Raw genomic sequence first — 57,971 nt, 5'->3', positions numbered from 1 at the left:
AGGATGATAGATGTAATCTACACCTCCACTAGGATGATAGATGTAATCTACACCTCCACTAGGATGATAGATGTAATCTACACTCCATTAGGATGATAGATGTAATCTACACCTCCATTAGGATGATAGATGTAATCTACACCTCCATTAGGATGATAGATGTAATCTACACTCCATTAGGATGATAGATGATGATAGATGTAATCTACACCTCCATTAGGATGATAGATGTAATCTACACCTCCACTAGGATGATAGATGTAATCTACACCTCCATTAGGATGATAGATGTAATCTACACCTCCACTAGGATGATAGATGTAATGATAGATGATAGATGTAATCTACACCTCCATTAGGATGATAGATGTAATCTACACCTCCATTAGATGATAGATGTAATCTACACCTCCATTAGGATGATAGATGTAATCTACACCTCCATTAGGATGATAGATGTAATCTACACCTCCACTAGGATGATAGATGTAATCTACACCTCCACTAGGATGATAGATGTAATCTACACCTCCACTAGGATGATAGATGTAATCTACACCTCCACTAGGATGATAGATGTAATCCACTACACTACTCCACTAGGATGATAGATGTAATCTACACCTCCACTAGGATGATAGATGTAATCTACACCTCCACTAGGATGATAGATGTAATCTAGATGTACCTCCACTAGGATGATAGATGTAATCTACACCTCCACTAGGATGATAGATGTAATCTACTCCTCTACACCTCCACTAGGATGATAGATGTAATCTACACCTCCACTAGGATGATAGATGTAATCTACACCTCCACTAGGATGATAGATGTAATCTACACCTCCACTAGGATGATAGATGTAATCTACACCTCCATTAGGATGATAGATGTAATCTAGATGTAATCTACACCTCCATTAGGATGATAGATGTAATCTATACCTCCACTAGGATGATAGATGTAATCTACTCCTCCATTAGGATGATAGATGTAATCTACTCCTCCATTAGGATGATAGATGTAATCTACACCTCCATTAGGATGATAGATGTAATCTACACCTCCGTTAGGATGATAGATGTAATCTACACCTCCATTAGGATGATAGATGTAATCTACACCTCCATTAGGATGATAGATGTAATCTACACCTCCATTAGGATGATAGATGTAATCTACACCTCCATTAGGATGATAGATGTAATCTACACCTCCATTAGGATGATAGATGTAATCTACACACTCCATTAGGATGATAGATGTATGGATGATAGATGTAATCTACACCTCCACTAGGATGATAGATGTAATCTACACCTCCACTAGGATGATAGATGTAATCTACACCTCCACTAGGATGATAGATGTAATCTACACCTCCACTAGGATGATAGATGTAATCTACACCTCCACTAGGATGATAGATGTAATCTACACCTCCACTAGGATGATAGATGTAATCTATCCTCCACTTAGGATGATAGATGTAATCTACTCCTCCATTAGGATGATAGATGTAATCTACACCTCCATTAGGATGATAGATGTAATCTACACCTCCATTAGGATGATAGATGTAATCTACACCTCCATTAGGATGATAGATGTAATCTACACCTCCATTAGGATGATAGATGTAATCTATACCTCCATTAGGATGATAGATGTAATCTACTCCGCCTTTGGGATGATAGATGTAATCTACACCTCCACTAGGATGATATATGTAATCTACACCTCCATTAGGATGATAGATGTAATCTACACCTCCATTAGGATGATAGATGTAATCTACACCTCCATTAGGATGATAGATGTAATCTACACCTCCACTAGGATGATAGATGTAATCTACACCACTAGGATGATAGATGTAATCTACACCACTAGGATGATAGATGTAATCTACACCTCCACTAGGATGATAGATGTAATCTACACCTCCATTAGGATGATAGATGTAATCTACACCTCCATTAGGATGATAGATGTAATCTACACCTCCACTAGGATGATAGATGTAATCTACACCTCCACTAGGATGATAGATGTAATCTACACCTCCATTAGGATGATAGATGATATATGTAATCTACACCTCCACTAGGATGATAGATGTAATCTACACCTCCACTAGGATGATAGATGTAATCTACACCTCCACTAGGATGATAGATGTAATCTACACCTCCACTAGGATGATAGATGTAATCTACACCTCCATTAGGATGATAGATGTAATCTACACCTCCACTAGGATGATAGATGTAATCTACACCTCCACTAGGATGATAGATGTAATCTACACCTCCACTAGGATGATAGATGTAATCTACACCTCCACTAGGATGATAGATGTAATCTACACCTCCACTAGGATGATAGATGTAATCTACACCTCCATTAGGATGATAGATGTAATCTACACCTCCATTAGGATGATAGATGTAATCTACACCTCCACTAGGATGATAGATGTAATCTACACCACTAGGATGATAGATGTAATCTACACCTCCATTAGGATGATAGATGTAATCTACACCTCCATTAGGATGATAGATGTAATCTACACCTCCACTAGGATGATAGATGATAGATGTAATCTACACCTCCTTTAGGATGATAGATGTAATCTACTCCTCCATTAGGATGATAGATGTAATCTACACCTCCATTAGGATGATAGATGTAATCTACACCTCCGTTAGGATGATAGATGTAATCTACACCTCCATTAGGATGATAGATGTAATCTACTCCGCCTTTGGGATGATAGATGTAATCTACACCTCCATTAGGATGATAGATGTAATCTACACCTCCATTAGGATGATAGATGAATCTAGATGATAGATGATGGATGATAGATGTAATCTACACCTCCATTAGGATGATAGATGTAATCTACACCTCCACTAGGATGATAGATGTAATCTACACCTCCACTAGGATGATAGATGTAATCTACTCCTCCACTAGGATGATAGATGTAATCTACACCTCCACTAGGATGATAGATGTAATCTACACCTCCACTAGGATGATAGATGTAATCTACACCTCCACTAGGATGATAGATGTAATCTACACCTCCACTAGGATGATAGATGTAATCTACTCCTCCACTAGGATGATAGATGTAATCTACTCCTCCACTAGGATGATAGATGTAATCTACACCTCCACTAGGATGATAGATGTAATCTACACCTCCATTAGGATGATAGATGTAATCTATACCTCCATTAGGATGATAGATGTAATCTATACCTCCATTAGGATGATAGATGTAATCTATACCTCCACTAGGATGATAGATGTAATCTACTCCTCCATTAGGATGATAGATGTAATCTACTCCTCCATTAGGATGATAGATGTAATCTACACCTCCATTAGGATGATAGATGTAATCTACACCTCCGTTAGGATGATAGATGTAATCTACACCTCCATTAGGATGATAGATGTAATCTACTCCTAGGATAGATGATAGATGTAATCCTTTGGGATGATAGATGTAATCTACACCTCCATTAGGATGATAGATGTAATCTACACCTCCATTAGGATGATAGATGTAATCTACACCTCCGTTAGGATGATAGATGTAATCTACACCTCCACTAGGATGATAGATGTAATCTACACCTCCACTAGGATGATAGATGTAATCTACACCTCCACTAGGATGATAGATGTAATCTACACCTCCACTAGGATGATAGATGTAATCTACACCTCCACTAGGATGATAGATGTAATCTACACCTCCACTAGGATGATAGATGTAATCTACTCCTCCACTAGGATGATAGATGTAATCTACACCTCCACTAGGATGATAGATGTAATCTACACCTCCACTAGGATGATAGATGTAATCTACACCTCCATTAGGATGATAGATGTAATCTATACCTCCATTAGGATGATAGATGTAATCTATACCTCCATTAGGATGATAGATGTAATCTATACCTCCACTAGGATGATAGATGTAATCTACTCCGCCTTTGGGATGATAGATGTAATCTACACCTCCACTAGGATGATATATGTAATCTACACCTCCATTAGGATGATAGATGTAATCTACACCTCCATTAGGATGATAGATGTAATCTACACCTCCATTAGGATGATAGATGTAATCTACACCTCCATTAGGATGATAGATGTAATCTACACCTCCACTAGGATGATAGATGTAATCTACACCTCCACTAGGATGATAGATGTAATCTACACCTCCACTAGGATGATAGATGTAATCTACACCTCCATTAGGATGATAGATGTAATCTACACCTCCATTAGGATGATAGATGTAATCTACACCTCCACTAGGATGATAGATGTAATCTACACCTCCACTAGGATGATAGATGTAATCTACACCTCCATTAGGATGATAGATGATAGATGTAATCTACACCTCCACTAGGATGATAGATGTAATCTACACCTCCACTAGGATGATAGATGTAATCTACACCTCCACTAGGATGATAGATGATAGATGTAATCTACACCTCCACTAGGATGATAGATGTAATCTACACCTCCATTAGGATGATAGATGTAATCTAGGATGATAGATGTAATCTACACCTCCACTAGGATGATAGATGTAATCTACACCTCCACTAGGATGATAGATGTAATCTACACCTCCACTAGGATGATAGATGTAATCTACACCTCCACTAGGATGATAGATGTAATCTACACCTCCACTAGGATGATAGATGTAATCTACACCTCCACTAGGATGATAGATGTAATCTACACCTCCACTAGGATGATAGATGTAATCTACACCTCCACTAGGATGATAGATGTAATCTACACCTCCACTAGGATGATAGATGTAATCTACACCTCCACTAGGATGATAGATGTAATCTACACCTCCACTAGGATGATAGATGTAATCTACACCTCCACTAGGAGATGTAATCTACACCTCCAGATGATAGATGTAATCTACACCTCCACTAGGATGATAGATGTAATCTACACCTCCACTAGGATGATAGATGTAATCTACACCTCCACTAGGATGATAGATGTAATCTACACCTCCACTAGGATGATAGATGTAATCTACACCTCCACTAGGATGATAGATGTAATCTACACTCCACCACTAGGATGATAGATGTAATCTACACCACTAGGATGATAGATGTAATCTACACCTCCACTAGGATGATAGATGTAATCTACACCACTAGGATGATAGATGTAATCTACACCTCCACTAGGATGATAGATGTAATCTACACCACTAGGATGATAGATGTAATCTACACCTCCATTAGGATGATAGATGTAATCTACACTCTCCACTAGGATGATAGATGTAATCTACACCTCCACTAGATGATAGATGATAGATGTATGATAGATGTAATCTACACCTCCACTAGGATGATAGATGTAATCTACACCTCCACTTAGGATGATAGATGTAATCTACACCTCCATTAGGATGATAGATGTAATCTACACCTCCACTAGGATGATAGATGTAATCTACACCTCCGTTAGGATGATAGATGTAATCTACACCTCCATTAGGATGATAGATGTAATCTACTCCGCCTTTGGGATGATAGATGTAATCTACACCTCCATTAGGATGATAGATGTAATCTACACCTCCATTAGGATGATAGATGTAATCTACACCTCCGTTAGGATGATAGATGTAATCTACTCCACTTTGGGATGATAGATGTAATCTACAGCTCCATTAGGATGATAGATGTAATCTACACCTCCATTAGGATGATAGATGTAATCTACTCTGTATTCTGGGACAGTCTCTGCATGGATGATAGATCTCTCCGCTGTATTCTTGGACAGTCCTCTCTAGATGTATTCCCTGGACAGTCTCTCTACAGCTGTATTCTGGGATAGTCTCTCTCTGATGTATTATCTGGACAGTCTCCTCTGCTGTATTCTTGACAGTCTCTCTCTGCTGTATTCTTGGACAGTCTCTCTCTGCTGTATTCTTGGACAGTCTCTCTGCTGTATTCCCTGGACAGTCTCTCTCTGCTGTATTCTGGGACAGTCTCTCTCTGCTGTATTCCCTGGACAGTCTCTCTCTGCTGTATTCCCTGGACAGTCTCTCTCTGCTGTATTCTGGGACAGTCTCTCTCTGCTGTATTCTTGGACAGTCTCTCTCTGCTGTATTCCCTGGACAGTCTCTCTCTGCTGTATTCCCTGGACAGTCTCTCTCTGCTGTATTCCCTGGACAGTCTCTCTCTGCTGTATTCTTGGACAGGCTCTCTCTGCTGTATTCTTGGACAGTCTCTCTCTGCTGTATTCCCTGGACAGTCTCTCTCTGCTGTATTCTGGGACAGTCTCTCTCTGCTGTATTCCCTGGACAGTCTCTCTCTGCTGTATTCCCTGGACAGTCTCTCTCTGCTGTATTCTCGGACAGTCTCTCTGCTGTATTCCCTGGACAGTCTCTCTCTGCTGTATTCCCTGGACAGTCTCTCTCTGCTGTATTCTGGGACAGTCTCTCTCTGCTGTATTCCCTGGACAGTCTCTCTCTGCTGTATTCCCTGGACAGTCTCTCTCTGCTGTATTCTGGGACAGTCTCTCTCTGCTGTATTCCCTGGACAGTCTCTCTCTGCTGTATTCCCTGGACAGTCTCTCTCTGCTGTATTCCCTGGACAGTCTCTCTCTGCTGTATTCCCTGGACAGTCTCTCTCTGCTGTATTCTTGGACAGTCTCTCTCTCTGCTGTATTCTGGGACAGTCTCTCTCTGCTGTATTCTTGGACAGTCTCTCTCTCTGCTGTATTCTGGGACAGTCTCTCTCTGCTGTATTCTGGGACAGTCTCTCTCTGCTGTATTCTTGGACAGTCTCTCTCTGTATTCTGGGACAGTCTCTCTGCTGTATTCCCTGGACAGTCTCTCTCTGCTGTATTCCCTGGACAGTCTCTCTCTGCTGTATTCTTGGACAGTCTCTCTCTGCTGTATTCTTGGACAGTCTCTCTCTGCTGTATTCTGGGACAGTCTCTCTCTGCTGTATTCCTGGACAGTCTCTCTCTGCTGTATTCTTGGACAGTCTCTCTCTGCTGTATTCTGGGACAGTCTCTCTCTGCTGTATTCTTGGACAGTCTCTCTCTCTGCTGTATTCTGGGACAGTCTCTCTCTGCTGTATTCCCTGGACAGTCTCTCTCTGCTGTATTCTTGGACAGTCTCTCTCTCTGCTGTATTCCCTGGACAGTCTCTCTCTGCTGTATTCTTGGACAGTCTCTCTCTGCTGTATTCTGGACAGTCTCTCTCTGCTGTATTCTTGGACAGTCTCTCTCTGCTGTATTCTTGGACAGTCTCTCTCTGCTGTATTCCCTGGACAGTCTCTCTCTGCTGTATTCCCTGGACAGTCTCTCTCTGCTGTATTCCTGGACAGTCTCTCTCTGCTGTATTCTTGGACAGTCTCTCTGCTGTATTCTTGGACAGTCTCTCTCTGCTGTATTCTTGGACAGTCTCTCTCTGCTGTATTCTTGGACAGTCTCTCTGCTGTATTCCCTGGACAGTCTCTCTCTCTGCTGTATTCCCTGGACAGTCTCTCTCTGCTGTATTCCCTGGACAGTCTCTCTCGGCTGTATTCTTGGACAGTCTCTCTCTCTGCTGTATTCTGGGACAGTCTCTCTCTGCTGTATTCTTGGACAGTCTCTCTCTCTGCTGTATTCTGGGACAGTCTCTCTCTGCTGTATTCCCTGGACAGTCTCTCTCTGCTGTATTCTGGGACAGTCTCTCTCTGCTGTATTCCCTGGACAGTCTCTCTCTGCTGTATTCCCTGGACAGTCTCTCTCTGCTGTATTCTGGGACAGTCTCTCTCTGCTGTATTCCCTGGACAGTCTCTCTCTGCTGTATTCCCTGGACAGTCTCTCTCTGCTGTATTCCCTGGACAGTCTCTCTCTGCTGTATTCCCTGGACAGTCTCTCTCTGCTGTATTCTTGGACAGTCTCTCTCTCTGCTGTATTCTGGGACAGTCTCTCTCTGCTGTATTCTTGGACAGTCTCTCTCTCTGCTGTATTCTGGGACAGTCTCTCTCTGCTGTATTCTGGGACAGTCTCTCTCTGCTGTATTCTTGGACAGTCTCTCTCTGCTGTATTCTGGGACAGTCTCTCTGCTGTATTCCCTGGACAGTCTCTCTCTGCTGTATTCCCTGGACAGTCTCTCTCTGCTGTATTCTTGGACAGTCTCTCTCTGCTGTATTCTTGGACAGTCTCTCTCTGCTGTGTATTCTGGGACAGTCTCTCTGCTGTATTCCCTGGACAGTCTCTCTCTGCTGTATTCTTGGACAGTCTCTCTCTGCTGTATTCTGGGACAGTCTCTCTCTGCTGTATTCTTGGACAGTCTCTCTCTGCTGTATTCCTGGACAGTCTCTCTCTGCTGTATTCCCTGGACAGTCTCTCTCTGCTGTATTCTTGGACAGTCTCTCTCTGCTGTATTCCTGGACAGTCTCTGCTGTATTCTTGGACAGTCTCTCTCTGCTGTATTCCCTGGACAGTCTCTCTCTGCTGTATTCTTGGACAGTCTCTCTCTGCTGTATTCTTGGACAGTCTCTCTCTGCTGTATTCCCTGGACAGTCTCTCTCTGCTGTATTCCCTGGACAGTCTCTCTCTGCTGTATTCCCTGGACAGTCTCTCTCTGCTGTATTCTTGGACAGTCTCTCTCTGCTGTATTCTTGGACAGTCTCTCTCTGCTGTATTCTTGGACAGTCTCTCTCTGCTGTATTCTTGGACAGTCTCTCTGCTGTATTCCCTGGACAGTCTCTCTCTCTGCTGTATTCCCTGGACAGTCTCTCTCTGCTGTATTCCCTGGACAGTCTCTCTCTGCTGTATTCTTGGACAGTCTCTCTCTGCTGTATTCCCTGGACAGTCTCTCTCTGCTGTATTCCCTGGACAGTCTCTCTCTGCTGTATTCCCTGGACAGTCTCTCTCTGCTGTATTCTTGGACAGTCTCTCTCTGCTGTATTCCCTGGACAGTCTCTCTCTGCTGTATTCTTGGACAGTCTCTCTCTGCTGTATTCTTGGACAGTCTCTCTCTGCTGTATTCTTGGACAGTCTCTCTGCTGTATTCCCTGGACAGTCTCTCTCTGCTGTATTCCCTGGACAGTCTCTCTCTGCTGTATTCTTGGACAGTCTCTCTCTGCTGTATTCCTGGACAGTCTCTCTCTGCTGTATTCCCTGGACAGTCTCTCTCTGCTGTATTCCCTGGACAGTCTCTCTCTGCTGTATTCCCTGGACAGTCTCTCTCTGCTGTATTCCCTGGACAGTCTCTCTCTGCTGTATTCTTGGACAGTCTCTCTCTGCTGTATTCCCTGGACAGTCTCTCTCTGCTGTATTCTTGGACAGTCTCTCTCTGCTGTATTCTGGGACAGTCTCTCTCTGCTGTATTCCCTGGACAGTCTCTCTCTGCTGTATTCTGGGACAGTCTCTCTCTGCTGTATTCTTGGACAGTCTCTCTCTGCTGTATTCTTGGACAGTCTCTATCTGCTGTATTCCCTGGACAGTCTCTCTCTCTGCTGTATTCCCTGGACAGTCTCTCTGCTGTATTCTTGGACAGTCTCTATCTGCTGTATTCCCTGGACAGTCTCTCTCTCTGCTGTATTCTTGGACAGTCTCTCTGCTGTATTCTTGGACAGTCTCTCACTGCTGTATTCCCTGGACAGTCTCTCTCTCTGCTGTATTCTTGGACAGTCTCTCTGCTGTATTCTTGGACAGTCTCTCTCTGCTGTATTCTGGGACAGTCTCTCTCTGCTGTATTCCCTGGACAGTCTCTCTGCTGTATTCTTGGACAGTCTCTCTCTGCTGTATTCCCTGGACAGTCTCTCTGCTGTATTCTTGGACAGTCTCTCTCTGCTGTATTCTTGGACAGTCTCTCTGCTGTATTCTCTGGACAGTCTCTCTCTGCTGTATTCTTGGACAGTCTCTCTCTGCTGTATTCTTGGACAGTCTCTCTCTGCTGTATTCTTGGACAGTCTCTCTCTGCTGTATTCTTGGACAGTCTCTCTCTCTGCTGTATTCTTGGACAGTCTCTCTCTGCTGTATTCTTGGACAGTCTCTCTCTCTGCTGTATTCTTGGACAGTCTCTCTGCTGTATTCTTGGACAGGCTCTCTCTGCTGTATTCCCTGGACAGTCTCTCTCTGCTGTATTCTTGGACAGTCTCTCTGCTGTATTCTTGGACAGTCTCTCTCTGCTGTATTCTTGGACAGTCTCTCTCTGCTGTATTCTTGGACAGTCTCTCTCTGCTGTATTCTTGGACAGTCTCTCTGCTGTATTCTTGGACAGTCTCTCTCTGCTGTATTCTTGGACAGTCTCTCTGCTGTATTCTTGGACAGGCTCTCTCTGCTGTATTCCCTGGACAGTCTCTCTCTGCTGTATTCTTGGACAGTCTCTCACTGCTGTATTCTTGGACAGTCTCTCTCTGCTGTATTCTTGGACAGTCTCTCTCTGCTGTATTCTTGGACAGTCTCTCACTGCTGTATTCCCTGGACAGTCTCTCTCTGCTGTATTCTTGGACAGTCTCTCTCTGGTCATGTGGTTTTAAAAGTTACGACACCTCATGGCTAATACTAAACCTTGTTTTGGGGTCTTGGAAGCGTGCAGTGCAGTGCAGTGATTTGAGCTATTTGATTGGCCAGTACAGTTGGCTCTCTTAATATATTTCTCCTGGTCCGACGGACAGGCGGAATCTACAGGGCCTCTGAATCAAGTGCACCTACCTCCAACAGGGCCTCTGAATCAAGTGCACCTACCTCCAACAGGGCCTCTGAATCAAGTGCACCTACCTCCAACAGGGCCTCTGAATCAAATGCACCTACCTCCAACAGGGCCTCTGAATCAAATGCACCTACCTCCAACAGGGCCTCTGAATCAAGTGCACCTACCTCCAACAGGGCCTCTGAATCAAGTGCACCTACCTCCAACAGGGCCTCTGAATCAAGTGCACCTACCTCCAACAGGGCCTCTGAATCAAATGCACCTACCTCCAACAGGGCCTCTGAATCAAATGCACCTACCTCCAACAGGGCTTCTGAATCAAGTGCACCTACTTCCAACAGGGCTTCTGAATCAAGTGCACCTACCGCCAACAGGGCCTCTGAATCAAGTGCACCTACCGCCAACAGGGCCTCTGAATCTTGTGCATCTACCTCCAACAGGGCCTCTGAATCAAGTGCACCTACTTCCAACAGGGCCTCTGAATTAAGTGCACCTACTTCCAACAGGGCTTCTGAATCAAATGCACCTACTTCCAACAGGGCTTCTGAATCAAGTGCACCTACCTCCAACAGGGCCTCTGAATCAAGTGCATCTACCTCAAACAGGGCCTCTGAATCAAGTGCACCTACCTTCAACAGGGCCTCTGAATCAAGTGCACCTACCTCCAACAGGGCTTCTGAATCAAGTGCACCTACTTCCAACAGGGCTTCTGAATGAAGTGCACCTACTTCTAACAGTGCTTCTGAATCAAGTACACCTACTTCCAACAGGGCTTCTGAATCAAGTGCACCTTCCTCCAACAAGGCTTCTGAATCAAGTGCACCTACTTCCAACAGGGCTTCTGAATCAAGTGCACCTTCCTCCAACAGGGCTTCTGAATCAAGTGCACCTACTTCCAACAGGGCTTCTGAATCAAGTGCACCTACCTCCAACAGGGCTTCTGAATCAAGTGCACCTACTTCCAACAGGGCTTCTGAATGAAGTGCACCTACTTCCAACAGGGCCTTTGAATCAAGTGCACCTACCTTCAACAGGGCTTCTGAATCAAGTGCACCTACTTCCAACAGGGCTTCTAAATCAAGTGCACCTACTTCCAACAGGGCTTCTGAATGAAGTGCACCTACCTCCAACAGGGCCTCTGAATCAAGTGCACCTACCTCCAACAGGGCTTCTGAATCAAGTGCACCTACTTCCAACAGGGCTTCTGAATCAAGTGCACCTACTTCCAACAGGGCTTCTGAATCAAGTGTACCTACTTCCAACAGGGCTTCTGAATCAAGTGCAACTACTTCTAACAGTGCTTCTGAATCAAGTACACCTACTTCCAACAGGGCTTCTGAATCAAGTGTATCTACTTCCAACAGGGCTTCTGAATCAAGTGCACCTACCTCCAACAGGGCTTCTGAATCAGGTGTTGAAATAAGTTAACTAATAAATAGAACAACAAGACTTTATCTTTGTCTTTTCTACAGAAATGTTAGGAATGCGTTGAAGGTAGACCAGTCAATCACAATGAATCAATCAAATGTTTTCTATCAAATGTATTTACAAAGCCCTTTTTACATCAGCTAATGTCACAAAGTGATATACAGAAATCCAGCCTAAAACCCCAAACACCAAACAATGCAGATGTAGAAGCATGGTGGCTAGGAAAAACTCCCTGGAATGGCAAGAATCTAGGATGAAACCTAGAGAGGAACCAGGATCTGAGGAGTGGCCAGTCGTCTTCTGGCTGTGCCAGGTGGAGATTATAACAGTACATGGCCAAGATGTTCAAATGTTCATAGATGACCAGCAGGGTCAAATAATAATAATCACAGTGGTTGTAGAGGGTGCAGCAAGTCAGCACCTCAGGAGTAAATGTCAGTTGGCTTTTCATATTCGATCATTCAGAGTTAGAGACCGCAGGTGCGGTAGAGAGAGTCGAAAACAGTAGGTCCAGGACAAGGTAGCACGTCCGGTAAACAGGTCAGGGTTCCATAGCCGCAGGCAGAACAGTTGAAACTGGAGCAGCAACACAGTCCTTCACAGTTTTATTTGAGACGACTGTACAACCATCAAGATCAATTGTCAGATCCAACAGAAGATCTCTTGGGACCTAGAACTAGCATCTCTGTTTTGTCCAAGTTTAAAAGTAAAACATTTGCCTCCCTCTACTTCCTTATGTCTGAAACACAGGCTTCCATTGAGGGCAATTTTGGGGCTTCACCATGTTTCATCGAAGTGTCCAGCTGTGTGTCATCCGCATAGCAGTGAAAGTTAACATTATGTTTCCTAATGGCATCATCAAGAGGTAAAATATATGGTGAAAACAATAGTGGTCCTAAAACGGAACCTTGAGGAACACCGAAACGTACAATTGATTTGTCAGAGGACAAACCATCCACAGAGACAAACTGATATCTTTCCAACAAATAAGATCTAAACCAGGCCAGAACTATCTAAACCAGGCCAGAACTTGTCCTATTAGGGTTTCCAATCTCTCCAAAAGTATGTGGTGATCGATGGTGTCAAAAACAGCACTAAGGTCTAGGAGCAACGAGGACAGATGCAGAGCCTCGGTCTGTGCTATGATGGGGTCTAAAGCAGCACTAAGGTCTAGGAGCAACGAGGACAGATGCAGAGCCTCGGTCTGTGCTATGATGGGGTCTAAAGCAGCACTAAGGTCTAGGAGCAACGAGGACAGATGCAGAGCCTCGGTCTGTGCTATGATGGGGTCTAAAGCAGCACTAAGGTCTAGGAGCAACGAGGACAGATGCAGAGCCTCGGTCTGACGCCATTAAAGGGTCATTTACCACCGTCACGAGTGCAGTCTCAGTGCTATGATGGGGTCTAAAACCAGACTGAAACATTTTGTATACATTGTTTGTCTTCAGTAAAGGAAGTGAGTTGCTGCGCAACAGATTTATCAAAACAATTTGAGAGGAATGGGAGATTCGACATAGGCCGATAGTTTTTAAAATATTTTCTGGGTACTTTTTTTGGCTTTTTCAAGAGGCTTTATTACTGCCACTTTTAGTGAGTTTGGTACACATCCGGTGGATGGAGTTGTTGCACCATCCTCATCCACAACACCTTGGCAAAACCCAAACCTACTTAAAGGTATCGGCGCTCACTGTTGCCCCTAGAGGCCAGTTTCCACGTCATCTCCCGACATCCTCAGACATGGATGGACGTTGGATACGGACTTGTAATCACTGGTGACCTGGCTGTGAATATAGGCCTATATAGTAGGGCCGTTCTCCCACTCCTCCCTCCACTATCTCCAAATATCTCTCCTCTGGGAAATGAGGTTTTGTTAGCTTGTTAACTTGTTAGCGTGTGCTGGAAATGTACAATGGACCAATAACAACCAAAAATGTAACACGGTTCATATGAGAATTACCTCAAGTACATGTACCATAAAAGAACATATGTGTTTAGAAAGAAAGAAAGAAAGAAAGAAAGAAAGAAAGAAAGAAAGAAAGAAAGAAAGAAAGAATTTATTCATAGCATGAACAGCATAATCATGTCGGAGGGAATTATATTTGGAGTAAAAGTAGAATAACTAACTAATTTTAAAACGGTTCCTAAAGTGCAAAGTGAACGTTTCAAGTTCAATAATATAACCATGGTCATTTGAATAGAAAATCTAATTCAGATCTAGCATACTGAGTTTTGGTGATGAATAACCTCGAATCAATCTCGCATTCCTTTACCGCTTTGAATGACGCCACACAGTGATTAGCAATAAAGCGGTTGAGGAAAAGGACATCGGTGTAAGGTGCTGCAGCGGCATAGAGTTTAATCGTTTCATTTCCGTCTCGGGTTTCCCCAGGAGAAAGTGGCCTACAACTGTCACTATATAAACAGTGACAGGGGAAGGGCAACCATGGCACATTGAGGACAGACTCCTGCAGCCACCTGGTCTTTTCGTTTAAAAAACACCGTTGGAGGATGACACGGGTCAGTCTGCAGGATTAAAGCATTATGCTATTTTGAAATATATAATTAAATTAGTATTTTAAATTATATTTAATTACATTGTATATGAATGGAATATGTTTAGGGACAGGTTATTATAGGCTAATGGTTTCGATGTGCGTGTCAAAAAATCAATTAGTTGTTTAAATTAGTTGTTGTTGATCATCTGAGTTTTAAACTTCTGCTATTTACGATCTACTTGTTGTCGCATGAAAAACGCTTGCTTTCTTCGCCGTTTTCCAGATGTTAGTTCTTTGCATCTGCGGTTGCCTGAGTTTTGTATGGCTGTCGTCAGCAAAGAGATGTTTCAATCAGAGGGGTGTGGATCGGCGGGCTTCAAGGTTCATCATGAGCATCCGCTGCTTTAGGACGGCTGTGTCTGACAGCATCCACCTGCAACGGCCCTGGGACAGACCGAGCTGCCCCAGCTTCACACTCCACACTGGGTCTCTGTCATCGGTGCAATACAACAACCGCTCTATCTCCCCCTGGCGGTACAGGTAAGGTATCGCCCTTCAGCTTTCTGTAAAACAGCACAATATGTAATAGCGTCATTTCAGCAGCCCGGTCCTGACACTTTGTTTGGTAAACTGAAGGATGGGACTGGGGAAATAGAACTCTCAAATGAATAGTCAGCTTTGGATGGCAGGACTGACGGCACATGATTGACATGATGTTTCAAACGTTTTGAAGACAAACACAAAGCATGGAGTAAAAGCCTATGAAAATGTCAAATAGTTACTAATCATTTAATTATGGTATTAATGTGCATGTATTTTCATTTTGTTGATGCCATTCATCAAATTCAATGCATATATCTAATCAGTGGACGTTTCCGATAATATCAGGCTACACTGTGACGTCACGTTGGCCTTGATATCATTTCACAACGTTGCTCTCTTACAGAATCGATGAGAGAGAGGACAGGATTCCTGCTAAAATCCTGGTGGCTGAGTGTCTGTATGAGGGCTGCATCGTCAACAAGCACGAGGACAGGACATATAACTCTGTCCCCGTGTGGGCCACTATCACCGTGCTCCAGAAGACTGAGTGCCCTGGCAACCCTCGACACTACCTGGTGACAGTAGACTCTGTTACCATCGCTGTGGCGTGCACATGTGTTGTACCCAGACAGATTATTTAATCTCTTAGATTAGGTTAAGTGTTACAGACGTGTCCAAAATTGCACCCTATTCCCTATGTAGTGCACTACGATACATCCGTGTCCAAAATGGCACCCTATTCCCTATGTAGTGCACTACGATACATCAGTGTCCAAAATGGCACCCTATTCCCTATGTAGTGCACTACGATACATGTGTCCAAAATGGCACCCTATTCCCTATGTAGTGCACTACGATACATCCGTGTCCAAAATGGCACCCTATTCCCTATGTAGTGCACTACGATACATCAGTGTCCAAAATGGCACCCTATTCCCTATGTAGTGCACTACGATACATGTGTCCAAAATGGCACCCTATTCCCTATGTAGTGCACTACGTTTGACCAGAGCCCTATGGGCCTTGGTATCGCTGCACTAATTTTTTTTTGACATGTTAAGACAGTCAGCCTATAACAAAGAGTCCAAACTGTGCTTATACACACAGACACAACCTTGGATCAGATTCATTCTTATAGAGATGACTATGGAATAAATAACCATTTAGTAGTGAGATTTCTCACCAAAAAAAAACAAGAAAAAAAAAAGGTGTGTTTGTTTTAAAACTCACCTGAGGCCTTCCTGTTGAGATAAGAACTCCGACACTATGGCCATTCTCTAAGACGTCTGTACAATGGCTGTCGAACATGATGGAGACACATCGGTCATATTTTCCTCTTTTAAAAAAAAACAATTTTTTTTTCTACCTTTATTTAACTAGGCAAGTCAGTTAAGAACAAATTCTTATTTTCAATGACGGCCTGGGAACAGTGGGTTAACCTGCCTGTTCAGGGGCAGAACGACAGATTTGTACCTTGTCAGCTCGGGGGTTTGAACTTGCAACCTTCCGGTTACTAGTCCAACGCTCTAACCACTAGGCTACCCTGCCGACTATGAATGTGAATGTGAATTGGACAGATCATTCAAGCAATATTGTCATATTTACTTGTTTGGTTGGATTATGGCTGTAAAATGTCTTTATGCCGGGGGGGATTTTCTAGAACCTGGACTTTGGTACATTGATAAAGCAGAAAGTGTCTGTTCCTGCTGTATGACTACAGGTAGTAGAACTGCTGGGGTATCCCACTGGTGTGTATAACTAATACGTTGTCTTTGTGTATTAGTCAATTACCTATTTATCAATGGTCTTAGGGACTTAGGAAATTCATCTCCTCGGTTATGCTGTTGTGTCCACTAGGTATCTCAGTAAGACGATAACGTGACATGATGTTCGCTTTCACTGGTTGATATAATTCCCTTCTGGGAACTTCAGTGGTTCAATCTGCAGTCCTCTCCCAGTGTTGTCTGTCTTATAAAATCAATCTGCAGTCCTCTCCCAGTGTTGTCTGTCTTATAAAATCAATCTGCAGTCCTCTCCCAGTGTTGTCTGTCTTATAAAATCAATCTGCAGTCCTCTCCCAGTGTTGTCTGTCTTATAAAATCAATCTGCAGTCCTCTCCCAGTGTTGTCCGTCTTATAAAATCAATCTGCAGTCAACTCCCAGTGTTGTCTGTCTTATGAAATCAATCTGCAGTCCTCTCCCAGTGTTGTCTGTCTTATAAAATCAATCTGCAGTCCTCTCCCAGTGTTGTCTGTCTTATAAAATCAATCTGCAGTCATCTCCCAGTGTTGTCCGTCTTATAAAATCAATCTGCAGTCCTCTCCCAGTGTTGTCTGTCTTATAAAATCAATCTGCAGTCCTCTCCCAGTGTTGTCTGTCTTACAAAATCAATCTGCAGTCCTCTCCCAGTGTTGTCTGTCTTATAAAATCAATCTGCAGTCCTCTCCCAGTGTTGTCTGTCTTATAAAATCAATCTGCAGTCCTCTCCCAGTGTTGTCTGTCTTATAAAATCAATCTGCAGTCCTCTCCCAGTGTTGTCTGTCTTATAAAATCAATCTGCAGTCCTCTCCCAGTGTTGTCTGTCTTATAAAATCAATCTGCAGTCCTCTCCCAGTGTTGTCTATCTTATAAAATCAATCTGCAGTCCTCTCCCAATGTTGTCTGTCTTATAAAATCAATCTGCAGTCCTCTCCCAGTGTTGTCCGTCTTATAAAATCAATCTGCAATCCTCTCCCAGTGTTGTCTGTCTTATAAAATCAATCTGCAGTCCTCTCCCAGTGTTGTCCGTCTTATAAAATCAATCTGCAGTCCTCTCCCAGTGTTGTCTGTCTTATAAAATCAATCTGCAGTCCTCTCCCAGTGTTGTCTGTCTTATAAAATCAATCTGCAGTCCTCTCCCAGTGTTGTCTGTCTTATAAAATCAATCTGCAGTCCTCTCCCAGTGTTGTCCGTCTTATAAAATCAATCTGCAGTCCTCTCCCAGTGTTGTCTGTCTTATAAAATCAATCTGCAGTCCTCTCCCAGTGTTGTACGTCTTATAAAATCAATCTGCAGTCCTCTCCCAGTGTTGTCTGTCTTATAAAATCAATCTGCAGTCCTCTCCCAGTGTTGTACGTCTTATAAAATCAATCTGCAGTCCTCTCCCAGTGTTGTCCATCTTATAAAATCCTATCATGGTAAACAGTACACTGTGAGCCCTCAAACGATTCTGCTAACCATTGTTTGTACTCGAGTTTGTATATATAAAAATAAATCTATAGACAGCTTTTATGCAATGAGTGTGTCTAATCCTGAATGCTGATTGGTTAAAACCGTATTCCAGCCGGTGTCTATTCCACAAGTTACCACCGGCTAAATCTATGACGTTAAAAATGCCTATTTACTCTGTTCCATCTGACTCCGCAATACAACGTTTCGTCAGCCCAGCCAGGCAATTTATGAACTTGATCTCTACTATGAAAAGCATCTAGACATTGTCTCACATTTAGTTTTCAACAGCGGAGATTTGTATAAACCTTTGTCTGTCTCTCTGACATTTGCAACATTGCTTCAATATTCAAATTCTCACCAGCTGTCCCATAGTGATGAACAGTCGGGACAAGACAGACAGACAGGCAGCGTTTCTCGGCCAGTCTAAATCATGAATCAGCTGGCGTCATTTTTAAGGATATAAGAAATGTCAATTGAAAAAAAGTCCAAACGAAACAAAGTGCAGCTAATTTGCTTTTTTCCAGCTTCAGTTTGAAGTGATTGTGTTGTTGGCTTGCTCCTCTGAACAACAGTGTCCTGACGAGTGAGCGAATTTTCTATGCGAGGCGAAAATTGCACTTATTAGCTCATTGTTATAGACGTATCAAAATAAATGTCACTAGAAAACAGCTTCAACAAATGCAGCTACTGCTGTTATTCTGTTCAGTCAGACGTAGTTGGCTAGCTAGCAAGCAAGGGACAAGAACACGGCCAGACAGTTTGGCAATGGAACATTTAGAACAAACGACTGGGGCGCGTCCATAGATGCAGAACAACTGGGTCGTGTCTCTGGCAACCGAACCGATAGAACGAACGACCAGCTGGCTTTGGTAGCAACCCTAGATTTGTGTCGTGACTATATCTTGTGGAAGGATGAAATCGAATGAATAAATTCATCAGAATAATGTCTTTAATGAAAATATGTCAATGATTATTTTAATATGTTGACCATCCCATTGCATAAAAGTGATAATGTCCTTGAAGCCGGTGTTTGGAGGACATATTGGCAAATTTGCCTACCCTTGACTTTGTCTTTGGCCTAACAACACCCATGTCAATATATCCTTGGGCATTATCATTTAAATCATCTCTGAACCCAGAACTAAACCAGCGCGTGTCCCCCAGCTAGCTTCTCAAGAAACTAGTTCAGATGCCTTACACACATAAACCGTATAATCATGTAAACCTTCCACTGAACATGCATAAACTATGAGCATGGATAGATCGCTGTAACAATAATGATAAGAGAACTACTATAATGACTCATTATGTCCAGTTAGACCATGAAATAAAACATTATATTCAAATAAAGTAGAAAAATGACACACAATTGTACCTCTATACATTTCGTGTGGTCGAGTTTCAGTACAATAACTTGTTCTCCAATGTAGATATTTTTTTTTTTGGGGGGTTGGGGGGCAGTGACACCCAGCACCACAAAGGATATAAGAGGGGGGGCAGTAACACCCAGACCACAAAAGGGGGGGAGGCAGTAACCCCCAGCACCACAAAGGATATAAGAGGGGGGCAGTAACACCCAGCACCACAAAGGATATAAGAGGGGGGCAGTAACTCCCAGCACCACAAAGGATATAAGAGGGGGGCAGTAACTCCCAGCACCACAAAGGATATAAGAGGGGGGGGCAGTAACTCCCAGCACCACAAAGGATATAAGAGGGGGGCAGTAACTCCCAGCACCACAAAGGATATAAGAGGGGGGGTAACTCCCAGCACCACAAAGGATATAAGAGGGGGGGGCAGTAACTCCCAGCACCACAAAGGATATAAGAGGGGGGCAGTAACTCCCAGCACCACAAAGGATATAAGAGGGGGGGGCAGTAACTCCCAGCACCACAAAGGATATAAGAGGGGGGCAGTAACTCCCAGCACCACAAAGGATATAAGAGGGGGGCAGTAACTCCCAGCACCACAAAGGATATAAGAGGGGGGCAGTAACTCCCAGCACCACAAAGGATATAAGAGGGGGGCAGTAACTCCCAGCACCACAAAGGATATAAGAGGGGGGCAGTAACTCCCAGCACCACAAAGGATATAAGAGGGGGGGGGCAGTAACTCCCAGCACCACAAAGGATATAAGAGGGGGGCAGTAACTCCCAGCACCACAAAGGATATAAGAGGGGGGGCAGTAACTCCCAGCACCACAAAGGATATAAGAGGGGGGCAGTAACTCCCAGCACCACAAAGGATATAAGAGGGGGGCAGTAACTCCCAGCACCACAAAGGATATAAGAGGGGGGGGGCAGTAACTCCCAGCACCACAAAGGATATAAGAGGGGGGCAGTAACTCCCAGCACCACAAAGGATATAAGAGCACCACAAAGGGGGGGGGCAGTAACTCCCAGCACCACAAAGGATATAAGAGGGGGCAGTAACTCCCAGCACCACAAAGGATATAAGAGGGGGGCAGTAACTCCCAGCACCACAAAGGATATAAGAGGGGGGCAGTAACTCCCAGCACCACAAAGGATATAAGAGGGGGGAGTAACCCCAGCACCACAAAGGATATAAGAGGGGGGCAGTAACTCCCAGCACCACAAAGGATATAAGAGGGGGGCAGTAACTCCCAGCACCACAAAGGATATAAGAGGGGGGCAGTAACTCCCAGCACCACAAAGGATATAAGAGGGGGGCAGTAACTCCCAGCACCACAAAGGATATAAGAGGGGGGGGCAGTAACTCCCAGCACCACAAAGGATATAAGAGGGGGGGGCAGTAACTCCCAGCACCACAAAGGATATAAGAGGGGGGCAGAACTCCCAGCACCACAAAGGATATAAGAGGGGGGCAGTAACTCCCAGCACCACAAAGGATATAAGAGGGGGGCAGTAACTCCCAGCACCACAAAGGATATAAGATAACTCCCAGCACCACAAAGGATATAAGAGGGGGGGGGCAGTAACTCCCAGCACCACAAAGGATATATAAGAGGGGGGGGCAGTAACTCCCAGCACCACAAAGGATATAAGAGGGGGGGCAGTAACTCCCAGCACCACAAAGGATATAAGAGGGGGGGGGGGGCAGTAACTCCCAGCACCACAAAGGATATAAGAGGGGGCAGTAACTCCCAGCACCACAAAGGATATAAGAGGGGGGCAGTAACTCCCAGCACCACAAAGGATATAAGAGGGGGGCAGTAACTCCCAGCACCACAAAGGATATAAGAGGGGGGGGGGCAGTAACTCCCAGCACCACAAAGGATATAAGAGGGGGGCAGGCACCACAAAGGATATAAGAGGGGGGCAGTAACTCCCAGCACCACAAAGGATATAAGAGGGGGGGGGGGCAGTAACTCCCAGCACCACAAAGGATATAAGAGGGGGGGCAGTAACTCCCAGCACCACAAAGGATATAAGAGGGGGGGGGCAGTAACTCCCAGCACCACAAAGGATATAAGAGGGGGGGCATAACTAGCACCACAAAGGATATAAGAGGGGGGCAGTAACTCCCAGCACCACAAAGGATATAAGAGGGGGGCAGTAACTCCCAGCACCACAAAGGATATAAGAGGGGGGGGGGGCAGTAACTCCCAGCACCACAAAGGATATAAGAGGGGGGCAGTAACTCCCAGCACCACAAAGGATATAAGAGGGGGGCAGTAACTCCCAGCACCACAAAGGATATAAGAGGGGGGCAGTAACTCCCAGCACCACAAAGGATATAAGAGGGGGGCAGTAACTCCCAGCACCACAAAGGATATAAGAGGGGGGCAGTAACTCCCAGCACCACAAAGGATATAAGAGGGGGGCCTCCCAGCAAAAAGGATATAAGAGGGGGGCAGTATACTCCCAGCACCACAAAGGATATAAGAGGGGGGGCAGTAACTCCCAGCACCACAAAGGATATAAGAGGGGGGGGCAGTAACTCCCAGCACCACAAAGGATATAAGAGGGGGGCAGTAACCCAGCACCACAAAGGATATAAGAGGGGGGTAACTCCCAGCACCACAAAGGATATAAGAGGGGGGCAGTAACCCCAGCACCACAAAGGATATAAGAGGGGGGCAGTAACTCCCAGCACCACAAAGGATATAAGAGGGGGGCAGTAACTCCCAGCACCACAAAGGATATAAGAGGGGGGGGCAGGGGATATAAGAGGGGGGCAGTAACTCCCAGCACCACAAAGGATATAAGAGGGGGGGGGCAGTAACTCCCAGCACCACAAAGGATATAAGAGGGGGGCAGTAACTCCCAGCACCACAAAGGATATAAGAGGGGGGGGGGGCAGTAACTCCCAGCACCACAAAGGATATAAGAGGGGGGCAGTAACTCCCAGCACCACAAAGGATATAAGAGGGGGGCAGTAACTCCCAGCACCACAAAGGATATAAGAGGGGGGCAGTAACTCCCAGCACCACAAAGGATATAAGAGGGGGGGTAACTCCCAGCACCACAGAGGATATAAGAGGGGGGCAGTAACTCCCAGCACCACAGAGGATATAAGAGGGGGGGGCAGTAACTCCCAGCACCACAGAGGATATAAGAGGGGGGCAGTAACTCCCAGCACCACAAAGGATATAAGAGGGGGGGCAGTAACTCCCAGCACCACAAAGGATATAAGAGGGGGGGGCAGTAACTCCCAGCACCACAAAGGATATAAGAGGGGGGGGGGCAGTAACTCCCAGCACCACAAAGGATATAAGACTGGAAGTGTGTCTAATCCAAATTCAGTAACATCATCATGATTATTAAACGATTTAATCAAAGTGGCAAAATACAAAATTCACCAGATTTACATCGTTGGCAAGAACAAAAAAACCTAAGGAAGTGATTGGTACATCAGTCAGTCTGTTACTCTATGAGATCAGCAGGGAGGACCAGGTTTGTGTAGGTCTGTCCATGCGTTGACCTGGTGAGTGATACTGTGTGTGGTGGTGGCTATCAGCCGTGAGTAGGTGCAGCGGTCATAAGCCACAGGGGACACATGGAAGAGGTTTCCACTGGGGGGGTCAGTAGGCCGGATGCCCAGGTGTCTCATACACAGTCCCAGATACACATCCTCTATGTAGACGGCTTTAACATGCCTGGACGCCTCCACCAGCTTCCTGGGGAGGTCTAAGGTGAAGACATAGCCCAGGCCCAGTGCATAAGGTGGATATACTGGTTCAGGAAACACCTCCTTTGGAAGGTACCATTTGGAGTTACGGTCTCTTAGAACAGCGCCCCGTCGGGCCACTAGTCCAGTCTGGTAGTTCTGCGTTGGAGCGTGAAGCAGCATGTTGACCAAGGTGTTCACGTTGAGGAACATGTCTGAGTCGATCTTCATGGCGTAGGAGGCGTTGGGGCAGCGAGAGCTCAGCCACTCCATCATCACCATGGTCTTGATGGTCAGGTTTTTGTAGCTGTCTATGAATTCGCTCTGCAGCAGATCCTGGTGCTCTTTGCTCTCCTGCAGCACCTTCTCCTGGAGCTGCTCTGTCTCCTCTCCACTGGGCAGTCCCAGCAGGAAGAACAGACAAACCTCTCTGCCCAGTACCTGCCTCTCACTGCCCCAAGTCCTGCGGACGGCCTCACGAGCCTCCCTGTTATAGGGCGCCACTGGCACCATCAGAACCAGGAAGGGGTTCTTCTCCCGGCATTTCTCTGGCTCATCCAGGATGAAGATGTACTCTGATGGGTATTCTACATGGTACGGTCCTGGGGACACATACGGAGGAGGAGTGGCCAGAACTGCCTTGACCTCTGTGATCAGATTAGTGATGATGGTCAGTGCAGAGGTGATGGAACTAGTTTCATGATGTGTTGTGTTGAGTTTGATGGCCTGTCGAGTAGAGTGGATACGTGAAGTCTGACGATCTGTTGAATTGGCAGACGCAGTTTCATGAGCGTCTATGGTAAAACCAGCGGAGTTGAGAGGAACTGCTTCACTACTGGTGTTGACTGAACGACCGTGGTATTCTGCCCACCATCTTGGGACACACTCTGCTGACTGGTGGTTGGTGAAGAACAAGATGGCCGCCACGGTGATGAGCAGGATGAGGAAACGGCAACGAAAACCGGACCAGCAGCAGCGTCTCCCACCTTCCTCCATCTCCTGACTGGGAGGAGAGAAACACAAATGGTTAAGTCACCTTGTACATCCTTTAGTTGTATGAAACAACTCACCATCATTATGTTTCTGTGGCATTGCAGACTTAAAAAATTATGTATATTAACATTAACATAAATATTAACAGTTATCTAATAGATTAGGACGTTCGGATTTGATTTGTAGCCATAGATTCAACAATGGTGCCATTTTAACTTCTGGAATGATACTTAGTTTGATGTTAAAACTAAACGTCAGAACAGACTTCTGATGTGCATGTGATCACATACATTAGTCCTCTCTCATTGATCTAGATAGGAGAGTGGCACTCAAAGCCATGCTTGAGTTTTGAGTCAAGCAGATGAGGTGCAGCTCTGAGAGTGTTCACCCACCCGTCTCGACCAATGAGAGAAGACACAGATACTCTAAGATTTTTTTAGATAACTTTTTTTATTTCACCTTTTATTTAACCAGGTCGTCTAGTTGAGAACAAGTTCTCATTTACAACTGCGACTTGGCCAAGATAAAGCAAAGCGGCACAAACAGAGTTACACATGGAGTCAACAAACATACAGTCAATAATACAATAGAGAAAGTCTATATACAGTTTGTGCAAATGAGGTAAGATACGGGAGGTGAGGCAATAAATAGGCCATAGTGGAGAAGTAATTACCATTTAGCAATTAAACACTGGAATGATAGATGAGCAGAAGACGAATGTTCAAGTAGAGATACTGGGGTGCAAAGGAGCAAAATAAATAAATAAATATAGTATGGGGATGAGATAGTTGGATGGGCTATTTACAGATGGGCTATGTACAGGTGCATTGATCTGTGAGCTGCTCTGACAGCTGATGCTTAACGTTAGTGAGGGAGATATGGGTCCCCAGCTTCAGTGATTTTTGCAATTCGTTCCAGTCATTGGCAGCAGAGAACTGGAAGGAAAGGCAGCCAAAGGAGGAATTGGCTTTGGGGATAACCAGTGAAATATAACTGCTGGAACACATACTAAAGGTGGGTATTGCTAGGGTGACCAGTGAGCTGAGATAAGGAGGGGCTTTACCTAGCAAAGACTTGTAGATGACGTGGAGCCAGTGGGTTTGGCGAAACAAATATGAAGCGAGGGCCAGCCAACGAGAGCATACAGGTCACAGTGGTGGGTAGTATATGGGGCTTTAGTGACAAAACGGATGGCACGGTGAAAGACTGCATCAAATGTTCTGAGTAGAGTGTTGGAGGTTATTTTGTAAATGACATCGCCGAAGTCAAGGATCAGTTGGATAGTCAGTTTTACGAGTGTGTTTGGCAGCATGAGTGACAGATGCTTTGTTGCGAAATAGGAAGCCAATTCTAGAATGGAGATGCTTAATGTGAGTCTGGAAGGAGAGTTTACGGTCTAACCAGACACCTAGGTATTTATAGTGGTTCACATATTCTAAGGTGGCAGAGTATACATTGCACTGAACAGGAGCGCCGCCTCCTCAGGCACTGAACAGGAGCGCCTCCTCCTCCTCAGGCACTGAACAGGAGCGCCCTCCTCCTCCTCAGGCACTGAACAGGAGCGCCTCCTCCTCCTCCTCAGGCACTGAACAGGAGCGCCTCCTCCTCCTCCTCAGGCACTGAACAGGAGCGCCTCCTCCTCCTCCTCAGGCACTGAACAGGAGCGCCTCCTCCTCCTCCTCAGGCACTGAACAGGAGCGCCTCCTCCTCCTCAGGCACTGAACAGGAGCGCCTCCTCCTCCTCAGGCACTGAACAGGAGCGCCTCCTCCTCCTCAGGCACTGAACAGTAGAAGGAGCACCACCTCAGACAAACCTTAGTTCTGCCAGAGGTTCCTCTTCACAAGGCTAGTCATCAACATAGATTGAACACCTCACTCAGAACTCCATAATGTTATGACTTTGAATACATCAAACTGTAGTAAAAACAAACAGATGGATATGAAACATGAAAATACACGTACCTCCTTCCTCCTTTCTTAGTGCCATCTTCCACCATGTTGGAGATGTATCTAGCTGGGGATGGCTGTCAGGTTTAGGTCATTCCACCTCGGTCAACTCTTCTGTCATACAATATACAGCAGCAGGAGGACCCAGCAAACATTCCATCACTGCAGCTGGCAGTAAATCACCAAGCTTGGCTTTATACCTGTTCAAACAACAACCTCCAGGGGGCAGTAATGCACCCTTTCAGTTTGTTAACCAACTCATAGAAGTAACAGAGGATAATTGACTACTTCAGTATGGAGATGGCTTCAATGACGCAGCCCATGTTCTCACAGACGCCAGAATGGGACAGATACAAGGTCACATCCTCTAACTGTCTCTATGGTGTGAGCCCAACTCACGTTCAGTTCTTTCTGAGTGGACACACCTGTGTTATATCCCTTTGTAACGAGGGATGTACCTGTCACAGGTGTGACCAATTTGCATGTTTAACAAATCAAGCCATTCTATTGGATAATTGTTGGATCATGTGATTCAAACTGTGTTATATTTAAACCCCTGTGTTTTTGTTTTTCAGGTAGCTGCCCATTGGAAGTCATGCAGTCCAGAGGCATGGTGGAACCTTGGGTCGATGGGCGTGGGTCGATGGGCGTGGCGAGTGTAGGGGTCGATGGGCTGGGGTCGCTGGGCCTGGGGTCGATGGCCTGGGTGAGTGCGTGGCTCATGGCGCTGGTTGAGCTGCATGAGAAGCGTTAGTATGGACACCTTCCTGCTGGTTGACGTGTACGACATCATGGTCCAGTTCCCACCAATATCCAGCAACTTCACACAGCCATTAAAGAGGAGTGGGACAACATTCCACAGGACACAATCAACAGCCTCATCGACTTTATGCAAAGATGTCGCGCTACATGAGACAAATGGTCACACCAGATGGTTATCTGATCCATGCCCCACTTTTGTTTAGGTATCTGTGACCAACAGATGACCTGTATTCTCAGTCATGTGACGGCCATAGTTAAAGGCCTAATGAGTTTATTTCAATTGGCTGATTTCTCTCCTATGCTGCTCGGTCATTGCACATCCATATATTTATATATTCTTATTCCATCCCTTTACTTAGATTTGCGTGTATTATGTGTATGTGACCAATAACATCTGCTAACCATGTGTATGTGACCAATAACATCTGCTAACCATGTGTATGTGACCAATACCATCTGCTAACCATGTGTATGTGACCAATACCATCTGCTAACCATGTGTATGTGACCAATAACATCTGCTAACCATGTGTATGTGACCAATACCATCTGCTAACCATGTGTATGTGACCAATACCATCTGCTAACCATGTGTATGTGACCAATAACATCTGCTAACCATGTGTATGTGACCAATACCATCTGCTAACCATGTGTATGTGACCAATACCATCTGCTAACCATCTGCATGTGACCAATACCATCTGTTAACCATGTGACCATACCATCTGCTAACCATGTGACCAATAACATCTGCTAACCATGTGACCAATAACATCTGCTAACCATGTGACCAATACCATCTGTTAACCATGTGACCAATAACATCTGCTAACCATGTGACCAATAACATCTGCTAACCATGTGACCAATACCATCTGTTAACCATGTGACCAATTACATCTGCTAACCATGTGTATTTCTTTTAATATTTTTTATTTTACCTTTATTTAACCAGGCAAGTCAGTTAAGAACACATTCTTATTTTCAATGACTGCCTATGAACAGTGGGTTAACTGCCTGTTCAGGGGAAGAACGACAGATTTGTACCTTGTCAGCTCGGGGGTTTGAACTCGCAACCTTCCGGTTACTAGTCCAACGCTCTAACCACTAGGCCACCCTGCCGCCCCGACCAATAACATCTGCTAACCATGTGTATGTGACCAATAACATCTGCTAACCATGTGACCAATAACATCTGCTTACCATGTGTATGTGACCAATAACATTTTATTTTATTCATTTCAATTGACTGATTCCCTTAACTTATGTAACTCATTATAGCCTTTGAAGTTGTTGCACTTATTTGTTCAGTGTTTAGATCCAGAACCAGTCGGAAGGTTTAGAACACCGACTCATTCCAGGGTTTTTATTTGTATAATTTTCTACATTGTAGAATAATAGTGAAAACATCAAAACTATGAAATAACACATATGGAATCATGTAGTAACCAAAAAAAAGTGTTAAACAAATCAAAATATATTTTAGATTCTTCAAAGTAGCCACCCTTTGATTTGATGACGGCTTTGCAGACGCTTGGCATTCTCTCAACCAGCTTCATGAGGTAGTCACCTGGAATGTATTTCAATTAACAGGTGTCTTCAGTAGTTGAACATTTTATTACTCCAACCTTGTGAAAGAGACAATCTGACACGTTTTCGTCAAGAACAACTTTATATCGAAGGAGTAGCTCTGGTGTGACGGTCTGCACAATCGCAGTTTGGCGCGACACGACCATTTGACCCGAAGATGTGTTTCTATGCATGAGCTGAGCTAGCCGAAGTCGCCATGACAAGTGGGACTGAGGATTTCTATTGGAGAAGCAGTGTCTGCCTGTCTTCATATTGTTCTGTCTATGTTTTATAGAGGAAGAGGAGCCAGTACCCAATTCCCCCAAAATGTGCCGTTACAGCGCTCCCAAGTCAAGCTGTGTGTCAGTGTGTAAGTGAATGAACTCCCAAGTCATGCTGTGTGTCTGTGTGTAAGTGAATGAACTCCCAAGTCAAGCTGTGTGTCTGTGTGTAAATGAATGAACTCCCAAGTCAAGCTGTGTGTCTGTGTGTAAGTGAATGAACTCCCAAGTCAAGCTGTGTGTCTGTGTGTAAGTGAATGAACTCCCAAGTCAAGCTGTGTGTCTGTGTGTAAGTGAATGAACTCCCAAGTCAAGCTGTGTGTCTGTGTGTAAGTGAATGAACTCCCAAGTCAAGCTGTGTGTCTGTGTGTAAGTGAATGAACTCCCAAGTCAAGCTGTGTGTCTGTGTGTAAGTGAATGAACTCCCAAGTCAAGCTGTGTGTCTGTGTGTAAGTGAATGAACTCCCAAGTCAAGCTGTGTGTCTGTGTGTAAGTGAATGAACTCCCAAGTCGTGCTGTTATGTCTCCACTAGGTGTCTCAGTAAGTATAACATGACATTGATGTTCACACTGCGCTGTCATTGTAATACCGCATTTATTAAGATATCTAAAGCTATTGCAAATCATGACATGATTACGCTATAGATAAGATATAAATATATTTCATTGACCTTTAACAATGCGGTTTGCCAATGGTTATAATACACTCATGAAATGTTTATAGTGTGATGAATGCGTTATGGATAAGTCATAGTAAATGGTTACTTCTGTCAATTTCTGTGGTTCAATCTGCTGTCCTGTTGTAACTTGTGCTCCCAGTGTTGTCCATCTTAAATCCTATCGAGGTAAGTGATATACTGTGAGCCCTCCAATGATACTATTAACAATTGTATCTGGAGGCGAAAGAGAAACACACACCTGTTTAAGGGAGGTACTGGGCTAGCGGAGTAGAACACCTGGTTAGTGGAGGTACTGGGCTAGCGGAGTAGAACCCCTGGTTAGGGGAGGTACTGGGCTAGCAGAGTAGAACACCTGGTTAGTGGAGGTACTGGGCTAGCAGAGTAGAACACCTGGTTAGTGGAGGTACTGGGCTAGCAGAGTAGAACACCTGGTTAGGGGAGGTACTGGGCTAGCAGAGTAGAACACCTGGTTAGTGGAGGTACTGGGCTAGCAGAGTAGAACCCCTGGTTAGTGGAGGTACTGGGCTAGCGGAGTAGAACACCTGGTTAGGGGAGGTGCTGGCTAGCAGAGTAGAACACCTGGTTAGTGGAGGTACTGGGCTAGCAGAGTAGAACACCTGGTTAGGGGAGGTACTGGGCTAGCGGAGTAGAACACCTGGTTAGTGGAGGTACTGGGCTAGCGGAGTAGAACACCTGGTTGGAGGAGGTACTGGCTAGCAGAGTAGAAGACCTGGTTGGAGGAGGTACTGGCTAGCAGAGTAGAAGACCTGGTTAGGGAGTTACTGGCTGGTTAGCAGAGTAGAACACCTGGTTAGGGAGGTACTGGCTAGCAGAGTAGAAGACCTGGTTAGGGGAGGTACTGGCTAGCAGAGTAGAACACCTGGTTAGGGAGGTACTGGCTAGCAGAGTAGAACACCTGGTTAGGGGAGGTACTGGCTAGCAGAGTAGAACACCTGGTTAGGGGGTACTGGCTAGGTAGCTGGCTAGCAGAGTAGAACACCTGGTTAGTGGAGGTACTGGCTAGCAGGGAGGTGCTGGAGTAGAACCCTGGTTAGGGGAGGTGCTGGCTAGCAGAGTAGAACACCTGGTTAGTGGAGGTACTGGGCTAGCGGAGTAGAACACCTGGTTAGGGGAGGTACTGGCTAGCAGAGTAGAACACCTGGTTAGGGAGGTACTGGGCTGGTTAGCTAGTAGAACACCTGGTTAGGGGAGGTACTGGGCTAGCAGAGTAGAACCCTGGTTAGGGGAGGTACTGGCTAGCAGAGTAGAACACCTGGTTAGTGGAGGTACTGGCTAGCTAGAACGGAGTAGAACCCCTGGTTAGGGGAGGTGCTGGCTAGCAGAGTAGAACACCTGGTTAGTGGAGGTACTGGGCTAGCGGAGTAGAACACCTGGTTAGGGGAGGTGCTGGCTAGCGGAGTAGAACCCCTGGTTAGGGGAGGTACTGGCTAGCAGAGTAGAACACCTGGTTAGTGGAGGTACTGGGCTAGCGGAGTAGAACACCTGGTTAGGGGAGGTGCTGGCTAGCGGAGTAGAACACCTGGTTAGGGGAGGTACTGGGCTAGCGGAGTAGAACCCCTGGTTAGGGGAGGTACTGGGCTAGCGGAGTAGAACCCCTGGTTAGGGGAGGTACTGGGCTAGCGGAGTAGAACACCTGGTTAGTGGAGGTACTGGCTAGCAGAGTAGAACACCTGGTTGGAGGAGGTACTGGCTAGCAGAGTAGAAGACCTGGTTAGGGGAGTTACTGGCTAGCAGAGTAGAACACCTGGTTAGGGGAGGTACTGGCTAGCAGAGTAGAAGACCTGGTTAGGGGAGGTACTGGCTAGCAGAGTAGAAGACCTGGTTAGGGGAGGTACTGGCTAGCAGAGTAGAACACCTGGTTAGGGGAGGTACTGGCTAGCAGAGTAGAACACCTGGTTAGAGGAGGTGCTGTCTAGCAGAGTAGAACACCTGGTTAGAGGAGGTACTGGCTAGCAGAGTAGAACACCTGGTTAGGGGAGGTACTGGCTAGCAGAGTAGAACCCCTGGTTAGGGGAGGTACTGGCTAGCAGAGTAGAAGACCTGGTTAGGGGAGGTACTGGCTAGCAGAGTAGAACACCTGGTTAGGGGAGGTACTGGCTAGCAGAGTAGAACCCCTGGTTAGGGGAGGTACTGGCTAGCAGAGTAGAACACCTGGTTAGGGGAGGTACTGGCTAGCAGAGTAGAACACCTGGTTAGGGGAGGTACTGGCTGAGGGGAGTAGAACACCTGGTTAGGGGAGGTACTGGCTAGCAGAGTAGAACCCCTGGTTAGGGGAGGTACTGGCTAGCAGAGTAGAACACCTGGTTAGGGGAGGTACTGGCTAGCAGAGTAGAACACCTGGTTAGGGGAGGTACTGGCTAGCAGAGTATAACACCTGTTTATCAACCCTTACAACAACCAAACAAGTTGTTCATTATAATCTACATGTCCTGTTGCTCCAGTATTATTTGTCCTGTTGTGAGAAGCTGGGTCAAATGAACCTGTTACAGTTTGCTCTGGGAAAAGAGGCAAAGCTGATGATTAAGTGCAGTGGCTGTGTTTAGACTTTTCACCATCACATCAGCTCTGAAAGAGATGTGATTGGTCAAATGAACAATTAGTGGGAAAAAGATCAGAATTGGGCTGCCTGTCTAAACACAGCCAACTAGTCTCTATTACGATAAACCTGTTTAACTTGTTCTGGGTTTCTGCTGCTTCAGTGTAGTGCACACATTCACCACAGACAGACCCAACCCATTGCATCCATTTCTTAGTCCTGTCCATCACCATGTCCACGTTAGACAGATAACTGCTGCTCTCAGTCTTTGTTTAAAAAAAGCCTTAGGAATCAAAAACCGGTGTAGCAAGGTGTCTGCCTCGGTTCAGAGAAAAACAACATTCTCCCAAAGGACGTAACGTGAAGAAACTGGTCTTCAGGGTGTTAATGTTCTTCACCAAGGTATACAGTGCCTTTGGAAAGTGTTCAGACACCTTGACACCTTTTCCACATTTTGGTAGGTTAAAGCCTTATTCTAAAATTGATTAGTTCTTTCCCCTCATCAATTTACACAAAATACCCCATAATGACAAGGCAAAAACAGGATTTATTTTTTAAATGAAAAATAATAACTGAAATATTACATAACTATTCAGACCCTTTACTCAGTACTTTGTTGAAGCACCTTTGGCAGCGATTACAGCCTTGAGTCTTGGGTATGACGCTAGAAGCTTGGCACACCTGTATTTGGGGAGTTTCTCCCAGTCTTCTCTGCAGAGCCTCTCAAGCTCTGTCAGGTTGGATGGGGAGAGTTGCTGCACAGATATTTTCAGATCTCTCCAGAAATGTTGTATATCCTTTCCCCATCCCCTCGTCACGTTCTTTGTTTTTGGTTTGTTAGTTAGTTAGTGTATGAACAAACAACGAGGAAGTGATTGGTACATCAGTCAGTCTGTTACTGTATGAGATCAGCAGGGAGGACCAGGTTTGTGTAGGTCTGTCCATGCGTTGACCTGGTGAGTGATACTGTGTGTGGTGGTGGCTATCAGCCGTGAGTAGGTGCAGCGGTCATAAGCCACAGGGGACACATGGAAGAGGTTTCCACTGGGGGAGTCAGTAGGCCGGATGCCCAGGTGTCTCATACACAGTCCCAGATACACATCCTCTATGTAGACGGCTTTAACATGCCTGGACGCCTCCACCAGCTTCCTGGGGAGGTCTAAGGTGAAGACATAGCCCAGGCCCAGAGCATAAGGTGGATATATTGGTTCAGGAAACACCTCCATTGGAAGGTACCATTTGGAGTTACGGTCTCTTAGAACGGCGGCCCATTGGGCCACTAGTCCAGTCATGTAGTTCTGCATTGGAGCGTGAAGCAGCATGTTGACCAAGGTGTTCACGTTGAGGAACATGTCTGAGTCGATCTTCATGGCGTAGGAGGCGTTGGGGCAGCGAGAGCTCAGCCACTCCATCATCACCATGGTCTTGATGGTCAGGTTTTTGTAGCTGTCTATGAAGTCGCTCTGCAGCAGATCCTGGTGCTCTTTGCTCTCCTGCAGCACCTTCTCCTGGAGCTGCTCTGTCTCCTCTCCACTGGGCAGTCCCAGCAGGAAGAACAGACGGACCTCTTTGCCCAGTACCTGCCTCTCACTGCCCCAAGTCCTGCGGACAGCCTCACGAGCCTCCCTGTTATAGGGCGCCACTGGCACCATCAGAACCAGGAAGGGGTTCTTCTCCCGGCATTTCTCTGGCTCATCCAGGATGAAGATGTACTCTGATGGGTATTCTACATGGTACGGTCCTGGGGACACATACGGAGGAGGAGTGGCCAGAACTGCCTTGACCTCTGTGATCAGATTAGTGATGATGGTCAGTGCAGAGGTGATGGAACTAGTTTCATGATATGTTGTGTTGAGTTCGATGGCCTGTTGAGTAGAGTGGATACGTGAAGTCTGACGATCTGTTGAATTGGCAGACGCAGTTTCATGAGCGTCTATGGTAAAACCAGTGGAGTTGAGAGAAACTGCTTCACTACTGGTGTTGGTAGAACCAGATCTGCTGACTGAACCGACACGCAATTCCGCCAACCATTTTGACGCCTTGTCTAGGGAAGGGACCCACTCTACTGACCGATCGCCGAAGTAGAAGAAGACCGTTGCTATGAGGAGCAGGATGAGGAAACACCAACGGAAACTGGACCACCCGCAGTATCTCCTGCCTTCAGCCATCTCTTTACTGGGAGGAGAGGAGAGGAGAGGAGAGGAGAGGAGAGGAGAGGAGAGGAGAGGAGAGGAGAGGAGAGGAGAGGAGAGAGAGAGAGAGATCACATTTTATTTGTCACGTTCAGTTTTCCAACAGGTTTAAAAGGTTCAGTGAAATGTCTGTGTGCTTTCCTGCCTCAACATAGCAGGGCAATAATCCAGATCAATAATAATACAGTATATGCATTATAATATATGCATTGGAGCGGCAGGGTAGCCTAGTGGTTAGAGCATTGGACTAGTAACTGAAAAGTTGCAAGTTCAAATCCCTGAGCTGACAAGGTACAAATCTGTCGTTCTGCCCCTGAACAGGCAGTTAACCCACTGTTCCTAGGCCGTCATTGAAAATCAGAGTTTGTTAACTGACTTGCCTAGTTAAATAAAGGTTTAAAAAAATAATAATAATAATAGTGGCATATCTACATATTCATACAGTATATGCATGTGACGACCCTCCCACTTTGTCTGCCGTATTCTCTCTTTGCTCTTGTTTTCCTTATTAGGATGCCGGTGGGCGGAGTTGGGAGGGTCGTCAGCTACATGGGAAACACCTGGGCCAGGTGTGTCCCAGGATAAATACACCACTTCCCCATTCATGGAGGAGACTCTCTCCATGCAGACACACCCGGGCCCGGTGTTTCCCAGGATAAATACACCACTTCCCCATTCATGGAGGAGACTCTCTCCATGCAGACACACCTGGGCCCGATGTGTCCCAGGATAAATACACCACTTCCCCATTCATGGAGGAGACTCTCTCCATGCTGACACACCTGGGCCCGGTGTTTCCCAGGATAAATACACCACTTCCCCATTCATGGAGGAGACTCTCTCCATGCAGACACACCCGGGCCCGGTGTCTCCCAGGATAAATAGACCTCTTCCCCATTCATGGAGGAGACTCTCTCCATGCAGACACACCTGGGCCCGGTGTCTCCCAGGATAAATACACCACTTCCCCATTCATGAAGGAGACTCTCTCCATGCAGACACACCTGGGCCCGGTGTTTCCCAGGATAAATACACCACTTCCCCATTCATGGAGGAGACTCTCTCCATGCAGACACACCTGGGCCCGGTGTCTCCCAGGATAAATAGACCTCTTCCCCATTCATGGAGGAGACTCTCTCCATGCAGACACACCTGGGCCCGGTGTCTCCCAGGATAAATAGACCTCTTCCCCATTCATGGAGGAGACTCTCTCCATGCAGACACACCTGGGCCCGGTGTCTCCCAGGATAAATACACCACTTCCCCATTCATGGAGGAGACTCTCTCCATGCAGACACACCTGGGCCCGGTGTCTCCCAGGATAAATACACCACTTCCCCATTCATGGAGGAGACTCTCTCCATGCAGACACCTTTATAGATTTTGTTGTGTATCTTGGTGGTTTTTGGTTGTTTGCTTTGGCATCTTTCAACACCCTGCATTATCACATTCATGCAAAACACTCACTTACACTACTGATTACACACACCATTGTATATTGTACTTAGTTTACTTTATTTAATAAATATATATTTTGTTACTCCTTATCTCCACGTTGTCTCCCTTTTGGCTTTGAGCCGGTTCGTGACAATGCATTATATTAGTGGCATATCTACATATTCATAGTGTATACATTATATTAGTGGCATATCTACATATTCATAGTGTATACATTATATTAATGACATATCTACATAGTGTATACATTATATTAATGCCATATCTACATATTCATAGTGTATACATTATATTAATGCCATATCTACATATTCATAGTGTATACATTATATTAATGCCATATCTACATATTCATAGTGTATACATTATATTAATGACATATCTACATAGTGTATACATTATATTAATGCCATATCTACATATTCATAGTGTATACATTATATTAATGCCATATCTACATAGTGTATACATTATATTAGTGCCATATCTACATATTCATACAGTATATGCATTATATTAGTGCCATATCTACATATTCATACAGTATATGCATTATATTAGTGCCATATCTACATATTCATACAGTATATGCATTATATTAGTGCCATATCTACATATTCATACAGTATATGCATTATATTAGTGCCATATCTACATATTCATACAGTATATGCATTATATTAGTGCCATATCTACATATTTATACAGTATATGCATTATATTAGTGCCATATCTACATATTCATACAGAGAAAAGGTCATCTTCATATGGCAACAGGCCCTTTTCCCAAATCACCCGTTCACTAAGCACACAACACCACCAACTGGTGACAGTGTTTTCATGATTATGTTGGGTTACATTCATACAGTATGTTTGTAGATCTGATATGGGAACTTGTATTATATTAGTGCCATATCTACATATTCATAGTGTATACATTATATTAATGCCATATCTACATAGTGTATACATTATATTAATGACATATCTACATAGTGTATGCATTATATTAGTGCCATATCTACATATTCATTCATAGGAATGGAACATGAGGCCATCCCTTCCTCGCATAGTGTCACGTCCTGACCATAGAAAGGTTGTTCTAGTTTATATTTTCTATGGTAGAGTAGGTCAGGTTCTAGTGATATTTTCTGGGGGTTGTTCTAGTTATATTTTCTATGGTAGAGTAGGTCACGTCCTGACCATAGAAAGGTTGTTCTAGTTTATATTTTCTATGGTAGAGTAGGTCACATCCTGACCATAGAAAGGTTGTTCTAGTTTATATTTTCTATGGTAGATATTTTCTATGGTAGGTCAGGGCGTGACTGGGCGGGTTGTTCTAGTTTATATTTTCTATGGTAGAGTAGGTCACGTCCTGACCATAGAAAGGTTGTTCTAGTTTATATTTTCTATGGTAGAGTAGGTCACATCCTGACCATAGAAAGGTTGTTCTAGTTTATATTTTCTATGGTAGAGTAGGTCACATCCTGACCATAGAAAGGTTGTTCTAGTTTATATTTTCTATGGTAGAGTAGGTCAGGGCGTGACTGGGGGATTGTTCTAGTTTATATTTTCTATGGTAGAGTAGGTCAGGGTGTGACTGGGGGGGTTGTTCTAGTTTATATTTTCTATGGTAGAGTAGGTCACGTCCTGGCCATAGAAAGGTTGTTCTAGTTTATATTTTCTATGGTAGAGTAGGTCACGTCCTGACCATAGAAAGGTTGTTCTAGTTTATATTTTCTATGGTAGAGTAGGTCACGTCCTGACCATAGAAAGGTTGTTCTAGTTTATATTTTCTATGGTAGAGTAGGTCAGGGCGTGACTGGGGGATTGTTCTAGTTTATATTTTCTATGGTAGAGTAGGTCAGGGTGTGACTGGGGGGGTTGTTCTAGTTTATATTTTCTATGGTAGAGTAGGTCACGTCCTGGCCATAGAAAGGTTGTTCTAGTTTATATTTTCTATGGTAGAGTAGGTCACGTCCTGACCATAGAAAGGTTGTTCTAGTTTATATTTTCTATGGTAGAGTAGGTCACGTCCTGACCATAGAAAGGTTGTTCTAGTTTATATTTTCTATGGTAGAGTAGGTCAGGCGTGACTGGAGGATTGTTCTAGTTTATATTTTCTATGGTAGAGTAGGTCAGGGTGTGACTGGGGGGGTTGTTCTAGTTTATATTTTCTATGGTAGAGTAGGTCACGTCCTGGCCATAGAAAGGTTGTTCTAGTTTATATTTTCTATGGTAGAGTAGGTCACGTCCTGACCATAGAAAGGTTGTTCTAGTTTATATTTTCTATGGTAGAGTAGGTCACGTCCTGACCATAGAAAGGTTGTTCTAGTTTATATTTTCTATGGTAGAGTAGGTCAGGGCGTGACTGGGGGATTGTTCTAGTTTATATTTTCTATGGTAGAGTAGGTCAGGGTGTGACTGGGGGTTGTTCTAGTTTATATTTTCTATGGTAGAGTAGGTCACGTCCTGGCCATAGAAAGGTTGTTCTAGTTTATATTTTCTATGGTAGAGTAGGTCACGTCCTGACCATAGAAAGGTTGTTCTAGTTTATATTTTCTATGGTAGAGCTAGGTCACGTCCTGACCATAGAAAGGTTGTTCTAGTTTATATTTTCTATGGTAGAGTAGGTCAGGCGTGACTGGGGGATTGTTCTAGTTTATATTTTCTATGGTAGAGTAGGTCAGGTGTGACTGGGGGGTTGTTCTAGTTTATATTTTCTATGGTAGAGTAGGTCACGTCCTGGCCATAGAAAGGTTGTTCTAGTTTATATTTTCTATGGTAGAGTAGGTCACGTTGACCATAGAACTAGTTTATATTTACTATGTGGGGTTCTATGTTTGATTGTCTATGTTGGTGATTTGTATGATTCCCAATTAGAGGCAGCTGGTTATCGTTGTCTCTAATTGGGGATCAAACTTTATTTACATTTTTCCAGCTGTTTTTATATTTTTATTTTTATCTCACCTTTATTTAACCAGGTAGGCTAGTTGAGAACACCTTTATTTAACCAGGTAGGCTAGTTGAGAACACCTTTATTTAACCAGGTAGGCTAGTTGAGAACACCTTTATTTAACCAGGTAGGCTAGTTGAGAACACCTTTATTTAACCAGGTAGGCTAGTTGAGAACACCTTTATTTAACCAGGTAGGCTAGTTGAGAACACCTTTATTTAACCAGGTAGGCTAGTTGAGAACACCTTTATTTAACCAGGTAGGCTAGTTGAGAACACCTTTATTTAACCAGGTAGGCTAGTTGAGAACACCTTTATTTAACCAGGTAGGCTAGTTGAGAACACCTTTATTTAACCAGGTAGGCTAGTTGAGAACACCTTTATTTAACCAGGTAGGCTAGTTGAGAACACCTTTATTTAACCAGGTAGGCTAGTTGAGAACACCTTTATTTAACCAGGTAGGCTAGTTGAGAACACCTTTATTTAACCAGGTAGGCTAGTTGAGAACACCTTTATTTAACCAGGTAGGCTAGTTGAGAACACCTTTATTTAACCAGGTAGGCTAGTTGAGAACACCTTTATTTAACCAGGTAGGCTAGTTGAGAACACCTTTATTTAACCAGGTAGGCTAGTTGAGAACACCTTTATTTAACCAGGTAGGCTAGTTGAGAACACCTTTATTTAACCAGGTAGGCTAGTTGAGAACACCTTTATTTAACCAGGTAGGCTAGTTGAGAACACCTTTATTTAACCAGGTAGGCTAGTTGAGAACACCTTTATTTAACCAGGTAGGCTAGTTGAGAACACCTTTATTTAACCAGGTAGGCTAGTTGAGAACACCTTTATTTAACCAGGTAGGCTAGTTGAGAACACCTTTATTTAACCAGGTAGGCTAGTTGAGAACACCTTTATTTAACCAGGTAGGCTAGTTGAGAACACCTTTATTTAACCAGGTAGGCTAGTTGAGAACACCTTTTTATTTAACCAGGTAGGCTAGTTGAGAACACCTTTATTTAACCAGGTAGGCTAGTTGAGAACACCTTTATTTAACCAGGTAGGCTAGTTGAGAACACCTTTATTTAACCAGGTAGGCTAGTTGAGAACACCTTTATTTAACCAGGTAGGCTAGTTGAGAACACCTTACACATAGTAAACAATTAACAAGTTAACCAGGTAGGCTAGTTGAGAACACCTTTATTTAACCAGGTAGGCTAGTTGAGAACACCTTTATTTAACCAGGTAGGCTAGTTGAGATTGTCGTCACAGTTCCTTTATTTTTACTGTTTAAGTTGCCTGACACTGCTTGTCATCACAGTTCCTTTATTCTTTACTGTTTATGTTTAGCCTAGCAGTTGTCAACAGACCTTTATTTACCAGTTTAGTTTAGTTGCACATGGATTGTAAACAATTAATTCAAGTTTATAACAGTTGCAGTAGAAAAACAGTTCCTTTATTCTTTATAGTTTATATTTATTGTGTTAGCAAATTGGCATGAGGAGGCTTTAGTTTATGTTTAGTTGCCTGTCAGCACTGCATTGTCATCACAGTTCCTTTATTCTTTACTGTTTATGTTTAGTTGCCTGTTAGCACTGCATTGTCGTCACAGTTCCTTTATTCTTTACTGTTTATGTTTAGTTGCCTGTTAGCACTGCATTGTCGTCACAGTTCCTTTATTTAACTTTACTGTTTATGTTTAGTTGCCTGTTAGCACTGCATTGTCGTCAACACCTTTATTTTTATAGTTTATGTTTAGTTGCCTGTTAGCACTGCATTGTCTTCATGCTATTGTCACTGCATTGTCACAGTTCCTTTATTCTTTACTTACTTGTTTATGTTTAGTTGCCTGTTAGCACTGCATTGTCGTCACAGTTCCTTTATTCTTTACTGTTTATGTTTAGTTGCCTGTTAGCACTGCATTGTTGCACATGTTGCCTGTTAGCACTGCATTGTCGTCACAGTTCCTTTATTCTTTACTGTTTATGTTTAGTTGCCTGTTAGCACTGCATTGTCGTCAACAGTTCCTTTATTCTTTATAGTTTATGTTTAGTTGCCTGTTAGCACTGCATTGTCACAGTTCCTTTATTCTTTACTGTTTATGTTTAGTTGCCTGTTAGCACTGCATTGTCGTCACAGTTCCTTTATTCTTTATAGTTTATGTTTAGTTGCCTGTTAGCACTGCATTGTCGTCACAGTTCCTTTATTCTTTACTGTTTATGTTTAGTTGCCTGTTAGCACTGCATTGTCGTCACAGTTCCTTTATTCTTTACTGTTTATGTTTAGTTGCCTGTCAGCACTGCATTATCGTCACAGTTCCTTTATTCTTTATTGTTTTGTGTTTATTCTAAGTCTCACGTCTTTAATAAATTATGTGGTCCGACCATTTTTACCAAGATCGTGACACGTAGGACTCTGGTCAAAAGTAGTGCACTATATAGGGAATAGGGTGCCGTAGGACTCTGGTCAAAAGTAGTGCACTATATAGGGAATAGGGTGCCGTAGGACTCTGGTCAAAAGTAGTGCACTATATAGGGAATAGGGTGCCGTAGGACTCTGGTCAAAAGTAGTGCACTATAATAGGGAATAGGGTGCTATAGTGCAGTCAAGGCTGGTTTATAAATGTTGGTATGAAAATGTCCATGCAGCTATATAGTGATTTCACATTGTAACATTTATCTTGTATTTATTTCTAGAACAGGGATGTATTTTAAATTCGAATGTTCACAATTCTAACATCCTTCTTCTCCTTTGATTCTTATCAAAAAAATAATAATATGTGATTTGTAGAAGTTCCTTGTAAAAGAGGATATTGGTCTCAGTGGGACTCAATTGTACAAAAACGTTGCATTTTGACTCCTGGACTGATAGTTAGTTGGACGTTAAAATACCTGAACTGAGCATTGAGAACCAAGCATCCTCCTACATGTGAACTTAAGTTACTGTGAAAACACCTGCGTTCCGTGCGTACAGTGACGTTCTATAGAATTACTTCAGTATGACTGTTTTGTTACTTTGAATACGTCAAACTGTAGTAAAAAACAAACAGATGGATATGAAACATGAAAATACACGTACCTTCTTCCTCCTTTCTTAGTGCCATCTTCCACCATGTTGGAGATCTATCTAGCTGGGGATTGCTGTCAGGCAGGTAGGAAGGTTTCAGTAATCCCTCTTCGGTCAACTCTTGTTGTTTCATACTCATGCAGGCAGGTAGGAAGGTGTAAGGTCGTCCAAACCTCAGTCAATTAATGTTGTATCATACAACAACTACATGTACTGGCAGAAGGCAGCCGTGGCCAAAGGTTGCTTCTGCTCCGCCAGTATTTCCAGTTTGTTAACTCTCCTGCGACTAAATGATAAGTAAAACCGTTCCCACCTGGGGTAAAGTGAATGTGCAACTAGTTAGGGTGTGGTTTAACTGGCTCCCTACTCCCTATAGAGGACAAGGCTCTCTACTCCCTATAGAGGACAAGGCACCCTACTCCCTATATAGAGGACAAGGCACCCGACACCCTTGGTCTTTTACCAAGTAGGGCTATCTTCTATAGACCACACCTACCTTGTCACAACACAACTGATTGGCTTAAACGCATTAAGAAGGAAAGAAATTCCACAAATTAACTTTTAACAAGGCACACCTGTTAATTGAAATGCATTCCAGGTGACTACCTCCTGAAGCTGGTTGAGAGAATGCCAAGAGTGTGCAGAGCTGTCATCAAGGCAAAGGGTGGCTACTTTGAAGAATCTAAAATATATTTTGATTTGTTTCACACTTTTTTGGTAATTACAGAATTCAATATGTGTTATTTCATAGTTGATGTCTTCACTATTATTCTACAATGTAGAAAATAGTTTTAAAAAATAAAGAAAAACCCTTGAATGAGTAGGTGTGTCCAAACTTTTGCCTGGTACTGTATATAAAGATCTGTTTTGATGATACTGGCACACTCTTTTCAGATTGATCATGTATTATCTCAGCACTTCTCAGAATATTCTATGTCTGAGGTGTGTTTGCTTTACATGGTAACCAGTGGGACGTCAAGACACAAGAAAACATGTTTCCCAGGAAGTAGTTTGAGGGGTTTGGTTTAGTTTATTCCATTTCACTAGTACCCAAGCTGTGCGTCTCTATAGCTTCCTACTGTGTTGTAACAATGGTATTGTCTCTAGAGCTCTCCACTATTGTCGTGGGGAACATGTAAATCCTTCTAGGAAACCATGGTGCCCTGGTCTCTACCTGCTGGAAGGCCACACCTTCATCTCATTTTTCACTGAAACGGGAGACCTTGTCTCATACTTCCTCTTATAGAGGTGTGTGTGTGTGTGTGTGTGTGTGTGTGTGTGTGTGTGTGTGTGTGTGCGTGCGTGCGTGCGTGCGTGCGTGCGTGCGTGCGTGTGTGAAGCCATTAGGCAAAAGATAAGCAGATAAGCAAAGTGCTGCTAAGTTGCTAGCAAACAACTCAAGTGCAGTCCTGTTTTTAGAAGGATTCAAAGTATTCTATACCCTCATAAGCAGCACTTCATAATATATTCATTGTATTACTTGGTCATTTCTGGTAACTATTTTAAGTACCAGAGAAATTATTAATCAGGCAGGAGCAGAGCAGATGACCCTTTACCCTTCCAGAACATGAGCACTCTGCTGGGAGGCTGCCCTCTAAGGTGATGGTGGAGGGCAGACAGAACATGAGCACTCTGCTGGGAGGCTGCCCTCTAAGGTGATGGTGGAGGGCAGACAGTACATGAGCACTCTGCTGGGAGGCTGCCCTCTAAGGTGATGGTGGAGGGCAGACAGTACATGAGCACTCTGCTGGGAGGCTGCCCTCTAAGGTGATGGTGGAGGGCAGACAGAACATGAGCACTCTGCTGACAGGCTGCCCTCTAAGGTGATGGTGGAGGGCAGACAGAACATGAGCACTCTGCTGGGAGGCTGCCCTCTAAGGTGATGGTGGAGGGCAGACAGAACATGAGCAATCTGCTGACAGGCTGCCCTCTAAGGTGATGGTGGAGGGCAGACAGAACATGAGCACTCTGCTGACAGGCTGCCCTCTAAGGTGATGGTGGAGGGCAGACAGAACATGAGCACTCTGCTGGGAGGCTGTCCTCTAAGGTGATGGTGGAGGGCAGACAGAACATGAGCACTCTGCTAGGAGGCTGCCCTCTAAGGTGATGGTGGAGTGCAGACAGAACATGAGCACTCTGCTGGGAGGCTTCCCTCTAAGGTGATGGTGGAGGGCAGACAGAACATGAGCACTCTGCTGGCAGGCTGCCCTCTAAGGTGATGGTGGAGGGCAGACAGAACATGAGCACTCTGCTGGCAGGCTGCCCTCTAAGGTGATGGTGGAGGGCAGACAGAACATGAGCACTCTGCTGGCAGGCTGCCCTCTAAGGTGATGGTGGAGGGCAGACAGAACATGAGCACTCTGCTGACAGGCTGCCCTCTAAGGTGATGGTGGAGGGCAGACAGAACATGAGCACTCTGCTGGGAGGCTGCCCTCTAAGGTGATGGTGGAGAGCAGACAGAACATGAGCACTCTGCTGGGAGGCTGCCCTCTAAGGTGATGGTGGAGGGCAGACAGAACATGAGCACTCTGCTGGGAGGCTGCCCTCTAAGGTGATGGTGGAGGGCAGGTGGAGGGCAAGGTGATGGTGGAGAGACATGAGCACTCTGCTGGGAGGCTGCCCTCTAAGGTGATGGTGGAGGGCAGACAGAACATGAGCACTCTGCTGACAGCTGCCCTCTAAGGTGATGGTGGAGGGCAGACAGAACATGAGCACTCTGCTGACAGGCTGCCCTCTAAGGTGATGGTGGAGGGCAGACAGAACATGAGCACTCTGCTGGAGGCACAGGCTGCCCTCTAAGGTGATGGTGGAGGGCAGACAGAACATGAGCACTCTGCTGGGAGGCTGTCCTCTAAGGTGATGGTGGAGGGCAGACAGAACATGAGCATTCTGCTGGCAGGCTGCCCTCTAAGGTGATGGTGGAGGGCAGACAGAACATGAGCACTCTGCTGGCAGGCTGCCCTCTAAGGTGATGGTGGAGGGCAGACAGAACATGAGCACTCTGCTGGCAGGCTGCCCTCTAAGGTGATGGTGGAGGGCAGACAGAACATGAGCACTCTGCTGGCAGGCTTGTGTTTTGGTGATTATTATATTTCAGGGCAGACAGAAAACACTATTTTAGATAAAACATGTCTGTGTGGCTGAAAGATATCTACGGCAACAAAATGAATACACAATGAAAGGTTTTGAATGTGGAAGACTGTGTCAAGCCCTGATCTGTTTCACCTGTCCTTCACCTGTGATTGTCTCCACCCCTGGGAGGCTCCAGGTGTCATCCATCATCCCCATTATCCCCAGTGTATTTATACCTGTGTTCTCTGTTTGTCTGTTTCCAGTTTGTTTTGTTCTGGGTGGAGGAAGACAGTAGAACCTGCCAGTGTTTTGTTTCCAGACAGCTCCCGCCAGTTCCAGTTTTCTAGTCTCACAGTTCTGACCGTTCTGACTGCCCTGAGCCTGAACCTGACCCTGACCCTGACCCTGACCGTTCTGACTGCCCTGAGCCTGACCCTGACCCTGACCCTGACCCTGACCGTTCTGACTGCCCTGAGCCTGACCCTGACCCTGACCGTTCTGACTGCCCTGAGCCTGACCCTGACCCTGACCGATCTGACTGCCCTGAGCCTGACCCTGACCCTGACCGTTCTGACTGCCCTGAGCCTGAACCTGACCCTGACCGATCTGACTGCCCTGAGCCTGAACCTGACCCTGACCCTGACCGTTCTGACTGCCCTGAGCCTGACCCTGACCCTGACCGATCTGACTGCCGTGAGCCTGACCCTGACCCTGACCGTTCTGACTGCCCTGAGCCTGAACCTGACCCTGACCCTGACCGTTCTGACTGCCCTGAGCCTGACCCTGACCCTGACCGATCTGACTGCCCTGAGCCTGACCCTGACCCTGACCGTTCTGACTGCCCTGAGCCTGACCCTGACCGTTCTGACTGCCCTGAACCTGACCCTGACCCTTACCCTGACCGTTCTGACTGCCCTGAGCCTGACCCTGACCCTGGCCGTTCTGACTGCCCTGAACCTGACCCTGACCCTTACCCTGACCGTTCTGACTGCCCTGAGCCTGACCCTGACCCTGAGCCTGACCCTGACCCTGACCGTTCTGACTGCCCTGACCCTGACCCTGACCCTGACTGTTCTGACTGCCCTGAGCCTGACCCTCACCCTGACCGTTCTGACTGCCCTGACCCTGACCCTGACCCTGACCCTGACTGTTCTGACTGCCCTGACCCTGACCCTGACCTTGAGCCTGAGCCTGAGCCTGAGTCTGACCCTGACCGTTCTGCCTACCCTGACCCTGACCCTGACCCTGACCCTGAGCCTGACCCTGACCGTTCTGCCTACCCTGACCCTGACCCTGACCGTTCTGCCTACCCTGGCCCTGACCCTGACCCTGAGCCTGAGCCTGACCCTGACCGTTCTGCCTACCCTGACCCTTACCCTGACCGTTCTGCCTACCCTGGCCCTGACCCTGACCCTGACCGTTCTGCCTATCTTGACCCTGTCCCAGACCCTGACCCTGACCGTTCTGCCTATCCTGACCCTGACCCTGACCGTTCTGCCTATCTTGACCCTGTCCCAGACCCTGACCCTGACCGTTCTGCCTATCCTGACCCTGACCCTGACCGTTCTGCCTATCCTGACCCTGACCCTGACCCAGACCGTTCTGCCTATCCTGACACTGACCCTGACCCTGACCGTTCTGCCTATCCTGACCCAGACCCTGACCCTGACCCTGACCGTTCTGCCTATCCTGACACTGACCCTGACCCTGACCGTTCTGCCTACGCTGACCCTGACCCTGACCGTTCTGCCTATCCTGACACTGACCCTGACCCTGACCGTTCTGCCTTCCCTGACACTGACCCTGACCCAGACCCTGACCCTGACCCTGACCGTTTTGCCTATCCTGACCCTGACCCTGACCGTTCTGCCTATCCTGACCCTGACCCTGACCCTGACCGTTCTGCCTATCCTGACACTGACCCTGACCCTGACCGTTCTGCCTATCCTGACCCTGACCCAGACCCTGACCGTTCTGCCTATCCTGACACTGACCCTGACCCTGACCGTTCTGCCTTCCCTGACACTGACCCTGACCCAGACCCTGACCCTGACCCTGACCGTTTTGCCTATCCTGACCCTGACCCTGACCGTTCTGCCTATCCTGACCCTGACCCTGACCGTTCTGCCTATCCTGACCCTGACCCTGACCCTGACACTGACCCTGACCCAGACCCTGAGCCCACCTGCTGTCCTGTACCTTACACCCTCTCTGCATTATTGACCTCTACCTGCCTTGACCTGTCATTTGCCTGCACCTGTTTGAGGAATAAACTTTTGTTTCTTCAACACTGTCTGCACCGGGGTCATACCATAAAACATGCTAGACCGGCTGCGATCAGATGTAGGATCTTAATTTGAGCCACTTTGCTACAGCAGGAAAATAATCCTGCAGCAACAGGAAATGTGATTTATGTGGATTATAATCCATGTGTATTTTTGTAGGGGTTGATTTAAAAAAAAAAAAACGTGTGAGGGCCTTTAAAAGTGAAGATTACAAACTTTAGAAGCCTTTTTAAAACTCAAATACACTTTAAGTTCTTAGCAATTTGATTTGATCAAATTAAGATCCTAGTGTTACTAGTTTGGAGGTTTGTACTAAAAGGTTTTTAAATTCCCCACAGACTTGTGAAATGGCACCAAAGGAGAAAAAAACAACAACTGTAGCTTATTTATTTATGTTATTTACTCAGGTTACACAAAGGGGAAAAGGAAGTTGAGTGTTAAAATAAATATGTTGCAACTTGAAATACAGGTTTGTTCACTGCTTGACTTGGGATGAAAGAAGTGCATCAGCTGCTTTTTTCCATTTAACTAAATTCACAGACATTTACAAATGGCGTTACGCTAAAGAGACCTCTGATTATTCACTGTGAAGGGTTCATTCACTTTTTCCCCATCACTTCTCCATGACTTCTCCATGACTTCTCCATGACTTCTCCATGACTTCTCATGACTTCCCCATGACTTCTCCATGACTTCTCCATGACTTCTCCATGACTTCCCCATGACTTCTCCATGACTTCCCCATGACTTCTCCATGACTTCCCCATGACTTCTCCATGACTTCCCCATGACTTCTCCATGACTTCTCATGACTTCTCCATGACTTCTCCATGACTTCCCCATGACTTCTCCATGACTTAACCACATTTAAAAGGCTATTATTTAGACTACATGAAAATGTGAAATGTCAACGGAGCCACAAGCTTTTTAATTTTCAAAGCCTTTTACATTCAATTTAGTTTGTGTCCATTTGGCTTCTTGTGATCCACGGGAAACTACTTTGCCGCAACATGTAAAATACTCAAACGTCACTGCGAGAATCCGGCACCTCTCTGTCAACAGGTCCATTAGACTCTGTTCACCCAAATACACAAATGATGCATTATGCTGTAGAGATCTCTGATTAATCATTGTTAAGGGTTCATACACATTTTCCAAGACTTCTCCATGACTTTTAACCACATTTGATGACACAATCAGACATCATCCATCTCTATTGTAATCGTGTTTTGTATTTTACAGTATTGTATTGTACTTATGTGTTGTACTGGTCCTGTACGTGGCTCAGTTGGTAAGAACACGGCACTAGAAACATCAGAGTTCAAATCAAATGTTATTTGTCACATGCTTTATAAACGACAGGGGTAGACTAACAGTGAAATACTTAAAGTTGAGTGTTTAAAGAAACAGTGAAGAGGCGACTCTGGGATGCTGGCCTTCTAGGCAGAGTTCCTCTGTCCAGTCTCAACGTCAACAGTGAAGAGGCGACTCCGGGATTCTGGCCTTCTAGGCAGAGTTCCTCTGTCCAGTCTCAACGTCAACAGTGAAGAGGCGACTCCGGGATGCTGGCCTTCTAGACAGAGTTCCTCTGTCCAGTCTCAACGTCAACAGTGAAGAGGCGACTCCAGGATGCTGGCCTTCTAGACAGAGTTCCTCTGTCCAGTCTCAACGTCAACAGTGAAGAGGCGACTCCGGGATGCTGGCCTTCTAGACAGAGTTCCTCTGTCCAGTCTCAACGTCAACAGTGAAGAGGCGACTCCGGGATGCTGGCCTTCTAGACAGAGTTCCTCTGTCCAGTCTCAACGTCAACAGTGAAGAGGCGACTCCGGGATGCTGGCCTTGTAGGCAGAGTTCCTCTGTCCAGTCTCAACGTCAACAGTGAAGAGGCGACTCCGGGATGCGGGCCTTCTAGGCAGAGTTCCTCTGTCCAGTCTCAACGTCAACAGTGAAGAGGCGACTCCGGGATGCTGCCCTTCTAGGCAGAGTTCCTCTGTCCAGTCTCAACGTCAACAGTGAAGAGGCGACTCCGGGATGCTGCCCTTCTAGGCAGAGTTCCTCTGTCCAGTCTCAACGTCAACAGTGAAGAGGCGACTCTGGGATGCTGGCCTTCTAGGCAGAGTTCCTCTGTCCAGTCTCAACGTCAACAGTGAAGAGGCGACTCTGGGATGCAGGCCTTCTAGACAGAGTTCCTCTGTCCAGTCTCAACGTCAACAGTGAAGAGGCGACTCCGGGATGCTGGCCTTCTAGGCAGAGTTCCTCTGTCCAGTCTCAACGTCAACAGTGAAGAGGCGACACCGGGATGCGACACTGTCCAGTGTCTGTTTTCTTTTGCCCATCTTAATATTTTCTTTTTATAGGCCAGTCTGAGATTTCTTTGCAACTCTGCCTAGAAGGCCAGCATCCCGGAGTCGCCTCTTCAATGTTGACGTTGAGACTGGTGTTTTGCGGGTACTATTTAATGAAGCTGCCAGTTGGAAAGGGCAGTTTGGAGAGCAATAGAGATGACATCATCTGCGGATCTGTTAGAGCGGTATGTGAATTGGAGTGGGTCCCGTGTGTACAGGATGTTGATGTGAGCCATGACCAGCCTTTCAAAGCATTTCATGGCTACAGATGTGAGTACTATGGGGCGATAGTCATTTAGACAGGTTGCCTTGGCATTCTTGAGCACAAAGACTATGGTAGTCTGCTTCAAACATGTAGGTATTATAGCCTGGGTCAGGGAGAGGTTGAAAATATCAGTGAAGACACTTGCCAGCTGGTCAGCTCATGCTTTGAGTGCACGTCGCGTTAATCTGTCTGACTGTATGTATTGACTGTATGATTTGCCTTTTCGATGATCCGTTTTGAGTTTTGCACTAACATGCTGACCACACTGCACGCGAGCAGAGTGATTTGGTCTCCCCCCCCACACCAGACGAGATCAGGACTTTCAGGTTGAAATGTCAAAAACAAACTCTGAACCAATTATATTAATTTGGGGACAGGTCAAAAAGCGTTAAACATTTATGGCAATTTAGCTAGCTAGCTTGCTGTCGCTAGCTAATTTACCCTGGGATATAAACATTGGGTTGTTAATGTACCGGAAATGCACAAGGTCCTCTACTCGGACAATTAATCCACACATAAAAGGGTCAATCAAGTTTCTAGTGATCTCTCCTCCTTCAGTCTTCTTCTTTTTTTGGACATTATATGGTGGATGGCAACCAACTTTAATGTGCATTACCACAACCAACAGGACTGGAGTGTGAACCTCAGTTCATCTTCCAATCACCCACGTGGGTATATGCTCCTAAAAACCAATGAGGAGATTGGAGAGGCCGGACTTCCAGCGCGTTAAGCGTCACAAATAGAACCAAGTTCAAATTTTAGCGCCTGGCTAACGCGGACGCTCATTGGCGTGCGCGAGCAGTGTGGGTACAATGATTGAGGACATGTATGTATAAATTTATTTTGCAAGGCGAGCGGTGTGGTCAACATGTAAGAGTTTTGAAAATTGCACCAAGGAGATAAAAAAAACAGTGATATATATATATATATATACAGTGGGGCAAAAAAGTATTTAGTCAGCCACCAATTGTGCAAGTTCTCCAACTTAAAAAGATGAGAGAGGCCTGTAATTTTCATCATAGGTACACTTCAACTATGACAGACAAAATGAGAAAAAAAATCCAGAAAATCACATTGTAGGATTTTTAATGAATTTATTTGCAAATTATGGTGGAAAATAAGTATTTGGTCACCTACAAACAAGCAAGATTTCTTTCTTTTTTGCCCCACTGTATATATATATATATATATATATATATATATATATATATATGCAACCCATTTTTCATGTTGTACCACGTATATTTCTCACTATCCAAATGTATTAAATTGTGTTCCATTCAAGTAAAAACATTGCCTTTTAACCCCTTTACACTTGACATATTTTCCTATACGGATAGCGCTAAATTGAAATGGTTCTCACAGAAGAAATAGGGAACCTCACGGTAGAAATGTAAAGGGACCAGTGGAGATTAATGGGGGAAATGACTGGACTAAAGGTCAACAGTTCACCTGACACAAGACCCGAATCCAAATATCACACTGTTGATTTGATGTGCCTTTTACATTGACTGGACTTTTCACCACAACGAAATCTGAAAATACTCTGGATACATTCAGTAACATGTGGGGTAGGTGCAACACAAGACAAAAAATGACAAGGGTCTAACTGGTGTCTCCAAGTGGACAAGGGTTTGAGTGAGAGGTCTAACTGGTGTCTCCAAGTGGACAAGTGTTTGAGTGAGAGGTCTAACTGGTGTCTCCAAGTGGACAAGGGTTTGAGTGAGAGGTCTCACTGGTGTCTCCAAGTGGACAAGGGTTTGAGTGAGAGGTCTAACTGGTGTCTCCAAGTGGACAAGGGTTTGAGTGAGAGGTCTAACTGGTGTCTCCGAGTGGACAAGTGTTTGAGTGAGAGGTCTAACTGGTGTCTCCAAGTGGACAAGGGTTTGAGTGAGAGGTCTAACTGGTGTCTCCAAGTGGACAAGGGTTTGAGTGAGAGGTCTAACTGGTGTCTCCAAGTGGACAAGGGTTTGGTGTCTCCAAGTGGGTTTGAGAGGTCTAACTGGTGTCTCCAAGTGGACAAGGGTTTGAGTGAGAGGTCTAACTGGTGTCTCCAAGTGGACAAGGGTTTGAGTGAGAGGTCTAACTGGTGTCTCCAAGTGGACAAGGGTTTGAGTGAGAGGTCTAACTGGTGTCTCCAAGTGGACAAGGGTTTGAGTGAGAGGTCTAACTGGTGTCTCCAAGTGGACAAGGGTTTGAGGTGAGAGGTCTAACTTTGAGTGAGAGGTCTAACTGTGTCTCCAAGTGGACAAGGGTTTGAGTGAGAGGTCTAACTGGTGTCTCCAAGTGGACAAGGGTTTGAGTGAGAGGTCTAACTGGTGTTTCCAAGTGGACAAGGGTTTGAGTGAGAGGTCTAACTGGTGTCTCCAAGTGGACAAGGGTTTGAGTGAGAGGTCTAACTGGTGTCTCCAAGTGGACAAGGGTTTGAGTGAGAGGTCTAACTGGTGTCTCCAAGTGGACAAGGGTTTGAGTGAGAGGTCTAACTGGTGTCTCCAAGCGGACAAGGGTTTGAGTGAGAGGTCTAACTGGTGTCTCCAAGTGGACAAGGGTTTGAGTGAGAGGTCTAACTGGTGTCTCCAAGTGGACAAGGGTTTGAGTGAGAGGTCTAACTGGTGTCTCCAAGTGGACAAGGGTTTGAGTGAGAGGTCTAACTAGTGTCTCCAAGTGGACAAGGGTTTGAGTGAGAGGTCTAACTGGTGTCTCCAAGTGGACAAGGGTTTGAGTGAGAGGTCTCACTGGTGTCTCCAAGTGGATAAGGGTTTGAGTGAGAGGTCTAACTGGTGTCTCCAAGTGGACAAGGGTTTGAGTGAGAGGTCTAACTGGTGTCTCCAAGTGGACAAGGGTTTGAGTGAGAGGTCTAACTGGTGTCTCCAAGTGGCCACAAACCTCTTCAAAGTGTACACAGTTCCTAAGTCATTTCAATGGACGTTTATGAGTCAAAGAGGCGTTGTCATCTATAAAGTGCTTTTGAGGTCTGCCAGCTTTGCCGTTGAGGAAGTAGAGCAGGTGAACTTGTAGTTGTTTTCTTTGGAACACAGCCCTGCATCATTGCCTTTACGAAATTACTGTTGTTGTTTACACAATTACTGTTGTTGTTTACGTAATCACAAAACGGTTCATTATATTTGGAATCTGGGTCAGGTGGGCATAATTTCAAAGCTTGTTCTATTGCCAACATGACTAGCTAAATGATAAAATACAATGTTACAGTGTTAGGCTTTCAGTGGGGCGGTAGGTAGACTAGTGGTTAGAGCGTTGGGCCAGTAACCGAAAGGTTGCTGAACAAGGCAGTTATCCCCTGTTCCTAGGCCGTCATTAAAAATAATAATTTGTTCCTAACTGACTTTGCCTAGTTAAATAAATGTTCAATAAAAATACATATTATTCAGTGAAGCAGATGGTAATTTTGGTGGAATGGATTCAGATGTGGATACAATACAACAATGAAGCTCATTCTGTTCAGGACAACCCAGGGTATGTCATCTGGTAACTGGACATCTAACATAGTGATCATAACCGTTGACAACTGTATATGATATGGAAATGTGAAGTACACATTTTGAGGGTGTTTGGCTTTTTTGAATGACGGGCGAAGATGTATTTATTCTAATCCTCAATGGCTAATCTTTAAAAAATATATTGAGCCCTCGTAATTTACAACATTTCATAATTTACAACATTTCATAATTTACAACAACAAGTTGGTTCCATAACATGAAATAATGACTCCAAACACGTTCTTTATATAAATCTTTCACATTTACTGGTTACAATATCGTAACCAAATGGTGACCATCTTGTCAACGGGAACTTTTCCAGGCTCTTTAGTATCACAGTACTTGTGTAGATATCATTTCAGCTTCAGTGACGGCAGTGAACATATAAATGTTTTTTAAAAAACAGAACACATTACCTAGAATGACATTCACTCTCACGGGTGGCCAAAATTAACAAACTGAAAACCACGCCCCCCATTAGGCCACGGCTACTGTTAAGGTTTTCTTCCTCCTCTTCCTCTGAAGACCAAAATGCAGTGTGGTTATCTTCATACATCTTTAATAAAGACGATACAATACAAAACAATAAACGTAACGTGAAAAACCTAAACAGCCTTATCTGGTGCAAACAAAAACAGAGACAGGAACAATCACCCACGAAACACCCAAAGAATATGGCCGCCTAAATATGGTTCCCAATCAGAGACAACGATAAACACCTGCCTCTGATTGAGAACCACTCTAGGCAACCATAGACTTACCTAGACAACTCTACCATACCTCAATCCCATAACCTACAAAAACCCCAAGACAAAACACACCACAAAAATAACCCATGTCACACCCTGGCCTGACCAAAATAATAAAGAAAACACAAAATACTAAGACCAGGGCGTGACAGCTACATTCTGATCTCTTCTGATAGGCTGGCATCGCTACATTGCACCCCCCATTATTTAATGCGAATATCGATTTTATTCAATTAAAAAAATCACAGGCAGAGTGGCGCAGTGGTCTTAGTTCACTGCATCGCAGTGCTAGAGGCTGACCGAGCTGTGCCGCAACCGGCCGTGGCCAGGAGTCCCATAGGACTGCGCACAATTGGCCCAGCGTCGTCCGGGTTAGGGGAGAGTTTGGCCCAGCGTCGTCCGGGTTAGGGGAGAGTTTGGCCCAGCGTCGTCCGGGTTAGGGGAGAGTTTGGCCCAGCGTCGTCCGGGTTAGGGGAGAGTTTGGCCCAGCGTCATCCGGGTTAGGGGAGAGTTTGGCCGGGGGGGCTTTACTTGGCTCATCGTGCTCTTGCGACTCCTTGTGGTGGGCCGGGTGCCTGCAGGCTGACCCTGGACGTCTGTTGAACGGTGTTTCCTCTGATACATTGGTGCGGCTGGCTTCTCGGTTAAGCGGGCCGGTGTTAAGTTTCGGAGGAAGCATGACTCCACCTTCGCCTCTCCCAAGCCCGTTGGGGAGTTGCAGCGATGAGACAAGATTGAAAAAATAAGAAAACTGATCTCTCAAATGTGTTATTTGATTTCAGAAAAATAGCATAGAACAAGTTGAACGAACCAAAGCCTAATTTTCTATTATACCAATCAGAAAAGGCAATTCAGACGAACAACAGTGTCATCCCACTTTTTACAATGTAGGAGTTAGCATCAGGTCTGGTATCCTTCTTCAGATCAGAATGCTGCAGCCGGGAGTATAGCCTGCTGTTCCTCTGTCATCCCTCCCATCATCCCTCTGTTCCCCCCAGCCGGGAGTATAGCCTGCTGCCCCTCTGTCATCCCTCCCATCATCCCTCTTTCCCCCCCAAGCCGGGAGCATAGCCTGGGGACTGGTACAGAGACTCCACAAAGTCTCTGCGTCTGGGCCGGTAGCTGTCCGTTTCCGTGACAGCTTCCGCCTTCATCTCTACTTCCGCCTCCCTCTCCACCTCCCTTTCCCTCCTGTTCTCCAGGTTGTCAGCGGCCAGAGCGGCCCCCGTCTCCTCCTTCCACAGCCTCTCGTGCTCCAGCTTCAGCTCCTGGTAGCTCCTGGAGAACATGTGGAAGATGGAAGTAGCAGGAAACGCCATGATGAGAATTCCACTCAGGATGCTGCTCAGCGCTACCACCTGACCCGGGATGCTCCTCGGCACCATGTCCCCGTAGCCCACGGTCGTCATGGAGATGATGGCCCACCAATAGGAAGCTGGGATGCTGCTGAAGCTGTGCTGGGGCGCGGTGGCGGCGTTGGGCGCCAGCTCGCTCTCGGCCAGGTGCACCATGGGAGAGAAGAGGGCCATGCCGACGGTGATGAAGAGCAGGAGGAGGCTGAACTCTTGGGTGCTGCGTTGCATGGTCAGGCCCAGGGTCTGGAGGCCCAGGGAGTGGCGCGCCAGCCGCATCACGTACAAGATACGCAATGCACGCATCAGACGCAGGACCAGACCCAGCTTGTCCAGGTACCCCCTACCTGGGGAACAGAGGTGAAAGTACACAATGTTGCTGTATATGGTAGGTTGTTAATATCCAGAAACAGGTTGACACCTAGCTAGCTATAGCTAACCCCATTATAACACTGCTGTGCCACACTAACCTAGCTAGCAATACCTAACCCCATTATAACACTGTTGTGCTACACTAACCTAGCTAGCTATAGCTAAACCCATTATAACACTGTTGTGCTACACTAACCTAGCTAGCTATAGCTAACCCCATTATAACACTGCTGTGCCACACTAACCTAGCTAGCTATACCTAACCCCATTATAACACTGTTGTGTTACACTAGCCTAGCTAGCTATACCTAAACCCATTATAACACTGTTGTGCTACACTAACCTAGCTAGCTATAGCTAACCCCATTATAACACTGCTGTGCCACACTAACCTAGCTAGCTATACCTAACCCCATTATAACACTGTTGTGCTACATTAACCTAGCTAGCTATAGCTAACCCCATTATAACACTGTTGTGTTACACTAGCCTAGCTAGCTAGTGTAGCATATGATAATGACTATGTTTGTTCCACCTGCTCCTGCACTGCCATCCTCCAGAGTGTTGTTTTCCACCACCACCAGAGAAATGTAGTAGGGTAGGATGGCCACAGCATCAATGATGTTCAGGGGCCCGCGGGCAAATTCTAGTTTGGATCGAGCATGGAGGAACCGCAGCATGAACTCCAAGGAGAACCAGGCTACGCACACCGTCTCCACAACAAACATGTGACGACACTTCTGGGAACACTCGCCCTGGAAACGGAGAGGGGGGAGGGCAGAGAGGGGGAGGGCAGAGAGGGAGGAGGGCAGAGAGGGAGGAGGGCAGAGAGGGAAGGGGGGGAGAGAGAGAGAGAGAGAGGGAGAGAGAGAGGGGGAGAGATATAGAGAGCGAGAGAGAGAGGGAGAGAGCGAGAGAGAGCGAGAGAGCGAGAGAGAGAGAGAGAGAGAGAAATAAATAAATAATCTAGATGAAGATGGGGAGAGTGGTTGTGATAGCATTTAGATATGGGGAAAAGACCTGGAGACAAACTACAGTTGCCTAGAAATGTACTCCCCCCCAACAAAGCTTGGTTTAACTATTGATGGGGGGCAATCTTTACAATCTAAAAGGTTGAAGGAAGGACATTGCATATTTTAGTAGGTTCCTTTTGCTCCCCGAAGACTTGTAATTAGCTCCCCCAAGCTAACCCCTAGGCTTTTAGGTCAGCGGTTATGTTCCCCTCACCTTGCTCTCCTCTTGGCGTAGATCAGGCATGGTGCTGATACAGAGGCTGATGACTGTCACAGCTACCATGATCACAGAGAAGCTGGCAAACATCTTCCCTGCCAAGCCAGAGTGGGGGTTCTCCACCACCTCTCTCAACCTGTGGAAGAGAGTTAGAAAAATCATATATATATTTATTTTTTTACCCTTTTTTGTTGGAGATCTTGTTTACAGATCATGTTGTCTTACAAATTCACGAGGACATAACGTAAAGTTATGAATATAACTACTGTTCTCTGAAGGAAGGACACAGCTATTGGGATCATTTACATTTACATTTACATTTAAGTCATTTAGCAGACGCTCTTATCCAGAGCGACTTACACATGCTGGCGAGATCAGTGCTTAGTGCATCGACTGATAGGTAACTGTGTTACACGTCTTCTCAGTTTATCTCCTCAACAAACAACAAGAGAAAGAAAGCCCTCTGTGTCCCTGGTCAGTCTTTGAGCATGTGACCACTGTTATACATGTACTTGGGTGCTGGGTGAAGATGCTGATCTTGGGTCAGTTAAGCATTTTCACCAGTAATGGTTAAGGTTAGGATTGGAGGAGGGGAAGCTGATCCAAGATCTGTACCTAGTGTTTAACCCTACTGTTTCTACCTGCTCATCAGCCTGCGGTATCCCGTCTCTGTCTCAGCCAACAGGGGAAGCCTCTGTAGCTTCATCCTCCTCTGTCTCCACTCCTCCTCCTTACGCTCACGCTCCGCCACCTCAATCAAAATCACAGTCAAGATCACAGTCAAGATCACAATCAAAATCACAGTCAAGACTATAGTC

At 45.4% G+C, this 57,971-nt stretch overlaps 4 protein-coding genes across 4 annotated transcripts in view; 1 reads left to right on the top strand and 3 right to left on the bottom strand.

Moving 5' to 3' along the window:
• The first annotated feature begins 14,429 nt into the window (after positions 1-14,429).
• On the top strand, positions 14,430-17,372 carry LOC115118550 (interleukin-17C-like). The gene is made up of 3 exons (XM_029647189.2): positions 14,430-14,707; positions 14,969-15,225; positions 15,632-17,372. Exons 1-3 carry the CDS (start codon positions 14,699-14,701, stop codon positions 15,867-15,869), a joined length of 504 nt encoding a protein of 167 aa, XP_029503049.1. The 5' UTR covers positions 14,430-14,698; the 3' UTR covers positions 15,870-17,372.
• Positions 17,373-23,173: 5,801 nt separating this feature from the next.
• LOC135568964 (beta-1,3-galactosyltransferase 2-like) lies at positions 23,174-26,862 on the bottom strand. Its single transcript, XM_065015742.1, has 2 exons — positions 26,485-26,862; positions 23,174-24,532 (listed from the first exon to the last, which is right to left on the bottom strand). Exons 1-2 carry the CDS (start codon positions 26,517-26,519, stop codon positions 23,299-23,301), a joined length of 1,269 nt encoding a protein of 422 aa, XP_064871814.1. The 5' UTR covers positions 26,520-26,862; the 3' UTR covers positions 23,174-23,298.
• A 5,986-nt stretch (positions 26,863-32,848) lies between these two features.
• LOC135559514 (beta-1,3-galactosyltransferase 1-like) lies at positions 32,849-42,381 on the bottom strand. Its single transcript, XM_065015741.1, has 2 exons — positions 41,999-42,381; positions 32,849-34,496 (listed from the first exon to the last, which is right to left on the bottom strand). Exons 1-2 carry the CDS (start codon positions 42,031-42,033, stop codon positions 33,230-33,232), a joined length of 1,302 nt encoding a protein of 433 aa, XP_064871813.1. The 5' UTR covers positions 42,034-42,381; the 3' UTR covers positions 32,849-33,229.
• Positions 42,382-53,992: 11,611 nt separating this feature from the next.
• Positions 53,993-57,971, bottom strand: part of LOC115121790 (potassium voltage-gated channel subfamily G member 4-like) — a 10,967-nt gene continuing 6,988 nt past the window's right edge. Inside the window, exons 4-7 of the mRNA XM_065015740.1 lie at positions 57,795-57,904; positions 57,151-57,289; positions 56,459-56,678; positions 53,993-55,898 (exon numbers count right to left, since the gene is read on the bottom strand). Of these exons, the coding sequence (XP_064871812.1) occupies positions 55,237-55,898; positions 56,459-56,678; positions 57,151-57,289; positions 57,795-57,904 (1,131 nt within the window). The 3' untranslated portion in view covers positions 53,993-55,236. The remainder of the gene's footprint in view (positions 55,899-56,458; positions 56,679-57,150; positions 57,290-57,794; positions 57,905-57,971) is intronic.

Source organism: Oncorhynchus nerka, unplaced genomic scaffold (assembly GCF_034236695.1).
Source record: "Oncorhynchus nerka isolate Pitt River unplaced genomic scaffold, Oner_Uvic_2.0 unplaced_scaffold_1297, whole genome shotgun sequence".
Lineage (NCBI taxonomy): Eukaryota > Metazoa > Chordata > Actinopteri > Salmoniformes > Salmonidae > Oncorhynchus > Oncorhynchus nerka.
Note: the sequence above shows the minus strand (reverse complement) of the source record. Positions and strands in the feature narration are given on the sequence as shown.

Coding starts and splice junctions, on each gene's coding strand:
- LOC115118550 (XM_029647189.2), top strand. Junction 15,226..15,631: donor ATCTCCCCCTGGCGGTACAG/GTAAGGTATCGC, acceptor GCTCTCTTACAG/AATCGATGAGAGAGAGGACA.
- LOC135568964 (XM_065015742.1), bottom strand. CDS start 26,519: ATGGTGGAAGATGGCACTAAGAAAGGAGGAAGGAG. Junction 24,533..26,484: donor ACTAAGAAAGGAGGAAGGAG/GTACGTGTATTT, acceptor CTCTCCTCCCAG/TCAGGAGATGGAGGAAGGTG.
- LOC135559514 (XM_065015741.1), bottom strand. CDS start 42,033: ATGGTGGAAGATGGCACTAAGAAAGGAGGAAGAAG. Junction 34,497..41,998: donor ACTAAGAAAGGAGGAAGAAG/GTACGTGTATTT, acceptor CTCTCCTCCCAG/TAAAGAGATGGCTGAAGGCA.